This window comes from Carcharhinus amblyrhynchos, chromosome 14 (genome assembly GCF_965287045.1).
Source record: "Carcharhinus amblyrhynchos chromosome 14, sCarAmb.v2.hapA, whole genome shotgun sequence".
Taxonomy (NCBI): domain Eukaryota; kingdom Metazoa; phylum Chordata; class Chondrichthyes; order Carcharhiniformes; family Carcharhinidae; genus Carcharhinus; species Carcharhinus amblyrhynchos.
The window spans coordinates 50,576,529-50,648,617 of NC_137337.1; the positions used below are offsets into that span (position 1 = coordinate 50,576,529).

The following is a 72,089-nucleotide window of genomic DNA, read 5'->3' on the forward strand; positions in this document are numbered from 1 at the left end:
TCAGAGGCTGACTGACAGATTCCAGATCAGAGGCTGACTGACAAGACTCCAGATCAGAGGCTGACTGACAAGACTCCAGATCAGAGGCTGACTGACAAGACTCCAGATCAGAGGCTGACTGACAAGACTCCAGATCAGAGGCTGACTGACAGATTCCAGATCAGAGGCTGACTGACAGATTCCAGATCAGAGGCTGACTGACAGACTCCAGATCAGAGGCTGACTGACAAGACTCCAGATCAGAGGCTGACTGACAGACTCCAGATCAGAGGCTGACTGACAGACTCCAGATCAGAGGCTGACTGACAGATTCCAGATCAGAGGCTGACTGACAGATTCCAGATCAGAGGCTGACTGACAGATTCCAGATCAGAGGCTGACTGACAGATTCCAGATCAGAGGCTGACTGACAAGACTCCAGATCAGAGGCTGACTGACAGATTCCAGATCAGAGGCTGACTGACAAGACTCCAGATCAGAGGCTGACTGACAGATTCCAGATAAGAGGCTGACTGACAGACTCCAGATCAGAGGCTGACTGACAGGTTCCAAATCAGAGGCTGACTGACAGATTCCAGATCAGAGGCTGACTGACAAGACTCCAGATCAGAGGCTGACTGACAGATTCCAGATCAGAGGCTGACTGACAGACTCCAGATCAGAGGCTGACTGACAGATTCCAGATCAGAGGCTGACTGACAAGACTCCAGATCAGAGGCTGACTGACAGATTCCAGATCAGAGGCTGACTGACAAGACTCCAGATCAGAGGCTGACTGACAAGACTCCAGATCAGAGGCTGACTGACAGATTCCAGATCAGAGGCTGACTGACAGATTCCAGATCAGAGGCTGACTGACAGATTCCAGATAAGAGGCTGACTGACAGACTCCAGATCAGAGGCTGACTGACAGACTCCAGATCAGAGGCTGACTGACAGACTCCAGATCAGAGGCTGACTGACAGATTCCAGATCAGAGGCTGACTGACAGATTCCAGATCAGAGGCTGACTGACAGATTCCAGATCAGAGGCTGACTGACAAGACTCCAGATCAGAGGCTGACTGACAGATTCCAGATCAGAGGCTGACTGACAAGACTCCAGATCAGAGGCTGACTGACAGATTCCAGATAAGAGGCTGACTGACAGACTCCAGATCAGAGGCTGACTGACAGGTTCCAGATCAGAGGCTGACTGATAGATTCCAGATCAGAGGCTGACTGACAGATTCCAGATCAGAGGCTGACTGACAGATTCCAGATCAGAGGCTGACTGACAAGACTCCAGATCAGAGGCTGACTGACAGATTCCAGATCAGAGGCTGACAGACTCCGGAACAGAGGCGGCGCTGTGAGCGGGAGTCCGGCTTTTGGGTGGAAGGGCAGAGTCGGCTCTGCTTGTTTGGGGCCCGGAGTCGGAGCGGCGGCGGGAGGCGGTGAGCGGTAGCGGGGATATTTTGCTTTTTGCAGCCGGAATGTGGGCGGCTACAGCGGGAGTGGGATCCGGCGGCTCCGAGCGCGGGTGGGATCCGGGAGAGGCGGCGGCTCCGAGCGCGGGTGGGGACCGTCAGGAAAACCCGGGGCTGAACCTGGAGCTGGAGGCCCCAGAAAGATAAACACTCCCCGCCTCATAGATACCCACCCACCGGTACCTCTACCCTAATCCCGCAACCTCCCTCCAGCACCTACCCCCCGCCCCCCACCCCCCCCCCCGGTCCCCCACTTCCATAGAAACCGCACCCACCGGTACCCCCACCTTCAGCATTCCAACGCCCCCCCCCCCCGCCATTGATACCCCACACCCCAACTTTTCTTCAGCACCAAACCGCCTACCCCACAAACCCCCAGCCCCGTCTCTCGCCCCCCCCCCCCGATCTCCCCCATAGGTACCCCCCACCCACACAATCTCCCATCAGCACCCAATCCCCCGACCCCCGCCCTCTAAACAGCCCACCTCGCCATGGATACTCCCTGACCAGCCCCCATCCTTCATTCAGCACCCAAACTCCTCCCCCCCCCCCGCCTCCCCTCCCTTCCCCTCCCCTCACCCCGACTCCCCTCTCTCCCCTCCCCTCACCCCGACTCCCCTCTCTCCCCTCCCCTCACCCCGACTCCCCTCTCTCCCCTCCCCTCACCCCGACTCCCCTCGCTCCCCCCCACCCCGACTCCCCTCTCTCCCCCCCCACCCCGACTCCCCTCTCTCCCCTCCCCTCACCCCGACTCCCCTCTCTCCCCTCCCCTCACCCCGACTCCCCTCTCTCCCCTCCCCTCACCCCGACTCCCCTCTCTCCCCCCCCCCGCCTCCCCTCTCTTCCCCTCCCCTCACCCCGACTCCCCTCTCTCCCCTCCCCTCACCCCGACTCCCCTCGCTCCCCCCCACCCCGACTCCCCTCTCTCCCCCCCCACCCCGACTCCCCTCTCTCCCCCCCCCACCCCGACTCCCCTCTCTTCCCCCCCCCACCCCGACTCCCCTCTCTCCCCCCCCACCCCGACTCCCCTCTCTCCCCCCCCACCCCGACTCCCCTCTCTCCCCCCCCACCCCGACTCCCCTCTCTCCCCCCCCACCCCGACTCCCCTCTCTCCCCCCCCACCCCGACTCCCCTCTCTCCCCCCCCAACCCCGACTCCCCTCTCTCCCCCCACAACCCCGACTCCCCTCTCTCCCCCCCCACCCCGACTCCCCTCTCTCCCCCCCCCACCCCGACTCCCCTCTCTCCCCCCCCACCCCGACTCCCCTCTCTCCCCCCCCACCCCGACTCCCCTCTCTCCCCCCCCACCCCGACTCCCCTCTCTCCCCCCCCACCCCGACTCCCCTCTCTTCCCCCCCCACCCCGACTCCCCTCTCTTCCCCCCCCCCACCCCGACTCCCCTCTCTCCCCCCGACTCCCCCTCTCCCCCCCCCCACCCCGACTCCCCCCTCTTCCCCCCCCCACCCCGACTCCCCCCTCTCCCCTCCCCACCCCGACTCCCCCCTCTCCCCCCCCCACCCCGACTCCCCCCTCTCCCCCCCCCACCCCGACTCCCCCCTCTCCCCCCCCCACCCCGACTCCCCCCTCTCCCCCCCCCACCCCGACTCCCCCCTCTCCCCCCCCCACCCCGACTCCCCCCTCTCCCCCCCCCACCCCGACTCCCCTCTTCCCCCCCACCCCACCCCGACTCCCCTCTCCCCCCCCACCACACTCGTCCAATAGATACTCCCCCCATACCCTCACCCCGCTGCAATCTCTCTTCAGCACTCAACCACTCTCCCCCCCCCCCCCCCCCCCGGGATCCATTCCAAACTCCGTCCGCTTCACCCCCACAGACACTCTGCCTTCAGTATCCACCACCACCACCCACACACGCCCCCCACCCCACTCATTCCCTCTCCTAAATTTTATGAAGTTTAATTCTTGGGAAGTTGTTGATAACTTTGACAACAGTGTTAGGCGTTCAATTTTTAGTTCATGTGATTGTACAGTAATACATCCTAGCTGACTAAAGCCAGTTATTCCTTGTTGTGGCCTTAACTGTAACATGTTGAGGTTTAGAATAATTTGATATTTTAAGCTCTGTTTCTATTAAGAAAGCCGCAGATTTCCTGTGCTTTTTTAAAACAATCTTTTGAACTTGTCATGCAACCTTCAAAGATTTGTGTACATATAGCTCTGGTTTTTATCTTGGAGATCTTTAAAATTGCAAAAGTTAATTTACAATGCTGTTCATTGATGATCAAAATGTTATTTCATGCTTAAATTTCACCTATCTTGTTTTCACATACTTCAGGCTTAAATTTAAAGTCTCCAGTCTCCTCAAGCTTAATTTTAAAGTTTATTTATTAGTAACAAGTGAGGCATACATTAACACTGCAATGAATTACTGTGTAATTCCCCAAGATGCCAAACTTCAACACCTGTTCGGGTCAATGCACCTAACCAACACAGCTTTTAGACTGTGGGAGGAAAACGGGGCACCTGCAAGAAACCCAAGCCATCATGAGAAGAATGTGCAGACAGAGACCCAAGCCCAGAATCGAACCTGGGTCCCTGGCGCTGTGGGGCAGTAGTGCTAACCACTGTGCTGCCCATATTGATGCTTTCCTCAGTATTTACTACATACCTGAGTTTTGTGCCATTTATGAATTTTGAAATTATTTACTGTCGAGCCACATCCAGGTTGTTAAGGTATATTGAAAGGAACAGAGGTACAGATCCCTGGGGAATACCACCGTACACTTTCCATTTGAAAAACAAAAATTGGTTGTTTACCACTGCTGTCTCATCCTTTGTCCCATAGCCATCTCCTCCTCCAGGTTGGGCACCCGATGCTTTGGGAGTCGGTTCAGCTCAGTTGGCTGGATGGCTGTTAGTGATGCGGAGCAACACCAACAGCTTGGGTTCAATTTCCTTACCGGCTGAGGTTATTATTGAAGGCCTGGCTTCATCTGAAGTGTGATGATTATCAGGTTATATCACAACTAGTCATTACATAACCCCCTCAAAGGAGGGAGCAATCTATGGTCATCTGGAACTATGGTGACTTTACCCATACCCAATAAATAGGGCTGTGAAAATGACTTACAAAAGTGTGGAGGTAACCAGGATTAGGGTTAAAGGAAGCTTTGACCTTTAAAAAAAGCTGAGATAATTAAACAGTGTAGTGGGTGGGACAGTAATGAACAGAAAACTTAAAAATAATGGAGCATCAGCGAATAAGGTCCATGCAGATAATAGTAAAAAAAAGTCTTGCTACCTGTGCTTTTGCATTGTAAATGGAGTATTTACAATAAGACAGAACTAATGGTACAAATAGAAACAATTTAGACCTATTTGCCATTCTAGAAAATAAGCTGCAAGGTGGCCACAGTTGGGAAACATTTTGCCGAGTACATAACATTTCAAAAAGACAGTAAAGAGAAAGGAGTAACTCTGAGAAAGGATGACATCAGGATAGCAGAGAGAAAGCATCTTTGATTAGGTGGCATTAACGAATGACGGGTCTGAAAATGTTGTTGGTAATGGTTTTTAGGTCCATAATAGTTATATCATTGTGTAGAGCTTTGAGTAACAAATTGTTGTCTTTGCTACAAGCTCCAATGTAATAATTGTAGGGGACTTTAATCTTCATATAGACTGGACCTCTTTAATTGGTGGAAATGTTGTGTAACCAAATAGGGTTAAAAGTATTTTACATCTGTGCAATGAATCAGGATTAGTTAGTAATCTTATTGTAAGAGATCGACTAAGAGAAAAATTAGGATACCATTGAAAGATTTGAAAGCAACATATTGCAATCGCAAAAAAGAATCTTAAACTTAAAGCCAATTACGTAGGCATGAGGAGAAAGTTGCCCAAGTTCTGGGTAAGTCGATGAAGAGGCAAGGTGGTAAATGAACAGTTGGAAACATTCAAAGAAGTAATTTAAAACTTTGAACAAAAATATATTGCATTGAAAAACAAAATCTCAAAGATCCATCCATGACCTCATAAAGTTAAGAATAGTATTAGATTAAAGAAGAGGCTCATACTATTGGAAAGAATAGGAGCAAGTCTGAAGATGAGAGATTTGAAACCAGCAAGGGCCACCAAAAAGTTGATTTAAAGGGGAAAAAGAAAGTAGAATATCATAGAAAACTGGCCAAGGGTCTCGAAGCAGATTGTAAGAACTTCTACAAGTTTATTAAAAGAAGGAACAAAGAAAATTACAGCACAGGAACAGGTCCTTTGCCCCTCCAAGCCTGCACCAACCATGCTGCCCGACTGAACTAAAACCCCCTACGCTTTCGGGGACCATATCCCTCTATTCCCATCCTATGCATGTATTTGTCCAGATGCCCCTTAGAACACACTATCATATCGGCTTCCACTACCTGGATTCTGGATAGGTACAGAAAAAATAGGGTTGTTGTAGTGGGGGACTTTAATTTCCCTGGTATAGACTGGAAAGTGCTTAGGGCTGGGGGTCTGGATGCTGAGGAATTTGTAAAATGCGTACAGGAAGGTTCTTTGGAACAATATGTAGATAGCCCAACTAGAGAACGGGCTATACTGGACCTAGTACAGGATAATGAGCCCGGTCAGATTGTCAAAGTTTCAGTAGGAGAACATGTGGCAAATAGTGACCACAGTTCTGCTAACTTTAGGATAGTAATGGAAAAGGATGAGTGTTGCCCTACAATCGGGTGCTGACTTGGGGGGAAGGCTAACTAGCTGGATTAGACAGGAATTGGTGGCCGTTGATTGGGAGAGGCTGTTTAAGGGTAAATCCACGTCTGGCATGTGGGAGTCTTTTAAGGAGCAGTTTATGGGGCTGCAGGACAGGCATGTGCCTGTAAAAAGGAAAGATAAGAAAGGTAGGCTTTGAGAACCGTCGATAACCAGGGAAATTGAGGATCCGATCAAAAAGAAAAGAGAGGTGTACATTAGGTCCAGGCAACTAAAAACAGAGCACCAGAGGAATACAGAGAGAGTAGGAAAGAACTCAAACGGGGAGTTAGAAGGGCAAAAAGGGGTCATGAAATGTTCTTGGCAGACAGGATTAAGGAAAATTCTAAGGCATTTTATTCATATATTAGGAACAAAAGAGTTGTCAGGGAAAAAAATTGGGCCTCTCAGGGACAAAGGAGGGGAATTATGCTTAGAGCCCAAGAAGGTAGGGGAGATCCTAAATGAATACTTTGCATCACTGCTCACAAAGGAGAGGGATGTGTTGACTGGGAGTGTCTCAGAGGGAAGTGTTGAGCCGTTAGAGAAAATCTCCATTACGAGGGAGGAAGTGTTAGGTTTTTTAGGGAACATTAAAACTGACAAATCCCCAGGGCCTGATGGTATCTATTCTAGACTCTCAGGGAGACAAGAGATGAAATTACTGGGCCTCTGACAGAGATCTTTGTCTCTTCATTGGACACAGCTAAGGTCCCTGAGGATTGGAGGATAGTGAATGTGGTACTGTTATTTAAGAAGGGTAGCAAGGATAACCCTGGTAATTATAGGCCGGTGAGCTTGATGTCCGTGGTAGGGAAATTATTGGAGAGGATTCTTAGAGATAGGATATATGTGCATTTAGAATGGAATAATCTCATTAGTGATAGTATGGTTTTACAAGAGGCCTTACAAATTTGGTGGAGGTTTTTGAGGAGGTGACAAAAATGGTTGACGAGGGTAGAGCCGTGGATATCATCTGTATGGATTTTAGTAAAGCATTTGACAAAGTCCCTTATGGCAGGTTGGTGCAAAAGGTTAAATCTCATGGGATAAAAGGAGAGGTGGCTAGATGGGTAGAGAACTGCTTGACCACAGAAGACAAGAGGGTAGTAGTGGAAGGGTCTTTTTCTGGTTGGAGGTCTGTGACCAGTGGTGTTCCGCAGGGCTCTGTACTGGGACCTCTGCTATTTGTGATATACATAAATGATTTGGAAGAAGGTGTAACTGGTGTGATCAGTAAGTTTACAGATGACATGACGATGACTGGACTTGCAGATAGCGATGAACGTTGTCAGAGAATACAGCAGGATAGAGATAGGCTGGAAAATTGGGCGGAGAAATGGCAGATGGAATTTAATGCCGATAAAGGCGAAGTGATGCATTTTGGTAGGACTAATGTTGGGGGGAGCTTTACAGTAAATGGCAGAACCATCAAAAGTATAGACGCACAGAGGGACCTGGGTGTGCAAGTCCACAGATCCTTAAAGGTGGCAGCACAGGTGGAGAAGGTGGTGAAGAAGGCATATGGCATGCTTGCCTTTATAGGATGGGGTATAGAGTATAAAAATTGGCATCTGATATTACAGCTGTATAGAACGTTGGTTAGGCCACATTTGGAGTACTGCGCCCAGTTCTGGTTGCCGCACTACCAGAAGGATGTGGAGGCTTTGTAGAGAGTGCAGAGAAGGTTTACCAGGATGTTGCCTGGTATGGAGGGTCTTAGCTATGAGGAGAGATGGGGTAAACTGGGGTTGTTCTCCTTGGAAAGTCGGAGAATGAGGGGAGACCTAATAGAGGTGTATAAAATTATGAGGGGTATGGATAGGGTGAATAGTGGGGAGCTTTTTCCCAGATCGGAGGTGACAAACACGAGGGGTCACAGGCTCAAGGTGAGGGAGGCGAGGTTTAACTCATATCAGAGGGACGTATTTTACACAGAGCGTGGTGGGGGCCTGGAACGCACTGCCAAGCAGGGTAGTGGAGGCAGACACGCTGGGATCGTTTAAGACTTATCTGGATAGTCACATGAGCAGACTTGGAATGGAGGGATACAGAAGAATGGTCTAGTTGGACCAGTGAGCGGCGCAGGCTTGGAGGCCAAAGGGCCTGTTCCTGTGCTGTATTGTTCTTTGTTCTTACCTCCCCTGGCAGTGAATTCCAGGCACCTATCACCTGTGTAAAGAAAAACTTGCCTCGTACATCTTCTTTAAACCTTGTCCCTCGCAGCTTAAACCTATGCCCCCTAGTAATTGACTCTTCCACCCTGGGAAAAAGCTTCTGACTACCCACTCTGTCCATGTCTCTCATAGTCTTGTAGACTTCTGTCAGGTCATCCCTCAAACTTTGGTCCTGTAAAAGCAGAGATAGACGAAATTATCATGGGAAAGGAAGAGACATTGACGAATGTTGGGGAGATGGTGGTATAATGGTAATTTCACTGAACTAAAAATCCAGAGATCCAGAAAACTTGGGTTCATGGTGGAATTTAAATTTAATAGTTCATTTTAAAAAAGCCTGGCATTGAAAGCCAGTCTCAGCAATGGTAACCATGGAACTATCACAGATTGTTGTAAAACCTCTTTGGTTCACTGATGTCCTTCAGGGAAGTAAATCTATTCATACCTCGGCAGGTCTACATGATCCGCACAGTCCAGACCCACAGAAGCGTGCTTGATTTTTAGCCTCCCTCCAGAATGGTCTAGTAAGCCACTCGTTTCAAGAGCAGTTAGGAATGGGCAACAAATGTTGGCCTTGTCAGCGATACCCGTATCCCACCAAAGAATTGATACAAAATTGTGCCTGTCTCCATAGTGGAGGACCCAACTATATACCAGAAATGGAGGGCAACCAAGGAGCTAAGAGTGAGGAAGTCAAGATAATTAATATCAGCAGAGTTTAAAAAAAGAAATTTGAGGAAGTAAAATCTGACATCCCCGGGCCCTGAAGACATACGTCCTAGAGCTCTAAAAGAGAGAGTTTCAGAAATAGCAGAGGCACAGGCTTTGATTTTCCAGAATTCAATGGATTCTAGAAGGTTCTCAGCAAATTGAATGTTAGCAACTGTAACAGGTAATGTCACCATTGTTCTGTGGACTGCTCTGTGCTTTGAGCTGGAGAGTTGACTGGTGGTGATTTAACCTGAGGACTACTTGAGGGTCAAGGTTGAGAAGGCAGGCCTTCTTGAATAACCTTAGCCAGTATGAGAACTGAACTCTCACTGTTGGGGTTGCTATGCATCACAAACTAACCATCCAGCTAACCGACCCCACCACTATTCAAAAAGGAGGGCGATAAAACAAGGGACTGCAGGAACTCTGAACAATGTACTTTGAAAATCATAATATGATCAAGCAGAGTCAACATGATTTTATGAAAGGGAAATTGTGTTTATCAATTTTCTTAGAGCTTTTAGAGGATTTAACTCATAGGGTAAAAAATGGGGGAATCACTAGATGTGGCATACTTGGATTTCTAAAAGGTTTTCAGTGAGGTGCCACACCAGATTTTAATACATATGACAAGGGATCATGGAGTTGTGGATAACATGGATAGAGGATTGGTTAATGATAAGGAACAGAGAATAAGAGGAAATAGCACATTCTCAGGTTGGCAAACTGCGACGATTGGAACGTTGCAAGAATCTGTGCTGGGGCCTCATCTATTAACTCTCTACAATATACTTGGTGACTTTCTGAAAGTCATTTAGGTGGGAAAGCAAGCTGCGATGAGGAAAGAGGCTGCAAAAAAAAATGGACAATTTGGATGAGATTTTCCCACTTTGCTCTTCCTGAAATGTAAAATCCTATCTGAGGTCAATTGACGTATCCATTGTCCACCCCGCACCCACTTCGTTTCCTATGGTGGGTGGGGCAGTAAAATTCCAGCAGTTAAGTTAGTAGGATAAACAATGGTAAATGGAATATAATGTGGAGAACTGCAAGGTTATTCACTTTGATCGTAAGAATTGAAATTCAGAGTATTCTTTCTTTGCTTTCCTGTTTTCCATTTTTACCTCACCCCTGGAGTTTTTGTACTCCTGTAGGCTTTCTACAGCATTAATTGCACAACATGGCCTGGATACTTTTGGATAATCAGGGGATCTAGATTTGGCAGCAGCACCCATTTCTTTTGTGGAGGGGGCATGTCTACACTGAGCCTATAGGATTTTGCCTTTGAAAACCTTCCACTGCTTTGACACAGTTTATCCTTCTAATACCTGTATCCATTCCAGTCTGGCCAGCTCAGTCTCAGCTTTGCAAAATTGATCTTGCTCTAATTTAGAACTTTTGATCCTGCTCTACCTTTGTCCTATTCCACAATTGTTAAATCTAACTATATCATAGTCACTATTTCCAAAATGGTCCCCTACTGTGACTTCATCTACTTGGTAAGAAGTCTGACAACACCAGGTTTAAGTCCAACCGATTTGTTTGATAGTAAACTCACAAGCTTTCGAGGTTTCCCTCTTCGTCAGGTGAATGGAGAGTACTAGCCTCAGACAGAGCATATAACAGCACAGACTGTTTACAGATTACTGATTAGAATGCGAATCTTTACACCACCAGTCCAACGCCGGCATCTCCACATCATGACGTTCATCTACTTGCCCAGCTCCATTTCCTAATTTTATATCTAGAGTTGCGCCCACCTGTTGGGCTTGTTAGGTGCTGGCTAAAATAGTTCTCTTGAATGCAATTCAAGAATTTTATATCCTCTAACCTCCACACTTTGAATCCTGATTGACATTAGGGTAACTGAAATCCCCAAAGCTTAACTGCCTGATTGTTTTTATATTCAGAATTATGTCCACATATTTGCTTTTCTAACTTCCACTATTTGGCAGCCTATACCAGTGGTTCCCAATCTTTTCAGTAACATGGCACACTTCAATGAGCCAAATAATTCCACAGCACACGCCGTATTGATTGCTCGTAGGCATCACGTTTATATTTACTATGGTTACAGTCTTACTGGAGAGGTTTGCAACATGTAGTTGAAATTCAGTGGATCAGAGCAAAATACGAAGTTGAGTAAATAGCAGCTTACCCGGTTAGTTCACCGTTTAACTTGCCATTTCCTTCTTAAACCTCGATAATTTACTATTAGCTTCCAAATGTAAATCCAAGGGTTGCATTCATTAAATTTGCTCACACGAAATCCTCTCATTTTAGAATGAATATCTGATTATTTGATCATTCTCAGGATGTTAGTATTGGTGGAAATGCTTACGTTTATTGTCCATTCTCAGTTGCCCTCAGGAAGGTGGGAGTGGGCCTTAGTCTTGAGCAGCATGTAGCTGTTATCCATGGTGGCTTCCTGGGCCATTTGAGGACTGCTAGGTAAACACAAAATGAAAGAGTTGCATTTCTATCGTGCCGTTCATGGCCAGCAAAAATTTCAAACCAAATGAACTTTTTTTTGAAAGGTGGTCACTCACTGTGTAATGTTGAGAAAATAACAGCCAATTTCCATGCAATAACACTTGTTTTTGTTAAAGATGTCGCAGTTACGGCACTGAAATAGTATTTGAGTGAACTGATTTCTTTATCATTGCAACTTCAATTTCAAACTCCTGTTAGGGAATCTTCCTGATTCTCTCTCAGTATCCTGTTTTACTGATAAATCCATCTCTATGATAGTTTCCAAACTCCACTACAAATTATGCCTTCAGTTCAGATCAGCTCTTTTAATTCTTTCCAATTCATAAACTCACAAATAGTCCAATTCACAACTGGTGGTTTACACATAAATATTCAGATCTAAATCACAAAACAACTATGACAGAATGTGTCCCATCACTGACTGCACTCAGGAAGGAGAATCGTACACCATGTTAAGAACATAAGAACATAAGAAATAGGAGCAGGAGTAGGCCATCTAGCCCTTCGAGCCTGCCCCGCTGTTCAATAAGATCATGGCTGATCTGTCGTGGCTCAGTTCCACATTCCAGCCCTCTCCCCGTAACCTTTAATCGCCTCTCTTATCAAAAACCCATCAACCCGCGTCTTAAAACTATTTAGCGAGGTAGCCTCCACCACTTCAACGGGCAGAGAATTCCAGAGATTCACCACCCTTTGAGTGAAGAAGTTCTTCCTCAACTCCATTCTAAACTGCCCCCCCCTCTTTATCTTGAGGCTGTGCCCCCTAGTCCTACTGTCCTTTCTGAGCGGGAAGAGTCTCTCCACCTCTATCCTATCCATCCCATTCATCATCTTATACGTCTCAATGAGATCTCCCCTCATTCTTCTAAACTCTAACGAGTACAAGCCTAGTTTATCCAGCCTCTCTTCATAGCTCCACCCCCTCAACTCCGGCATCAGCCTAGTAAACCTCCTCTGCACTCCCTCCAAGGCCAAAATATCCTTGCGTAAGTACAGCGCCCAAAAGTACACACAGTACTCCAGCTGCGGCCTCACCAATGCCCTATACAGCCGCAGCAAGACCTCCCTACTTTTATATTCAATCCCCCTCGCTATGAAGGCCAGCATCCCATTTGCCTTCCTGACCACCTGATGCACCTGCAAGCTGGGTTTTTGCGACTCATGCACAAGGACCCCGAGGTCCCTCTGCACTGTAGCCTGCTGCAGTTTTTCACCACGTAAGTAATAATCCTTCCTACCATTATTCCTACCAAATTATTGTTCAGAATTCATTGCCAGCCGAATACATGGAGTAGACTCAATGAATTTCACTCCAACCTGGGTTATAACATGTTGTCACTTGTTGGGTAAACTCTACTCTGTTAATTTTGCATTCTCTAATGTGGATTAGTTCCACTTTCAGCACGTTAGCTGCAACAAAACTAAAACTGGGCTTTAAAAATAACAGTTTAACAATTGAAATAAACTAATTCTAGTTGTAAAATACAATGTGTCAATCTGTCATCTTCATTTCTATTTCTAGTTTAAATGAGTGACAACATCTTTTTACTTTCAGTTGTCAACAATGCAGAAAATCAGTGACTAACTGTTGCTAGTGTCTTGGAGTATTGCAAAATCGAATAATTAATTACAGAAAATCAATTGCATTGGGTGGTAATCACTCTCTCAAAATCATGATTGGTTTAACCCTTCTCCGATGTATCCACTCTGCAATAAACTAATATCCTTCAAAGGTGTGGGCTTTCAACACACACTAACAAAAATAAAATATCAAAAACATTTGAGATATGGATGACATTTATCTGTATAAATCAGATATATTCATTAATTTATAAGTGGCTCTTTTTCATAGAATCATAGAACCCTACATGGAGAAGGAGGCCATTTGGCCCATTAAGCCTGCACTGATGAAAAATTCCATCAGGCCCTTTCCCCGTAACCCTACCTATTTATCCTGCTAATCCTCCTGACACAAATGGGCAATTTAGCATGGCTAATCAAACTACTCTGCACATCTTTGAAGTGAGGGAGGAAATTGGAACACCTGGAGGAAACCCACACAGACACTGGGAGAGCATGCAAACTCCACACAGACAGTCACTGAGGCCAGAATTGAACCTGGGTCCCTGGCGTTGTGAGGCAGCCATGCTAACTACTGTGCCACCATGCTGCCCATTACACATGATGGGTGAATTCACTATATTTAATAAGGAACAGAGTGCTTTATTACAAAGTGTTCCTGGATGTTAATTTACTCTGTGGTCTCCTCCTGAAGGTTACTTATTGGAGATTTGTTCACAGTAACTGAAGTGTTGAATTAAGCTTTCTGGACAAATAGGTCCCAATAGAACCCAAGCACATGGGACCTGCTCCTGTGAAGGTCCTTAAATTACAAAATCCATCCTGAAAATAAAAAAATCCATTCTCCCCATTTCGTCTTGTCAGGGAAGAAATTAAATTTTGGGGTAAGAAATAGATACCTGGGTCCAATGGGTTTAGCCTTTGATTGAGTCAGTGGGAACACACATATTGGACCCCTCTGGAAGCAGTTTTAGAATTGGGTTCCCAGCCAGCTATGACCTGAATGATCTGTGCGCAAACTCCACGATTCCACCCTGACTCTTTGATACGCTGGGATGTGGATTGTTTAGTTTGTGTGTGTGTCTAAGTGTCACTGGCTCCACAATGTAGCAGAAATTCTCCTTGCAGCCACTCCCCTTCTGTAGTTTCTACAGAGCTGCAGTATCTGCCCCACAGCTGCGATACATTTGCGTGCTTCTCGCAGTGCACCAGTTGAAAACCACTGTATCTAGCTGGCAGTGTGGTTGCCCCTCTTTTATTTCTGAGCTTAATGCTATGGCCTCATATAATCCTTCATTCAGTGTATCATCCCTAACAGCCATAATTGATTCTGTAACCTATAATGCTACATTCCCACCTTTATCCCCTCTTCTCTACCTTCCGCCCCCACCTCCCCTACCTGAAAACTATATCCAGGTTCCTAAACTGAGAGGTTGGGTAAATTCAATCTACCTTCTCTGGAATTTAGAAAAATGAGAAATGATCTAATTGATAGGTACACGATTCTGAAAGGGCTTCACAAGGTAGACAGAGATTGTTAGGATTTTTGCACCAAGGGCACTGTGTTAGGATAAGGATCATTGAGAATAGACGAAATTAGGGCTGTGAATCTTTAGGTTATTAGGGCTGTAGATGCTCCGCCATTGAATATATTTATGCCTAATACAGATTTTTGGTCTCTTGGGATCAGATATGGGGAGTGGACTGAATGTCGAATTAATCTGAATATCAACCATGATAACATGTTCAACGTTATTGTGGTTGACAAGCTGTTTGGTACTGCTGCCCCTATTTCATATATTCTAATTCTGTTTCAAAAGATCTGTAGTGATAATGGCTGCATTGCTTGTAATCTTCCAAAAATTCCTAGATTCTGGGAGGTTACAATGGATTGGAAGACATTTGAGAACAGAGAGAGATGGCGAGCAGTAAACTGTAGGCTATTTGGTCTGGCATTTGTCCTTGGGAAAATGCTGGAACCTATTGTTTAGGAAGTAGCAGCAGGACATTTGGAAAATCTTAATATAATCAGGCAGAGTTGACAGGTTTTATGAAAGGAAAATCATGTTTCACAAATTGAATTCAAAGAATTCATTGAAACTTACCAATTTCATTCAGGTGTGACAGGCTGGATGTAGAAAAGGGGATCGATTTTACCAAAAAATCTTAAGTCCAGGACGGGTGGGGAAATGGGAGAACTTCAGATGCGTTTTTTGGGCAAGTTCAAAGCGAGTTCGCGCATGTGCGGTTCTCTGGCAGCAGAAACGTGTCAGTCAGCCTCTGCTGTTCTCACCTAGCCTCCATGGTTTCCACAAAGCACCCAACCATACAAAGGTAGGCACTCCCTCCCCCAGCTCCCACGAGGGTGCTTATGACCTACCATTTACACCCCCCCCCCTCCCCCCCAGACTGGTCTCTCGGGGGAAGCAGCAATTGCCTAATTTCTTCACGAAGGTTGGCTCTGCTGTACAGGGAAGACTTAAAAGTGTGATAATTCAATTGGAAGAGGAATATGTGGGCGTTTCTGTACCCACAAATGAGACTTCAGAATGATATATTGCTTCCCTGGTGCAAGGGTCAAGAATGTCTCAGGGCTGTTGCAGGACATTCTGGAGGGGGAGGGTGAGGGTGAACAGTCTGGTACAAACGACATAGGTGAAGAAAGGGATGAAGTCCTAAAAGCAGGATATAGGGAGTTAGGAGCAAGTTGAAAAGTAGGACCTCAAAAGTAGTGATTTCAGGATACCAATGCCATGTACTAGTCAGAGTAGAAATAGCAGGATATATCGGATGAATATGTAGCTGAAGAGATGGTGTGAGGGAAGGTTTCAGATTCCTGGGGCATTGGGACAGGTTCTAGGGAAGGTGGGACCAGTGCAAACTATACCTGGGTATAGAACCGGGACTGATATCCTGGCTAGAGTATTTGCTGGAGTGATTGTGGAGAGTTTGAACTAAAATGGCAAGGGTATGGGAACATATGCAAGGACTCAGAGAAAGGGAAGATCAAGGACAAGAATAAAATATAGAAAGGGGAATAAGAAAAGTGATGGACCAGAATCAAAAGGGGCCCCAGTGAAAAATAGTGGCAACAGGACAAGTATTGTTAGAAGATAAGCCTTAAGGAGCATTCACAATAAAGTGGATGAATTAATCAGAGACACAGTTACGAGGATGACCAGGGATGGGAATTGAACTTCCAGGGGTATTCAATATTTAGGAAGGACAGACAAAAAAAAAGTGGTGGAGTTGCCTTGCTGGTTAAAGAGGTAATTAACGTAATAGTTAGGAAAAATATTAGCTTTGACAATATGGAATCTGTATGGGTAGAGCTAAGAACATAGGGCAAAAAAATAGTGAGTGGGTGTTGTATATAGATTCCCAAACTGGAATGTTGATGTTGGGAATGACATTAAACAGGAAATTGGAGATGGGTAACTTTAATCTTCATATAGACTGGCCAGATCAAATTGGCCACAATACTGTAGAGGAAGAATTCCTGGAATGTATACAAAATGGTTTTCTGGACCAATATGTTGAGGAACTAGCGAACAAGAAATTCTAGACTGGGTATTGTCTAGTGGGAAAGGAATAATTGGCAACCTAGTTGTTCAAGACCTCTTAGAAATGAGCGACCATAATATGATAGAATGTCTCATCAAGATGGAGAGTGAATTAGTTGATTCTGAGGGAAGGTTTCAGATTCCTAGAACACTGGGACAGGTTCTGGGGAAGGTGGGACCAGTGCAAACTGGACAGATTATACCTGGGTATAGAACCGGGACTGATGTCCTAGCTGAAGCATTTGCCAGAGTGATTGCGGAGGGTTTGAACTAAAATGGCAAGGGTATGGGAACCTATGCAAGGAGTCTGAGATTAGGGTCCTGAATTTTAATGAAGGAGACTATGATGGTATGAGGCGCGAGTTGGCTCTAATGGAAAAACATCAAACCTGAGGTTTAAGAGCACTTTGGAATTCAGCAAAGGAGGACAAAGGGATTGATTAAGAAGGGGAAAATAGAGTATGAAAGTAAGCTTGTGGGGAACATTAAAACTGACTGTAAAAGTTTTGAGAGATATGTGAACAGAAAAAAGGTTGAAGGCAAATGTAGGTCCCTTACAGTCAAACTGGGGAATTTATAAAGGGGAACAAAGAAATGGCTGACCAAAAAATAAAAACTTTGGTTCTATCTTTACAAAGGAGGACACAAATAACATCCCAGAAACATGGAGGATTTCGAAAGAGGGAAGAACGAAAGGAGACTAGTAGAGAAATGGTGTTGGGGGAATTGATGAGATTGAAAGCCGATAAATCCCTAGGGCCTGATAATTTGCATCCCAGAGCATTTAAGGAAATGGCCCCAGAAATAGTGGATGCATTGGTGGCTATCTTTCAAGATTTTATAAACTCTGGAACAGTTCCCACAGATTGGAGGGTACTTAATATAACCACACAATTTAAAAATGGCATTAGACAGAAAATAGGGAATTAGATAGAGACCAATCAGCCTGACTTTGGATGTGGGGAATATTCTAGAGTATTATCAAAGATATTTTAGCACACTACTTGGTAAACAGTGGCAGGCTTAGACAGAATCAGGGAAAGGAAATCATACTTGACAAATATACTGGAATTCTTTGAGGCTATAACTGGTAGAGTTGACGAGGGGAGCCAAGAGATGTGGTTTATTTGGTCTTTCAGAAGGCTTTTGACAAAGTCCCAGTTAAGAGATTTAATGTGTAAAATTACATAAGAACATAAATAGGAGCAGGAGTAGGCCATCTAGCCCCTCGAGCCTGCCCTGCCATTCAATAAGACCATGATGTGATAGTGGTTCAGTTCCACTTACCTGCTCCCCATTATCCTTAATTCCCTTATTGATCAGAAATCTATCTACCTGTGACTTAAACACATTTAAAGGGCTGCTCCATTTAAGAAATGGCCCCTGAAATAGTGGATACATTGGTGGCCATCTTTCAAGATTTTATAAACTCTGGAACAGTTCCCACAGATTGAAGGGTAGTTAATATAACCACACAATTTAAAAATGGCATTAGACAGAAAATAGGGAATTAGATAGAGACCAGTCAGCCTGACTTTGGTCGTGGGGAAAATTCTAGAGTCTATTATCAAACTGCTTCAGTGGGCAGAGAATTCCAAAGATTCACTACCCTCTGGGAGAAGAAGTTCCTCCTCAACTGTGTTCTAAATTGACTCCCCCTTATTTTGAGGCTGTGCCCCCTAGTTCTTGTTTCCTTTCTAAGTGGAAATAATCTCTCTGCTTCTAGCCCCTTCATTATCTTATATGTCTCTATAAGATCTCCCCTCAGTCTTCTAAACTCCAATGAGTACAGGCCCAATCTACTCAATCTCTCCTCGTAAGCTAACACCCTCATCTCCGGTATCAACCTGGTGAACCTTCTCTGCACTCCGTCCAAAGCCAATATATCCTTTCGCAAATAAGGGGACCAAAATTGCAACAGTACTCTACAGGTGGCCTCAATAGTACCTTGTACAATTGCAGCAAGATCTCCCTGCTTTTATACTCCATCCCTCTCGCGATAAAGGCCAACATCCCATTTGCCTTCTTGATCACCTGCTGTACCTGCAAACTGAGTTTTTGCAATTCATGCACAAGGATTCCAAGGTCCCTCTGCGCAGTAACATGTTGTACTTTTTCACCATTTAATAAAAGTCCATTTTACTATTATTCCTTCCAAAGTGGATAACCTCACACTTGCCAACGTTACACTCCATCTGCCAGATCCTCGCCCACTCACTTAGCCTATCCAAATCTCTCTGCAGACTTCCACGTCCTCCACGCAATTTGCTTTCCCACTCATCTTTGTGGCATCTGCAATCTTTGTTACCCTACACTTGGTCCCCTCCTCCAGATCATCTATACATGGTAAACAGTTGAGGCCCCAGCACTGATCCCTGCGGCACGCCACTAGTCACCAACTGCCAACTGGAAAAGCACCCATTTATTCCAACTCTCTGCTTCCTGTTAGATAACCAATCCTCAATCCATGCTAACACTTTACCCCCAACACTGTGTACCTTAATCTTATGCAGCAACCTTTTGTGAGGCACCTTATCAAACGCCTTCTGGAAATCTAAAAACACCACATCCACCGGTTCCCCTCTGTCAACCGCACTCATTATATGTTCATAAAAATCCAGTAAATTCGTCAAACACGACTTTTCCTTCATGAATCCATGCTGTGTCTGCTTGATTGAACTGTTCTTTTCCAGGTGTCCTGCTATTTCTTCCTTAATGATGGATTCTACCATTTTCCCAACTACCGACGTTAAACTAACTGGCCTGTAGTTACCTGCCTTTTGTCTACCTTTTTTAAACAGTGGTGTTACATTAGCTGTTTTCTAATCAGCTGGCACCTCCCCAGAATCCAGCGAACTTTGATAAGTTACTACTAACACATCTGCTATTACTTGTGCCATTTCTTTTAGTACCCTGGGATGCATTCCATCTGGATCCAGGGACTTGTCTACTTTTAGTCCCATTAGCATACCAAGCACTACCTCTTTAGTAATAGTAATCGTTTTAAGGACCTCACGCCCTACAGTCCCATGACCGTTAATGTTCGGTAAGCTATTTGTGTCCTCTACCGTGAAGACCAACACAAACAAATTGTTTAAGGCCTCGGCCATTTCCTTGTTTCTCATTATTAAATCCCCCTTCTCGTCTTCTAAGGGTCCAACATTTACTTTAGCTGCTCTTTTCCTTTTTATGTATTTGTAAAAACTTTTGCTATCAGTTTTTACATTTTGTGCTAGTTTAGTTTCATAATCTATCTTTCCTTTCTTTATCACTTTCTTAGTTGTTCTTTGTTGTTTTTTAAAGTTTTCCCAATCTTCTAATTCCCTACTAGTTTTGGCCGCTCTGTACGCATTGGTTTTTAATTTGATACTCTCCTTTATTTCCTTAGTTATCCATGGCTGGTTATCCCTTTTCTTACATTCCTTCTTTTTCACTGGAATATATTTTTGCTGCTTACTGAGAAAAATCTCAAAATCTTCCACTGTTCCTCAGCTGTCCTACCAACTAGCCTGTGCTCCCAGTCTACATTAACCAATTCCGCCCTCGTACTCCCCTTTGTTGAAACAGTGGACACTGGTTTGGGACCCTACTTTCTCACCCTTCATCTGTATTAGAAATTCAACCATATTGTGATCACTCATCCCAAGAAGATCCCTCACAAGAAGATCATTAATTTTACCTGTCTCATTACACAAGACCAGATCCAAGCTAGCTCGCTCCCTCATAGGTTCTGTAACATGCTGTTCGAGGAAACTATCCCGACAGCATTCTAAGAACTCTTCCTCAAGTGTCCAACTTGGGTCAACCAAACAGTATGCAGGTTAAAATCCCCCATAATTATTGCTGTTTTGTTTTTACACGCATCTGTTATTTGCTTGTTTATAGCCCACCCCATCTTGAAGTTATTGTTTGGGGGGCCTATAGATACGCCCACCAGTGACTTTCTCCCCTTACTATTCCTTATTTCCACCCACATCGATTCCACATTTTGCTCCTTAGAGCCTATACCGTCTCTCACTACCGCCCTAGTGTTATTCTTAATTAACAGAGCTACTCCTTTTCCTTCCTGTCTATCCTTCCGAAATGTCTAATACCCTTGGATATTTATTCCCGGTCACCCTGCAACCAATTTCTGTAATGGCCACTAGACCATATCCATTTGCACTGATTTGTGCCATCAACTCATTCTCTGTTTCGAATGCTATGTGCATTCTGGTAAAATGTCTTTATGCTTGCCTTTATTTGGACACGATTTGTTAGTGCATTCTTTTGTTTGAACGCTCTGTCTCTTCCTGTTGCAGACTGGTTATCCTTCCCCAGACCATCTCCCTGCACTGTGTTGACTACCTTCCTCCTGGTGCTTGTCACCTTTTTTACTCTGCCTGAGGTTAGATTGCCACCTTCTATACTGTCTGTCCTATTACCTGGTCTGGAAACGTTACTAACCTCTCCTGAGCCCTCGACTCTTTTAACTAATTGAATGTCCTCATCATTAACCTGCACCCGTACCCTCTCTTTTACCTTTGATTTTGTAATTCCCCCACTATTTAGTTTAAAGCACTATCTAGAGCCCTAGTTATACGATTCGCCAGGACTCTTGTCCCAGCACTATTCCATTTGAACAGGTCCCATCTTCCCCAATACTGGTGCCAATATCTCATGAATTCAAACCCATTCCTCCCACACCAACCTTTGAGCCACGCATTTACCTCCTTGTTCTTACTGACTCTGCGCCAATTTGCTCGTGGCTCAGGTAGTAATCCAGAGATTACCACCTTGTTGGTTCTGCTTTTTAACTTAGCTCCTAACTTTTCATATTCCCTTAGCAGAACCTTTGTTCCTGTTCTACCTATGCATTGGCACCTACGTGGACCATGACAACTGGATTCTTACCCTCCCACTCCAAGTTCCTCTGCAGCCCAGATGAGATATCCTGGATCTGAGCACCAGGCAGGCAACACAACCTTTGGGATTCTTGATCCTGGTCACAAAGAACAGTGTCAATGCCCCTAACTACACTATGCCCAATTACTACTACATTTCATTTTTGCTCCCTGTATCACAGTGCTGTGGTCAGTTTGCTGGTCCTCCTTGCAGTCCCCGTTCCTGTCCACACTGGGAGCAAGAATCTCAAACCTGTTGGACAGGTTCAGGGACTGAGACTTCTGGAGCTTTACCTCCTGGATCCCACTTCCTGCCTCACTCGCAGCCTCTTGTCCCTGACCACTGGCTGAATTATTTAGTCTAAGGGGTGTGACTGTCTCTTGAAACACAGCGTCCAGATAACTTCCCCTCTCCCTGATGTGTCGCAGTGTCCGAAGCTCAGAATCCAGCTCGTCAACCTTGAGCTGGAGTTCAAGCAAGTAACACTTATTGCAGACGTGTTCACTGGGAATCACATTGGGGTCCACCAGCTCCCACATCATGCAAGAACAGCACATCACATGACCTTCCATCCTTAATTACTTAGTTCAATTTTTTAACAAATAAGAATAAATCCTACCTTGCCTCGCCCATTGAGCCTAAGCCCTTTAGCTCTCACTCTGCTACCTGCTCACTCCACTGCCCGCTACCGATGCTGCTCGCTGTATAGTGTGGCCTGCTTTTTAAACCTCACGCGCTTAAGAAAAACCTTTCCCAGGTCACCCTGCGGTCCACTTCCGCTTTACTTTTAAAGTAACTTTTAAAAAACAGAAACCCTGTGAAAAACTAAAAAAAAGTCAATCGCTTGCCTTCACACTCCTGCCACAAATCAACCCTCCTCTTAGCTTGCTCCGATGAACAATGAAAAATTAAAGTGCCTAGGATTGGGGGTCGTGTATTGAGATGGATAGAAAAGTGGTTGGCAGACAAGAAGCAAAGAGTAGGAATGAATGTATCATTTTCCGAATGGCAGGCAGTGATTAATGAGGAATCGGTGCTCAGACCCCAACTATTCACAATCTATCTGAATGATTTAGATGAGAGAACTAAATGTAATAACTCCACGTTTGCAGATGACGCAAAGCTGGTTGGGATGGTAAGCTGTGAGGAGGATGCAGAGATGCTCCAGTGTGATTTGGACATGCTGAGTAAGTGGGCAAATATATGGCAGGGCAATATAATTTGAATAAAAGTAGGTTATCCCCTTTGGAGCAAAAACATGAAAGCAGATTATTATCTGAATGGCTATAAATTCAGAGAAGGGAATGTGCAGTGAGATCTGGATTTCCTCGTACACCATTCACTGAAGGTGCAGCAAGCTGCAAAGAACGCAAATGGTATGTTGGCTTTCATAATGAGAGGATTCGAGTACAGGAGCAGGGATATTTTGCTGCAATTATACAGGGCTTTGGTGAGGCCACACCTGGACTGTTATGTGCAGTTTTGGTCTCCTTATCTGAGGAAGGGTGTTCTTGCTCTAGAGGAATGCAATGAAGATTTACTATTCTTATTCCTGAGATGGTGGGACTGGCATATGAGGGGTGATTGCATTGGTTAGAATTATATTCACTAGAGTTGAGAAGAATGAGGAGAAATCTCATAGAAATCTACAAAACTCCAACAGGATTAGACAGGGTAGATGCAGGAAGAATGTTCCCGATGGTAGGGACCAGAACCAGGGTCAAAGGATTTGGGTTAAACCTTTTAGGACTGAGATGTGGGGAAATTTCTTCACCCAACTGTGAAATTTGCTATGACAGAAAGCATCTGAGGCCAAAACATTGGATGTTTTCATGAAGGAGATATAGCTTTTAAAGCAAAGGATGTGGGGGTAAGGTGATATGAGACCATTGAGTTGGATGATCAGCCATGATCGTGATGAATTGTGGAGCAAGCTCAAAGGGCCGGATGCCTACTCCTGATCTTATTTTCTATGTAGTTGCCGACATTATCCCTGTCATCTTTTGTGGAATGTGTATAATTCTCCAGTCCTCTGGCACCACCTATATCTAAAGAGGATTAGAAAATACTGACTAAAGCCTCTGCAATTTCCATCTTTACTCCCCTCTGCAGGTGTATCCCATCGCAGTTGGTAACTACTTTCTATTGCAAGTACTACTGATCTTTTTAGTACCTTTCACAATTTGTTATCACTCTCGCCTCAACAAATCTTTTACAGCCGTATTGGTAGCATCCTGCTAAGTTCTTTTTAATTTTGCAAAAATATACTTAATAGAATATCTGAAGAACATTACAAACATTACAAAATGACTAATGCACCACGCAATACTATTTATGTTCTTTACATATATCAAGTTACACTCTTGAGGTGCTTCAATAGTCAAAAAAATCACAAATATTTTAAAATGATCCTTACAAATGGTGCAAAGGTATTTAAAAGTGTCTACGTAAATCAAGTTGCGCTCCGAGGTGAACATTCATAGAGCACAGAAAAGGCCCTTTGGCTCATCGAGCCTGCACCAACAATAACTACCACTAAAATTGTGCTAATCTCAATTTCCAGCACATATCCTTGAATGTTATGATGTTTCAAGTGCTCATCCAAATACCTTTTAAAAAGTTGAAGGGTTTCTGGCCTCTAATACATTATGTGGAGGTGCCGGCGTGGACTGGGGTAAACACAGTAAGAAGTTTCACAACATCAGGTTAAAGTCCAACAGATTTATTTGATAGTAAACACCACAAGCTTTCGGAACACTGTTCCTTCTTCAAGTGAGTGGAAAGTTCTGATCAGAAACAGGACTGAACTTTCCACTCACCTGACAAAGGAACAGCAAATAAACCTCTTGGACTTTACTATCAAATAAACCTCTTGGACTTTAACCTGGTGTTGTGAGACTTCTTAGTCTAATACATTCCCAGGGAGTGCTTTCCAGATCCCCACCATCCTCAGTGATTATTTTTCATTCGTCCCTGCTGAATCTCTTGCCTTTTTACCCTAAAACTATGCCCCTCATGATTGACCCCTTCAACCAAGAACACCTGCTTCCTATTCACCCTGTCCATACCCATCATAATTTTATATACCTCAATTTATTTGAAAATGCTGGTGATGAGGCTTTCTGCTAAATTACTGTGACAGTCTGCTCAGGGAACTATCTGACAAGTTTCCGTTATCTCCTTTTCCCATAGTGTCTCTAGAATATTCTGTGCAAACCACTGCCTGATGGACTTGTTGTCAAAGGGGTCTTTCTGCATAATTTTTTCCATGAGAGACAGGTAGTACCTGTCTCGTAGTACCAGCTGGCTGGGGAGTTCTGTGGCAATGTGATCAGATCCATCCTTCATAACACAGGACAGGTAGAACCTCAACACGTAGTGACACTTTGTGCTTGCGTACTTAGGATCTACACGCGGCTTGATGAGGTGGCCATCCGGATTAGGATGATATTGGGCACATTTTTTTCCCCCTTTATCTAGAGGTTTGGATATTGTGTCTTTATGAGCACGGTCCATTTTTGATGCCCAAATGAATTGGAAAATGTCTTAGGTCATTGTCACAGCATAGGAGGGGGAATGGGCCAGACCTGTACCATGTACAGCAACAGTGAGAGTGCCTCACACCTGTTGCCCAGGTCTTATTGCAGTGGGAAGGAACATTGCTCCCACGTATCCAGATTTTCATTCACAGTTTCTAACACATGCCCGGGTCCCTCTGAACCATATCCCTGGAATCCTCAGGCCATTTGAACTGATAGCGAAGGGGGACTAAGAGTTGGTCCGTCTGTTCCCAAAAAACATGGCCTCGCTCTTGCCACAATTTACCGTGGCACCTGATACCAGTTTGAACTAGTCGCTGATGTTCATCAGTCTGCGCACCCACAATGCATTTAAAACCTGAATCATGCCTTCTGCCTCCATATGATCACCTTTTCAGTCTCGAATCATCACCACCTTTCCTTTCGCTACCCTTTTACTACTTGCAAATGTTTAGGAAAGACTTTTAGGTTTCCTTTTATATTATCCACTAATCTATTCTCATATTCTCTCTTTGAACTTCTTATTCCCTTTTTAGATTAGTTTTGTGCTTTCTACATTTGGTTTGATTCTCTATAGGTGCTATGGGGTTCTCTGGAGGCTAGGTATCACCAAAACCTCAGCCAACACAAAGACTCACGAAAGCCAGTATCTCGGTTTAAAGATGTATCTTTATTAACCAACAATCGATGGGAGAGATTACTTTGGTCAGTCCAGTGCCTCTCTACAGACAAGGCTCTGAGCTTTCCAATATAATTCAGGTTACAACGTGTGAATCAATCAATTATACATTTTTCATATCAAATTCTCCCATCTTTCATTAGTTTTAATCAAATCATCGTCAATATAAATCAATCGTTAATAACACCTATCACATACCAATTGCGTCTCCCCCCTCACATCAAGGGATTTCATTGGTCTGTAAGGGGCTTCCTCCCCCTATTGTTGATGCTTTTTCCTCTGTTGCCTAGTAACCTCTGATGCTTAGCGACAAAGGTCGAAGTTAAGGTTCCCACCAACTCCTGCTACGTCACTGGCCAAACGAGACAAATGTATATTCTCATGTCTGAGAAGAGGTCTGTCTTATCTGGATAGTGTGAAAAACTCTATTCATAAGTAGACCTGAGACCTTGCTGCTAACAACTTACGCTGATAAGAACTTGCATGTTCTAAGGTTTCATTGTTTCCTAAGAATGTGGTTCTGTCTGCTAAGACTATACTCCCATCATCCCTTGCAGCAGCCTGCTATTGGCTAAAGTGCACAATTACTTTATAAAATACAGTTAATACATTTAAAATACTAAAATACCAAAATACATGTTTAAATCAGAAATGCTTCTTCAAATCTCATTTTTATGCATCTTTATGCAGGTAGTTTTTCTCAAACTGTTGGTCTGATCTAAGGTCATTTCAGTTATTGCTAGTACTTTATTAGTGACTTAAGTCCCTGATATTTGAAATTTCTCTAACCTACTAGGATTTTCTCCCCAACAGTCTAGTTCTGTTTTTTGTCAAGTCTAATATAAGTCAAATATAATTTTTATTTCTGTTGGTTGTCCTAGCTTTGGATGTCCCTCCTTTTCTTGCTCATTTGACTGTGTCTGCTCTCTACATGTGGGAAGATAGGGTGGCTAGAAAGGGACTCTTTCCCCTTAGCAGAGCAGTCAGTAACCAGGAGCATAGATTTAAGTTAAGGGGTAGTAGGTTTATAGGAGATGTGAGGAAAAACTTTTTCATTCAGAAGGTGGTGAGAATTTGAAACTTACTGCCTGAAAGAGGTGGGATCCTCACAACATTTAAAGGGTATTTAGCTAAGCACTTGAAATGCATTGGAATACAAGGCTTTAGGCCAAATGCTAGAAAATGTAATTAGAATAGATAGATGTTTGATGGCTGAATCGGATGCGATGGGCTGAAGGGCCTCTTTTGGTGCTGTAAATCTTGATGATCCTGACAATGAACAGGCTGAACAGCAGGAGACATGGCAGGGATGGATAATTGTGACTATTCATGCACAGGAATTGGGGCCTTAACTATTCTCCCTTAATGATAGGATGGAAAGTCTCATATCTACATTTGCTGGGGATTATTGTAGACAGTTTAGATGGAAGTATAAAGGTATTTATAGTTTAAGTGAATGGTTGAACTCTAACAAATGGGTTTTAAAATAGACAATTATAGGTTCATCCACTTAAGGGGGGAAGAAAGGATAAAGCTTTAAATGGTGAGAAGCTAGAACGGTGAATGCCAGAATGGAGGATTAGAATATAAGCAGTTAGAAATCAGGTAGCAGCAATCCAAAGCTTTGGTTGACCGTATATAGAGAATTGTGAGCAGTTCAGTGCAGCACGCTACTGTCTTCTACTGCTTAGCCAATTCCCTAAGCAAATCAATAATTTTCCCTCAATTTCATGAGCTTAGCTTGAGCTAACTTTGTAAATGTCTTCTGGAAATTCATATAAGTCTGTAGAGAGGCTAACTTTCAGTCACCTCTCCAAGATATTCAATCAAGATTGTCTGTCATGACTTACTATTTACAAACCCACGTTGGTTCTCTCCTTTTGCTTTGTATTTAAATCATTTCCTCTGAGGTCCACCCATTATTTAATTATTCTATTGTCTGCCAATCTTTGATCCCAACCACCTACACCAGATCCTTCTTCAACTCACTGAAATTAACCCCCTTCTAACCAGACATTTATGTGCTTTATTGTTCCTTATTCTTTTCCATAATCCTTCTGACTAATTTGTTCCAAAATAGTTTTCATATCACTACACAACACAGGACTAATGCTAATATAAACTACCTTTGTACAAAGTTTACTTTTGGGTATGTTTGTTTTGAAACCAGTCCTTTGTGGAAAATTGATTTTTTAAAAAATGCTGTACATTTAAAGCCAGCTTTAGTTATGCCAAAGTAAACGTCAGTATAAGAGCCTTCTGCAGCGAACTAGGCTTGTGCATGCATCATCTATAATAGTCTGTTTCATCTTAAGTTTTTATCATTCTCACTTCCTTGCCCAGGAATATTGATGATTTAGTAAAATGTGAGGGTCTGGAATGCCCCTATAATTGCCTTTGTTTGTTTAAAATGCTAACCTTAGACCAACTCTTCTGTCCCACAAACTGAATGTGAAGTTCAACCATATTATGATTACTGTTACCTAGGAGTTCCTTCAATGAGGTCATAGTTAATTGTAACTGCACAATAAGCAGGTCTTGTATAGCCTGCCCTCTGGTTGGCACCAAAACATGCTGTCCTAAGAAACTATCCCGAAAGCGTTCATTGAATTCCTCATTTAGGATACCTTTACCTATCTAATTTTTTTAGTTTATATGTAGATTAATATCCCCATTCTTCTTTCCTTTATATCATGTCCTGCTATTTGGTTCTATTAGGCGGCCTTCATATCACTCCTATAAGTTATTTCTTGCTTTTATCAAAGAACAAAGAACAACACAGCACAGGAAACAGGCCCTTTGGCCCAACGAGCCCACGCCACCGTTTTAACAATGTGAGTTCCCTCTTCCATCCATGACCCCAGTCTACGCTTATGGCACTCCACATTGGAAACCAGATTGAGGGGAGACTAATTTAGGGACAATTTGTTACACCAATCAGCCTAAGAGCACATCTTTGGAGTGTGGGAGGAAACCGGAGCACCCAGAGAAAACCCACGCAAGCACGGGGACAATGCACAATCTCCCACAGATACTGGCCCAAATCCATGTATCTGCACATTTCTCATCTCAAACTTCCTCTGCATCCTGGTCTCCTGAACTTAGGTCATCTCTTTCTTATGTTAATACCATTATTAATTAAAAGAATATCCCAATACTTTTCCTAGCTTCCTGCTCTTCCTAAATGAGACCCTTCAATATTCAGGTCCCAATCTATGGCATCCTGTAGCTCAGTCTGTGCAGTGGTCTTCAGATTGTACTTGCTTATCTGTCTTGTTTCAAATGCAACATACATTCAGATTCAGAGCCTTTTTTTTGTCCTTTTATTATTTTACCTACTGACTTATTCTTAGATTTGTTGCGGTTTGTTTGTCATTTCCCATGTTAATACTTTTCTCTCTCGTCTTGGTTCTTTTCTTTGATTTACCTAATCTTGCACAGTAACATATTCCACTTGCTGAATTGCAATCATTATTCTAAGGCTGAAGTTGGAGCTTCTTTGTTGAAGTGGAAATGAATTTTTAAAGTTGTAGTAAGTCTTAATTACTGCTGAACAACCTCTCTGGCATTGAAAATTAACTTAAACAAATATGAGCCTATTATGTCTCTTTCTCAATTCCTTTCTCTCTCTGCCTGCCTCCCTGCCTTTGCCCTCTCTCTCGCGCTTGCAGCCCCCCTGCTGTCAAACTGCTCATTATTTTAGTGCAATCTTGGAATGCGAAGATAAACCCTGGCTTCCCTCCTTAATTGCAAACCATCTTAAACCCTTCTGTATCTCCTCTGCTCTCATCAACAAGAAGTGCTAGGAACTCATTGATTTCTTTGTCACTAAGATTTAGTAGAACTGCCTGTAGTATTATATAAAAACAAAGTGCTGAAAAGAGTCAGCAGGTCTGGCAGCATCCATGGAGAGTGCAACACAGCTAATGTTTCAAGTCCATGTGAGTTCTAGAGAGCTAGCTTTGAAGAGAAAGAGTAAGGTAAGGGTAATCTTCAGAAAGGAGAATGGTTTTAATCGATGGAATAATGGTGTTGAAGGTAATGTTATGGTTGAGTAGATTGGTAGCTGCAGAAATGTTGTCATGATTGGAGGATCAAAGGTCAAGCAGTTGGCATTTTTAAAATGCAGTCCTCAGTGAGTTGGAAGAGGTTTTTCCAAGGGTAAATTCAGAAGGACGTATGTTCAGGAAAGGTGAGGGACTGTGTGGAGAGGAAATCAAGGAAGTGATCAGAGATTGCCTTATCAGTCAGTAAAACGATGGGAGTAGTAAGGCCATGTAAGTTGGCAAAGTCAGGGAGGTGCCTGTGAATACAGGTTGTTAAGTTTACTTGGGCAAGATAAATAAGGGAGAATAGGAATACTGTGAACTCAGAAGAGAGAACATGAATTGTATTTGATGTTGGAATGACCAAGGATGAGAAAGCTCTGTGGCTGAGGGAGGAAATCAGTGAAGATAGTTTGTTGAGAAGATCGGCAATGGAGAGCAAGGATTTTAAACAATAGATGAGAGGATGGAGCAAAGTGAGACACTGAAAAGAAGTGGTACCAGAAGAGTAAAGGGACATGATAAGGTGTGATTTGGAGATATCTGCCATACCACCACTGTATGGGCCTGTTTTTCTTAGCAAAAATATAACAGAAGTAAATTGCAATTTGACTACTTGGTTTTGCTATTGGCATTTTTACTATGACAAACTTGTAAATTTTCACTAAAATAATCATGCCAGACAGATGATATTGAAGTGTAAATCGATTATGCTCTTTCAATTCTTTTTATAGAGTCATAGAGGTTTACAGCATGGAAACAGGCCCTTCGGCCCATGTTGCCCAGTTTTTAACCATTAAACTAGTCCCAATTCCCATGTTTGGCCCAAATCCCTCTGTATCAATCTTACCCATGTAATTATCTAGATGCTTTTTAAAAGACAAAATTGTACCCACCTCTACTACTACCTTTTGTTTGGTCTCGTGCAAAAAAAATTCCCATCTCTGGAACTTCCATTTTGGATTAAAGACCGATGTTGCTGTTTTTCCCGCCAATAGCAGTTGTCCCAACAAAATAAGGGATAATGACTAATGATATGTTTTTGTTCTCTCTAGCTTGCTGTTTTGGAGGAAACTGAAGCAGTGGCCATGGCGCTGGGAACGGCATGGAAACAGATGTCCTGGCTTTACTACCAGTATCTGTTGATTACAGCACTGTACATGTTAGAGCCCTGGGAAAGGACCATATTCAGTATCCTTTTAAAGTGTGTTTGCTACAAGGGCTAATTGTTGCAGTTAACTGGTATACGTTGTTCGTCCATCATCAGTGATGAGGACCTCGACACCATTAGTCATTTTGAGGCTGGTTGCAGTGTGTCCGAAGGTGACTGATCAGGCCAACGTGAGCACGGAATGTCCTGGCACGTATTGGACAGACTTGTGTAGACACTGTGGTTGTTGTGCTGGTGACTCTGGACTTGCGCAGCTCGCATTTAAGTTGTGCTTCAGCAATGCACCTTGCTTCGTGAGCTTGACAGCCTTTGTGGATGAGGCAGTGCCAAGTAGGACAGTTTTGTGCCAGCGTTTTCCAGGTGGTTGTGTCAATGTCAAGCGACTTCAGGGAGGCTTTGAGTGTGTCTTTGAAATGTTTCTTCTGCCCTCCATGCGAGCGTTTTCCAGCAGAGAGTTCCCCAAAAAGGAGCTGCTTGGGTATGCGCTCATCTGACATACGGATGACATGACCTGCCCACCGGGTCTGCGCTTTCATCAGCAGTGTGTGGACTGATGGTAGACTTGCTCTAGAGAGAACTTCAGTGTCTGGTACTTTGTCTTGCCATCAGATGTGTAATATTCTGTGAAGACAAGTCATGTGGAAATGATTGAGCTGTCTTGCATGCTATCGATACACAGTCCGCATTTCACAGGCATACAGGAGGGTAGTGAGTACCTAGTATAAGAGAGCACCGTAAGGCTGCATTTTGGAACGCTTAGAAGTAAGAGGCAAGTTTATACAAAATGTGACTGCAACAGGTAAGTTCAAAACTTTCCTGTTTCCTCTAGTAATCCCAGCTTGGGTCTCTGTGGAGTTTGCACATTCTCCCCGTGTCTGCGCGGCTTTCTTCCGGGTACTCTGGTTTCCTCCCACAGTTCAAAGATGTGCAGGTTAGATGGATTGGCCATGCTGAATGGCCCCTTACTGTCAGGGGAGCTAGCTAAGGTAAATGCATGGGGTTAAGGAGATAAGGCCTAGGTGTGATTGTGGCCAGTGCAGATTTGATGGGCTGAATTACCTTGTTCTGCACTGTAGGATTCTTATGATTATGATAATCAAAGAGCAAGAATTGCAATAATTGAAACAGTTCAGAAATTCTTGGGGCATAGATTTACATGTGAACGTAACCTGCACATCCAAAGATGTGCGGGTTAGGTTGATTAGTCATGCTAAAATTGCCTCTTAGTGTCCTGAGATGTGTAGATTACAGGGACGAGTGGGTAAAATATATAGGGATAAGCGGGTAGGGCCTGGGTGGGATTGAGGTCGGTACAAACTTGATGGGCCGAATGGCCTCTTTCTGTACTGTTGGGTTTCTATGATTTCCCCATACAAATACAAAACGTGTAACTTCGATAGATGTGTGTGCAGAAGTAATGTCACAGTCAAGAAACCACAATGAAAATTATTATTTGTCTTCTACAAGCGGAATTGATGCAGAAGAAGTTTGGATTTTCAGTGATAGGTTGCAGGTTAGTAATTGGTGCTCTGTGCTATATAGATATGTTTGTTTTTAAAGTAAGTTCCTTTTATTTTCAAGATGGTGAAGGGGTGGTGGGGAGAATGAAGAAGAGAAGAAAGGGCATTTAAGTGTTGCCGACTTCTTGTGAGGAGAGATGGGCAGTCAAAAAGTCAGGGCTGTCATTTATTGCCTTCTAATGAATAGGTATGGAATAACACAGGAATTAGAAAGAGATACCTGCATGCTCAGCTAGGAAGGCATTATCATTTTGATATCATTATCTTAAATATTATATACATGCTTCTTCTGTTTGAACTGCTGGTCTTAAGTAGTTTAGTGAAATTTTAGAAACAAATTTCTTTATTTCCTACTACATAACATATAAGTTTAATAATTGCCGAGCCATTGTTGAAGTTCGGAAGGTTTTCTATTATGTTCTGATTTTTGTATAAAGTGGTGAGTTTTTGATTTGAGTATCATTTTAATTTCCCCCTATTTTTCCACTGTGTTTGCACTTCACTATTGTGTTGGTGCATGAGATATTTGGATATGCACATTTGTAGTGTTGAAGCATATCTTTTTCAAACTTAAGTCTGAACTCTGTGTATGCATAACGTTCTAAAAGACCTATCCATGTACAAATATGTTTGATTTTTAAATTAGTCAAAGCAAGCCAGAACTGGCTAAATTCAGTTTTATGTTACTAATTTCAACAGTGCATGATTTTATTGCTTGTGGTCCATTTGTCAAAGTTATCTAAAATTTTTTCTAAAGATTTTTGCTTCCAGCTACAGGTATGTTAAAATGCTAGTAGTTACTCTCAGTGATTTACATTAGGCTAGCATCTAGAGAGCAATGACAATCACTGCTGCTAACATTGTATTTTGATGTATTCTTGCACAGTGTTTCGCTGTTAAACACATATGCTACAGTTCTGTTTAGTTTTCTAGTTAAACTTTAAAGCATTGTATTGAATAATTTTAAAAGGCATTTGAACAGCTTTAAAGTAGATTGGCTCATCTTATAAATGAAAATAAGCCTTGTAAATCAAGAAAGTGAATAAGTTGCTCTTGGGTTATGAAGGGGAAAAGTAAACCATAGTTACCAATTCACATAGCTGTCTGCTAATTTTCACTATAAAAGATCAGTTTAACATCAGGGGTTTCCTTTTCTCAAATACAACAGAGGAATTGTATTTTGTTCAACATTATTAAAATCTAATCCTTAACTTTACTTTTCAGACTCCCTGTTGATATCTATTGTTGGGATGGCTGTATACACTGGTTATGTGTTTATGCCTCAGCACATTATGGCGATATTGCACTACTTTGAGATTGTCCAATGACTGCCTTAAGCCAGAAATGAAGGCCTGAAATACAGGTGGGAGAAAGAAGGTTCCTATCAATGACTGGTTACCTCTCAATAGCCAACAAGAATGCTGTTGAAGACAACCTCATTGAATTATAAAGGAAGTAGAAGCTTGCAGAGTGGCAAATCAAAATAGAATGGAGTGTATTTCATGTTTTTCTATTTATTGTTTAATATGCATTCTTATAATGAGGTGCCCTTGTTTGTTAATCTAGTTATTTTAGTTACTGATGTCAGTGCTTTACTTACCTTTGATAGTGTGCACATTGCATTGTGAATGCGTTAGTTGTACCTTTAAAAAATGTCAGTGTGAAGCATTCCTTCTATATAAATAACTCAGATGTAACTTGGACTTAAGAGTGATTAAATATTTGGTACTAAGACAAAGTATTGAGAAAACAAATTTTTAACTTTTTTGAATTTTTGGCAATTGCGGATCTGATTGGAATTTTCATGAGATGCATATTTTGAAGTATGTTACATTTTTAATACCATTTGAAAAGTAATGTCCACCTGAAAGACTTGTACAAAATTCCAAATGATGTAATATTTTTGGTGTTCTAAAATTGATATTAAATATAAAATACTTGTGGCAATTTTCCATTGTTTTGGTTTATTTTGTGATGTTGGCAAGTGTGTGCTGCTAAGCAACCTATAAATGGGGATGATGTCTTCTTCTATCAGTGTTACTTATGACAGTGTGCCTCACTCCTTCTGATGTCCATTCATCGTAAATGGAAGTGTACACACCTCTTCCTCAGGCTGTACAATTCTGTGTATGCTTCTTGCCAAAGAGGACAATGACTTCTTTAGTGAACAAATATTAACAGATATCTGAATTTATCAGTTAAAATAGCTGTTGGGTGTTATGTCTTGACAAAAGCCCTTATTTTTTTTTAAACCTACAGAAACAAAGTCATGTTCTTAGGTTTTTTATTGCTGGTGCAGCTTAGGTGAAAAATGTTAAGCTTCTGTTATCACTTGCTGTTTCATAATTTCACAATTTTATAAAACATCCTGGATTGCCAACCAGACTAAGTTGCTTAATAGGCATCCTTAGTTCATTAAGAGAGTTGTATATCATTTTGTACAGGCAGGTGCTGAATCATGTATCTAAATGTAGTGCCTGCAAAATTCCCTATTGTCTGAGTTTCGGAAGACTGCCTCATCTGCAGAGAAATGATTTTGAAGTGAGAATATAAAAGCCAAAAGGTTTATGTATAGTTTGTAATCTCATGCTGTCCTGCATGTATGCAGAAGTGCCATTAATCACACTCTGTAGTCTAGCTGTACCTAGTACCAAGTGTTTTAACTGTCGTGTAAGGATTTATTGCGATGAGAGTGTGTACAGAGTTGATTTGTTTTCAGAACATTATGAACTGTGCATGCAGTTATACTACCACTCTATTGGTGTAAAAGAGTTGGGGACAAGTTGTCATAGGCTGATGCTCTGGAAGCCCGCCTACAGACTGGGATAAGTGTTTGGAAAAAGTAGAACAAAGAAGTTCGTTTTGCGGGACCACTGATGTCTGCCCACCCTAAGGAAAACTAGCTCGGACGTTGTAAAAGAATAAAGGTATAAATCTTCTATCTGGAGTTGACTTGATTATTATCAAACCAAGCCGAACGCAGAGCGCCGAACCCTAGAAATTGTCAGAAGTACCACAGATCAATGGGGTAAGTCATTCATAGCGAGGGGGATTGAATATAAAAGTAGGGAGGTCTTGCTGCAGCTGTATAGGGCATTGGTGAGGCCGCAGCTGGAGTACTGTGTGCAGTTTTGGGCGCCGTACCTGCGCAAGGATATTTTGGCCCTGGAGGGAGTGCAGAGGAGGTTTACTAGGCTGATACCGGAGTTGAGGGGATTGAGCTATGAGGAGAGGCTGAATAAACTAGGCTTGTACTCGTTAGAGTTTAGAAGAATGAGGGGAGATCTCATTGAGACGTATAAGATGATGAATGGGATGGATAGGATAGAGGTGGAGAGACTCTTCCCGCTCAAAAAAGACAGTAGGACTAGGGGGCACAGCCTCAAGATAAAGGGGAGGCGGTTTAGAACGGAGTTGAGGAGGAACTTCTTCACTCAAAGGGTGGTGAATCTCTGGAATTCTCTGCCCGTTGAAGTGGTGGAGGCTGCCTCGCTAAATATTTTTAAGAAGCGGGTTGATGGGTTTTTGATAAGAGAAGGGATTAAGGGTTATGGGGAGAGGGCGGGAAAGTGGAACTGAGCCACGACAGATCAGCCATGATCTTATTGAATGGCGGGGCAGGCTCGAAGGGCTAGATGGCCTACTCCTGCTCCTATTTCTTATGTTCTTATGTTCTTATTTGGATTGACCGTATAAGATGCAGAGTTCTGAAGATAGTAAAACTGTTCAGAAAACTCTGCCAGATTGTCTGTGAGACCAAGCAACATTCTTTACTGATTGGGATGGTACTCGAGCAAAGGGAACTTTAACATGAATTGTTAATGGGGTTGCTGTGTTTTGTGGCTGTCTTTCATTTAGTGAAAGGGATTGTGTGACTTCCTCTGAATTCTGACCAAAAACTGGCCTGGGTGACATGGCTGTTAAACATTAGAGGGCCGTCTGGGCTGTTTTGCTGGAAAAGAAGAGTAAGGTATTCACGCTTGGAGACAAGGGCAATAACATCTGTGTTTACAATGATTATACTATGAATCTGTAAAGTTCCAGGAAGATGTTGAGAATGTCAGGTTGTAAATCGTTATCCTTTTAAAGTGTCCATTTCCCTCCAAGATAGAATACAGTTGAGGTCTAAAAAATAGCTGATCAGCATTTCTATTGAGTACAAGGCCTACATGATTCATATTGCCACAGTTGATGGGCTTTGAGAGGGGGGAAAAGAGTTGTTGGAGTACCACTGTGAGAACAGACTTCCCTAAAGGATATAAGTGAATCATGAGGGAGAGAGAACAGCTAGACCTTTATGATTTAGTGATCAAAAATGTGGATGAGGTCCTCTTGCTTGGATCGAAAAGAACAAATTCATGAGGATTTAAAACAAGGCTGGAAGATTTGCCTGACTACAGGGAAAACTTGAGCATGAAAGATAGTTCTGAGGTTAAGTGAACAAGCTGGGAAAGGGAAAGATCAGAAGTAAACCTTCATGACCTAAGAATCACTTTGATCTGATTCTGGGAGAATTTAATATCCCCCTAAGGGACAGTATAATTGTGAAGTAGGATTTTCAGTCAAAAGTAAAAGTGGAACGTTCTAGTCAGTAGTTTAAAGCAAGCATTTGAAACCAGGAGACCCCTCTATGGACTCTGCAGTAGGTCAGGTGAGAGTGGGTGTGGGCCAAGGCATGTGTGAATGTGTACTCGCATTAAAAATAGCAAGAAGGTAAGACTTGGAAGTATTGTTAAATAAAGAACTTTTTTTGTAAATGTATGCATATAAGATATAGGAACATCTTTTAAGTTTGCTTTTGTATGTTTGTACATATTGCACAATAATCATATTTTGTGGTTTAGTCTTAATATATTTCTCAGGGTTTCTTCACTCTTGGGAGGTCAAAAGGCTTTCATGGCTGTGAAGTTTGTGAAACCCTGGTTTGAAGTACATGTTCTCTATACAAATAGTGTTTAGCTGCCATTGCTCCTAGTTTGCTTTTTACAGTAAAAGTCTTAAGTTTGGATTTTTTTTAAGTTGTTGTTCCGTAAGGAATCATGAAGTGTCAACAAGATTGGACATGAGGAGGGCTATTACAATGGCCAGAAGCTGGAAGAGAATGAACTGAAGGAGTGAATTCTGGGTCACCTGAAGTAAGAGTTTTTGGAGGAAAAGGAAGATGGGAAGGAAACTGGAGGGTGATCAAGAATTGGAGTTAGAATGGATGAGAAACTGGGAAAAGAGTCAGTTATTTATGGTAATTTCGCCCAAGAGATGCATATAATATTGAAGAGGTTCATGTAATCTGTCCTGAAGTCTGCCTGACAACAGACATGAGTGACATGGCTGTCAAAAATTAAAGGGAGTACAGGTTGATTAGCCAGAAAGATGTTCACACCTGAAGAAATGACAGCAGCACCTGTTTGCATTGGTTCAACCGTTAGCCTCCATAGTGCCTGGAAGATGTTGAGAAAGTCAGATTTTAAATAGTTATGCTTTAAACTGCCCATTATTTCCAAGATAAAAGAGAATATCCCTGAAACACTCAACCTGGCAGACAAACTGTGGCTTTGGGAGAGAAGTACTTGCTAGTGGCTGTAAGTCACTGGTTCACTGCATGCAAATGTGACTGAGAGCATGCCCTCAGAATGAAAAGACTAAACTCATGAGGAAGGTTTGCTTAACTTGCACTGGAGGGAGAATCTCCAGGAAAATATCCTCACCATACCATGATAGTGATGGAGTTAAAAATTACCAGGCTAGGAAAAGAGGTAAATCCAAAAGAACTAAGAATCACTTTGTACCGGGTCCAGGAAAATGGATTGACTATTTAATTGCTGTGTAAAGTATACCTTTGAAGTGGATTTTTTCGGTTGTGGTAAAGGTAGAAGGGAAAGTTTGTGTTCAGTAGTTTAAAGTACAAATTGCCTACAACAAATCCTGCACTTCTCAGTCCAGTGTCTTTCTCTTCAGCAAACATGGCGCCATGCCAGCGTGGAGCTCAGGCGGTGTTTAACACTAAGTTGCCCACTATGATGAAACCATTGTTTCATGCAACGGGAGGCTGCTACCATTGCAATGGCACTTTCCCTATTAACTTCTGTTACAAGTGCTGCTCAGAACTGAGGGTGACCTGGAAATTTTAAGAGGTTAATTTCATCAACTACTTGAAACATCTCTTGTGATCTCTTGAAGGTATCATTATACAACTGGATTTGTGTTTTTTTTAAATTCTCTTACTGAGAAGAATGACCATAATGGATTTTTTTTTTTATTTCAGCTACCTTTTCACTGTTCAGCAGGTAGCTTTTTTTAATCTCAGCATGTTATTTCTTTATTCTTCAAATGGCACAGCAGGTTTTGAACAAATTTTGGCTTTGGAGCTGACAACCAGTTATACTGTAACACTTTCTCTAATTTCATTAGTAAACAAGAATCTGGTTTGATCTCTGATTTAAATGAAGTTTGCTGTATTGGTGTTTTGAAGCAAATGATTTGGGAACTTTCCTTGAGAAGTTAATCCTGGTTTTCTGACCAGTCTTCATCTCAATCAACATCACAGAAACAGATTATTTGGCCATCATCATGTTGCTGTCTGGGAGTTCGTTAGGTGTGAATTATCTGCCGTGTTTCCTACATTACAACCAACAAAATGTACTCGTTATTGTAAAGTGTTTTCAGATATCTTGCAGCCATGAAAGGCACTATATAAATGCAAATCTTTATTTTTCCACTGTATCTAAAATTTCTGATAAATTGAACCTTGGAATCTTGGTAATAGTCTGGTGAATCTATGCTGGACTACATTCAATGCAAATGTATCCTTTCCCAGATGGAGTGCCTAGAACTGCACCTAATACTGTGGCTGTGGTCGAATTATTGTTGCAAGACTTTGCTCTTTATAGTGTAACCCTTAACTACCTAAGCTAACATTCCATAAGCCTTTTTAGAACATAGAGCACTACAGCACAAACAGGCCCTTTGGCCCACAAGTTGTGCCGATCATATCCATACCTACTAGGATTTGATTTTTTTTTGTTACCTGGCTAACAATGGCCTCTACATCTGGACCCTCCAACCACTTTGGGCTTTCACTTTTCCAAGCCTTTCAGCGTGTGAAGAAAATACTCTTATCTTTGGTCCAAAATGAATGACTCAGACCTGCATTGAAATTCATCTATCACAGTATCAAATTTTTGTTATTTTATGCTTCCATCTGCAGCACCAGCCTTTGCATCATTGGTAAACTTGGACATGTAGTTTAAAAGCAAAATGTTGAAATGGTTAGGTGGTAGCATCCATGGATTGGGAAACAGGGTTTCAGGTTGTTGATGTTTTAAAACTGGACATTTAACAGGTTTGAAGCAAGTACTGAGAAATGGGAAGTGGTGGGAAAATTGGAACTAAAAAAAGAATCTGAGAGGATGGAAGGCAAGAGAAATTAAATGACAAAGGGGTTGATGGTGCAAGGCACATAGGGATGTTCTTTAGGCTGTCCTTATTCAATCTGGCCCATATGTGATTCCAGACTCAGTAATGAGCTTTATTCTTTGCTGTCCACTGACTCACCTGTACAGCTCTTGCATTTTTCCCCACTGTTGAACACCTCCCCTTGTTCCACCCCTCTTGCCTTTCATTTAAAATCCCCACTCGCTACCATCTACCTAAGAACCTCAACAAGGTATCTTAATTATTTTTTCCTCTCAGCCTCTAAGTGAGAAGCTTCTCATTCGCGTGGTTTTAGTTTCCATCTCAATTCATCATATTGTAAATATCTGGTTTATGGTTCATGTGTTTAAAAATATAACTTTTAGTTTTAGGATCTAAAGTTTTAACTGTAGAAAATAGGGTAAATATAATTAAAACAAGCTGGAGTCTGTCACACTAAAAATAGTGGGGTCATGTAGATTTAAGATATTAGCAGCTAAAAAAATAATGACATAAGATAGCAAGTGGAAAAACTTAAACAATGCCTGAGCTCACTGAGCTTTATGGTGGAGACATGACATCTGGGAGAGCAGATCGGAGAGATGTTTTTGTTTTGGGAGTTGGAGCTAAGTTAGTTTTGAAGCACTTAGTAAACAAAGAAGAAAAAAAATACAGCACAGGAACAGGCCCTTTGGCCCTCCAAGTCTGCACTGACCATGCTGCCCAACTGAACTAAAACCCCCTACCCTTTTGGGGACCATATCCCTCCATTCCCATCCTATTCATGTATTTGTCAAGATGCCCCTTAGAAGTCACTAGCATTTCTGCTTCCACTATGTTCCCTGGCAATGAGTTCCAGGCACTCATTGTGTAAAAAAAGAAACTTGCCTCGTACACCTCCTTTAAAGCTTGCCCCTCACACCTTAAACCTATGCCTCCTAATAATTGACTTTTCCAACCTAGGAAAAAGCTTCTGACTATCCACTCTGTCTATGCCCCTCATCATCTTGTAGACTTCTATCAGGTCTCCCATCAAGCTCCATCGTTCCAGTGAAAACAAACAAAATTTCTCCAATCTCTCCTCATAGCTAATGCCTCGAACAGTTACAAAATGCATTTCTTTCTTGAGGTCAGAGAAGAAATTTTAAATGTGGGATACTTAATCCAAGGGTCTATTCAAGGACAACACAGATTGTCATGGAGATGGGCGGAGTTAAGAATGTTCTCTGGTTCCAATTTATTTGGGTGTTTGCTGAGAGTTAGTTGCAGCTTGAACCTGCTGTGTGCAGTTTGCAGCTCACTGACAGAAGTGAGCCCAAGTAAATGACAGCTAGATAGAACATAGAACATTACAGCGCAGTACAGGCCCTTCGGCCCTCGATGTTGCACCGACCAGTGGAACCAATCTAATGACCCTCTAACCTAAACTATTCCAATGTTATCCATATGCCTATCCACTGACCATTTGAACGCCCTTAAAGTTGGCGAGTCCACAACTGCTGCAGGCAGGGCATTCCATGCCCTTACTACCCTCTGAGTAAAGAACCTACCTCTGACATCTGTTCTATAATTACCACCCCTTAATTTAAAACTATGTCCCCTCGTGTTAGCCGTCACCATCTGAGGAAAAAGGCTCTCACTATCCACCCTATCTAACCCTCTGATCATCTTGTATGCCTCAATTAGGTCACCTCTCAACCTTTTTAACGAAAACAACCTCAAGTCCCTCAGCCTTCCCTCATAAGACCTTCCCACCATACCAGGCAACATCCTGGTAAACCTCCTCTGCACCCTTTCCAATGCCTCCACATCCTTCTTATAGTGCGGCAACCAGAACTGTACGTAATACTCCAAGTGCGGCCGCACCAGAGTTTTGTACAGTTGCAACATGACCTCACGGCTCCGAAATTCAATCCCTCTACCAATAAAAGCTAACACTCCATACACCTTCTTAACAACCTTATCAACCTGGGTGCCAACTTTCAGGGATCTATGCACATGTACACCGAGATCTCTCTGCTCATCGACACTACCAAGAGTCCTTCCATTAGCCCTATATTCTGCACCCCTGTTACTCTTACCAAAGTGAATCACCTCACACTTTTCCACATTAAACTCCATTTGCCACCTCTCGGCCCAGCTCTGCAGCTTATCTATGTCCCTCTGCAAACTGTAACATCCATCCTCACTGTCTACAACTCCTCCGACTTTGGTGTCGTCAGCAAATTTACTAACCCATCCTTCTACACCCTCATCTAGGTCATTTATAAAAATGACAAACAGCAGTTTGATAGACCTGTAGTGTTTTCAGAAAACAAAACTAATTTTATCATTCACTGCAAGGAATACGGGTAGGGGTTATTTTCAGTTTGAATTTTATCAGAGAATAGAAGCTGGAAGATTGTGTAGTTTGACACTAGTGGAAGAAGCTACAATGGGTTTCAGAATCTTGTAGTGAAAGAAAGCAGTCAGCAGAATTAGCTGTGAAGTATTGAGTTGGCATCCAGAACACGAGACTGAGGCTTTCACAGTCCAGGGGTAATGTATGAAATTCTTATTTCTCAGAAAAGCTGGAATGCTGAGAAAATTAAAACAAAGTCCCTGAAAACAAGCATATTTTGGGCATTCCCAATAAAAGTAAGTAGCTCTAAGATATAAAACATAAGATAATTCTTGGAAAAAATAAGCAAAATTTGTGCATAATATATGTGGTTATTAAACTTATTAAGTTAATAGCATTTCTCAAGTATTTTATATACAAAGTTTGTATTGGTTGTAAAATGTGAAATCTTGTGGCATAGTTCTATTGGATAAAATGTGGTGCTTGGGTTTCTCTTTAAACGTGAGACGGATTTAGGACAGATGTAACAGTTCAAAACTGGGCATCCATGAAGTGCTGTGGGCCATCAGTAGCAGTGAATTCTATTCAATCAAAATCTAATCTCATGAACCGGCATAATTCTCATGCTTCCAACATCATCAAGCCATGGGATCAACCCTGACTCGCTGAAAAATACGAAGTGTGTCTAAAACTGAGGTACTAAAATCTGTTGAAGCTATAGTGAAGGATTGCGTACTTGTGAAACAGTGGAAGCAGCATATGAGAATAGCTAGACTTGATATCCGAAACTAGATATGACTCTGACCAAGATCTTCTTGTACAATGACATATAGCTGAAAATTGCTCAGATATGCTCTGTCCAGGACAAATCCAACCTCCCCAATTATCAGCCCTTCACTTAGCCATGACAGGAAACATTGGCTAAGGTATTAAGTGGCACTTACTTATCATGAACCTGCTTCCTGATGTTCAGCTTGAGGTGTGAAAGGGACATTTAGCTCATACCCTCAGCCCAAACATGGAGAGATTAGCTGAATTCCAGAGGTGAGGGTGAGAGTGACTACCCTTTACATCAAAGTCATATTTGACTAAGCATAGCATCAAGGAGCCCTAGTAAAATTGAAGCCAGTGAGATCAGGAGGAACATTGTCCACTGGCTGCAGTCATACCTGGGGACAAAGGAGGATGATTTTGGTTATTAGAGGCCAATCATCTCAATGCCAGGACATTTCTACAGGAATTCCTCTGTAGTGTCCTAGGCCCAACCATCATGAATTCAGAAATAAGTCATGAGTGTACTATGTTGGGTTATATTTGCAACAGATAATGAAGCAGTCTGCATTTGGCCCATATCCCTCCAAGCCCATCTTACCCATGTAACTGTCCAATTGTTTTTTAAAAGACAAAATTGTACCTGCCTCTACTACTACCTCTGGCAGCTTGTTCCAGACACACTCTACCTTCTGCGTGAAAAAATTGTCCATCTGGACACTTTTGTATCTCTCCCCTCTCACCTTTAGTTTTAGACTCCCCTGCCTTTGGGAAAAGATATTGACTATCTAGCTGATCTATGCCCCTCATTATTTTATAGACCTCAATAAGATCACCTCTCAGCCTCCTATTCTCCAGAGGAAAAAATAGGCCCAGTCTATCCAGCCTCTCCTTATAACTCAAACCATCAAGTCCTGGGAGCATCCTAGTAAATCTTTTGTGTATTCCCTCTGGTTTATTTATCATCATAGAATCCTATAGTGCATAAAGAGGCCCTTCGGCCCATCGAGTCTACACCAACCACAATCCCACCCAGGTCCTACCCGCATATATCTTACCCACTAATCCCTCAAATTTAAGCATCTTAGGACACTAAGGGGCAATTTTAGCACAGCCAATCAACCTAACCGGCACATCTTTGGACTGTGGGAGGAAATCGGAACACCCGGAGGAAACCCATGCAGACACGAGGAGAATGTGCAAACTCCACACAGACAGTGACCCAAGCCAGGAATCGAACCCAGGTCCCTGGAGCTGTGAAGGAGCAGTGTTAACCACTGTGCTACCGTGCCACCCTAATCAAATTTGTGAGATTTATCATTAGGAGTATGATGAAATATTCTCCACTTGTCTGGATTAGTCCATTCTGACAACACTTAAGAAACTGAATGCTACCCGAGACAAAGCTGCTTGCTTAATTTCCACTCCACCCACCATCTTAAACATTCTTCCTGGCAGAAGTTGATGCACTGCATCAAGCTTGCCAAGGCTCCTTGTTAGCAACATCTTCCAAACCTCTACTATCTAATTAAGACAAGGGCAGCATTCTCATGGGAACAGTACCACATCCCTTCAAGTCACACATCTTCCTGACTTGGAAATATATTACCATTCATAGAAACTAGAAGCAGGAGAAGGCTATTAGGTTCTTTGACGCTGCTCCACCATTCATTTTGATCATGGCTGATCATTGAATTCAATGTCCTGATTATCTCCTCTTCTCCCCCCTCCCCCCGCCCACCCCCATATCTCTTGATCCCTTCAGCTCCAAGAGCAATATCTAATTTCTTCTTGACAAAATTTTAGCCTCAGTTACCTTCTGTAGGAGTGAATTCCACACACTCACCACTCTCTGAGTGAAAAGAACTTCTCCTCACCTCTGTTCTAAAAGGTTTACCCCTTACCTTCAAACTGTGACATCCAGTTCTAGACTCTCCCACCACTGGGAACATTTTTTCTGAATCTACCCTGTTTACCCCTAGAATTTTATAAGTTTCTAAGGGATCCCCTCTCAATCTTCCAAACTCCAGTGAATGTAATCCTAATTGACTTAGTTTCTCCTCATATGACATGTCTGCCATCCCAGGAATCAGCCTGGATAAATTAATAGATGTTGTTTTTGAGTAAGTTGGGAGGTGGTGACAATAACTTTTATCAGCAAAAATGGCTTTTAAGAACATAAGAAATAGGAGCAGGAGTAGGCTGTCTAGCCCTTCGAGCCTGCCCCGCCATTCAACAAGATCATGGCTGATCTGAAAGTGGCTCAGTTCCACTTTCCCGCTTTCTCCCCATAACCCTTAATCCCCTTGCCTACCAAAAACCTATCTACCCGCGTCTTAAATATTTTTAGCGAGGAAGCCTCAATCACTTCAACAGACAGAGAATTCCAGAGATTCACCACCCTTTGAGTGAAGAAGTTCCTCCTCAACTCTGTTCTAAACTGCTCCCCCCCCCCCCCCCCCCCTTATCTTGAGGCTGTGCCCTCTAGCCCTGCTGTCCTTTCTGAGCGGGAAGAACCTCTCCACCTCTACCCTATCCATCCCTTTCATCATCTTATACGTCTCAATGAGATCTCCCCTCATCCTTATAAACTCTAACGAGTACAAGCCCAGTTTATTCAGCCTCTTCATAGCTCAACCCCCTCAACTCCGGTATCAGCCTAGTGAACCTCCTTTGCACTCCCTCCAAGGCCAAAAAGGATTTTGAAAAGGTTTCTGATGGTATAGAGATAATTGGAGAGGCACAATGGTTTGGGCTGAAATCAGTAAGAAGTCTCACAACACCAGGCTAAAGTCCAACCAATTTATTTGATAGTAAACTCACAAGCTTTCGGGGTTTGCCCCTTCGTCAGGTGAATGGAGAGTTCTGGCCTCAGACAGCACACACAGCTTGTGAGACTTCTTACTGTGTTTACCCCAGTCCAACGCCAGCATCTCCACATCATGGGCTGAAATTTCCAGAGAACAAGACTGAGACAGCTGAAGACTCAACACTAACATAAACATGTCAGAACAGTGGGCAAGATTTATAATAAAAGGTTTTTTACGTGATGCATCAGGATAATACTGCATCTGACAGAATATTATGTACAGACATGGGTACTAATGTTATAAGAATATATTTGCATAATTGGAACTTAAGTAAAAGTTATGGAGAGCATTCACAACATGAAATAATTTAAATTGCGTTCATCTCTGAAATATATGAAGGGGTAAGTGTAAAAGTTGTGGCTGGGGTGAGGGGTAGTGAAGCAGAATTAAGATTGGAGGAGACTACGGACTGAATGAAGCTGTGGGGAAGTTGGAAAATGATTTTAAATTTGATTTCAATGGGATGAAAGTCAAGTGGAGTCTACAGTGGGCAATATCAAAGATGGCAAATTACTATCAATGTCTCATGATTCAAAGGTGCAGCTGATTTAGCCTTGTTCTCGGTTATCCAAGCCAAGCAGGTGTATTTAAATTGTACTGAGTTTGGCTATCTCATCTAATGTCTTAGTACAGAAACTATACTGTCCCCATGCATGGAAGATGAAAATCAGACTTTTCCTGTTCCTGATGACTAACTAGTGATTGTGGTTGAACATAAACATGTGTAGATACCAGGTGAGAGCAGGATAATATTTTCTTCAATATGACCCAAATTAATCAATACATCCCCAACCATGTACTAAAAATTGTAATGTGGACAAAGTACCTGAGATTGCTGCTAAGGAAACTGGACTTTAAAATAAGTTGCTGTAGCCAAGGAAATGGGAGGTAATATGTGATTTTCCGCCATGTAAATAAGGAGTAAAAATTGAATTCAGTATTGAGATATTGACATGCCGTGCATATCCATTTAGTTGCAACGTGAATATTACCCATTGGGAAACATGCTGGACTTTGAGTTCTAGTTCTGACGGAAGGGTCACCTAGACTCAGTGTTGGTTCTATTCTATCCCTGCAGATGCTGTCAGACCTGCAGAGATTTTCCTGTATTTTCTGTTTTTGCTTTAGTTACTTCTGTCTGTTTAGGAAAATCAGCAGACCTGAGAATTCCTCTGCATCTTGGTAACACCCAGTTAACGTTCAGAGTGATGATAAAACATCACTGCAAGAATGAAACAACCTGTAGCTTCAGGCTTGTTTGTACTAGGATGTGATTTTCTCTAATTATACAAAAATGAGGAGTGGCAAATGCTGGTAGCATTCAATTAAAATGGAATGGTTGTCAAAGCAAAATTAAACAGGGATAGGAACAAGTTCACCATGATCATTCCAGCTGTCAATATAATAGATATCTAATGGCTTGATCATTAATTCTGAAATGCAAATCACAGCCCTATTTTGCTCCCTGTGACAAGTATTTTACATTTGGTCCTGCCTGTGTTTCAGAACAAGGTTTAGGCTATTTCACCTAATCATGAGTTGGAATCCTTTTCTACTTCTAAAAAATTAATTCACAGGATGTGGGTATTGCTGGTAAGGCCAGCATTTATTACCCATTTCGAATTGGCCTTGAATTGAGTGACTTTTTCAGCCATTTAAGACTAATACACATTGCTGTGGACCTGGGGTTACATATAGGCCAGACCAGGTAAGAACAGCAGATTTCCTTCATGAAAGGACATTAGTGAACCAGGTAGATTTTTACATCAATCTACAATGGTTTTGATGATCATTAGATTTTTAATTCCAGATTTTTATTGAATTCAAATTCCACCATCTGCCATGGCGGTGTTGGAATCAGGCTCTTCAGAGCATTAAACTGAGTCTCTGGATTACTATTCCAGGGACAGTACCACAGCACCATTGCCCCTCCTGCTTTCAATAAAATTCTAATTGTGCAAATACATTCCTGCAACTTATGTACCAACGTCTGTGTTTAATATAGTGCCAGATACGGCATTATGTTGATGTATCATAAGTTTCCACATGGTGAAACAAGTCTCAAGGCTTCGCGTTATTAATAGTTTCAGTGTGCAATGACTGGTATGTAGGCAAAATAATGAGATTAATTGGAACAGTTTTCAAAAAGTGTGAAGAATCAACATTGTAAAAATACAGTCTCAATGGATATATTGGTGTTAAGTAAACTAAAAGACTACAAGCTGAAGTTTATCAGTTGTGTAGGTGATCTAAATGCTGCTAGACAAATTTGGATATTGGTATAGGAGTCAAAGCAGCATGGGAAAGCAGGAACTGGAGAGACCAGTCAGTTGAGATTTCTCATATATCCGACATCATCAAGCTGTGGTTCTCCACTATGGTGTAGAAAGAATTTGTGGGTGAATTGGTGTAAACTTCCCCTCAGGGCACCTCAGTGCTTTACAGTTAATTAACTAAGGGGATGTGCTGTGAGGACACGTGGCAGCCAGTTTGAATGCAGCAAAGCCCATTGAATAGCAACAAGATCAATAACCAGAGAATCTATATTTCAGTTGTGTTGACTGAGAGATATAAATAAGAAGAAAGACTTTGGAAAATTGGGGATATTTGAATTGAAACAGGTGAGGTTGTGGGAAGATTGAATGGAGGTGATTAAAACTAAAGGGGGATAGACGGATTAAGTAAAAAGAGGCTTTTTCCAATGATAGCAATTGAGAATAATAATTGAGGGCAACAAGAGCTTTTTTTTAACAAAAACGGTTGAAAGAAATACCACGGATTTTCTTGCAATGCACAAAGGTGAGAGAATTTGAGGAGTGGTCAATAAATTAACATCACACATTTCTCACTGCCTAGTTGTAGAGCATTTTGTTGGATATCTTGAAACAGGCCCTTTTCCTGTTTTCTCACCTGGAAAGGATTCTTAGTATAAGACTGTACAATGAACGGGGAAGAGTTGAATAGATTGGAGAAGTTGGGACTGTTTTGCTTGAAGAAATTGCTCGCATTACAGATACAGTCTGTTAAGACTCGCATTCCAGCCATTATCTTGTAAATTGACCCTGTGCCTATGTATGCCCTGTTTGTGAACCTGATCCTTCGCTCACCTGATCTGAAAACTTGTGCTACCAAATAAACCTGTTGGACTTTAACCTGGTATTGTGAGACTTCTTACTGTGCCTACAGTCCAATGCTGGCATCCCCAAATCTTGTCAAATTTACATCATACTTGAAATGTTACTCTGTCTTTTGAATGCAAAATTCTATCTGCTGTGTATTCCCTTCATTTATTTGTTTTTCCTTGTCATTTACATTTGACTTTCAGGGTTTTCAATTATTTTGAATTATTAACTATTCCATGTGACGTTGTATGCTTTGAGATTGGCAGACTGTTTTAAGCCTGGAATGTTCTATTTAATTTATTTATTAGTGTCACAAGTAGGTTTCCATTAACACTGCAATGAAACTACTGTGAAAATCCCCAAGTAACTATGCAAAGCAATATTTTATCTCTAAATCATATTTTTCTTTTCTGATTTTTAAAAATGTTACTATATTTATTTTCATGTGGCCCTAGTTTTCATTATTCTTCACTATTTCCTATTCTTAATATAACTTGCACCTCAATGTAAGAAATATGGTTGAGGTCTATCACCCTTTGCACATCCATCTATTTTCAACTTCATTATTTTAGTGAACTATTAAAGTATTAAGCAGAATTCACTAATTCTATCCAGGTACATTTTTGAATCTGGAAATGAATATGATATTTAGTAATTTCAGGTGCATAGAATTAAGTTGATGCAGGTTGGGCTGGATAATGCAAAATTTCTAATCTACTGCAACTCATGCAAAACATTTTCCCCTCTCCAAGTGTGGTAATTTGCATTTCTTGTGTCCATTTTCTTTGAAATTCCCAAGTGAGATTGTCAATCTATTCCTGAATCTGAGACATTTTTGTGCTCTGGGATTCATTCCATTGGGAACTGAGCAGAAACAAAAGCAAACTACTGCGGATGCAGGAAATCTGAAATAGAGAAAGAAAGTGCTGGATTAACACAGATTTGGCAGCGTCTATGGAGAGAGAATCACAGTTAATGTTTTGAGTCCATATGACCCTTCTTCAGAAGTGAGCTGCCTGAACTTGAGTCCAATATTCAATGGATAGACTTCCACCCCAATCCCTGTGTACTTTCTGATTTCAATCTTGGAGGTATAGGTTGAAAACTACAGTCAAACTACAATACCTAGTATCCTCTTTGATTTGTATGTGTTAAGCTACACATTGCAATCAAGTAACATGGACATTGTCATAAACACTTTAATCACAGAAAATGGTTTGCTTTTAAGGACTATATGATTTGATTTGTTATTGTCACATGTATTTTTTTATGCGCTATACAGACAAAGCATACCGTTCATAGAGTACATGGGGAGAAGGAAAGGAGAGGGCACAGAATATAGTGTTTCAGTCATAGCTATGGTGTAGAGAACAATCAACTTCCTATGTGGTAGGTCCATTCAAAAGTCTGATAGCAACAGTGAAGGAGTAAGGCTTCTTTTCCAAGAATAGCAGCCATTCAAGTTCTTGCATTATCCCTTTAAGGCTCAGTATCTTTTCAACAAATTCTTCCAGAATGTTCTTAGTTAAACAGAGCCCGTTGACTCCACCTATACTTCCCACTGCTTTGGAAAAGCAGCCAGCATAATCAAGGACCCCATTCACCCCGGACATACTGTTGAATCGCTTGGTACGTGACCTTAGACTTTTGTATCTTCTTTCCGATAGAAGGAGGTCCAGGGTACGTGGGGTCCTTAATTATGCTGGCTGCTTTGCCAAAGCAGCAGGAAGTATAGGCAGAGTCAATAGACTCTGTTTAACTAAGAACATTCTGGAAGAATTTGTTGAAAAGATACTGAGCCTTAAAGGGTTAATGCAAGAATTTGAATGGCTGGAAAAGACAACATTTGATAAGAAAAGGAATTCACCAGTTTTTTTTAAAGAAGCTGGAAACCTCTTGACTCTGGTAGACTGTTTGCAACAGGATCATATGGTGATTTATACATTTGAAAATAAAACCATGCCTTGAAAACATTGCGTTTCTAAAAAGTTGGTGAGGCTTTGCTGGGGATAAGGCTCAACTAATTGGGTAATGAAGACAACAGCTCCTTCACGTCCATTTAGTTCAAAGCAGAAAACAAATGGAAGCTGATCCAACATCATTCTAAGCCCTGAGATTGATTGCCTGCCAAGTTTCCTTGACGTTTACCTGAAAAGTAGTGCCACAGTCATTGTTGTGTGTGTGTAAGAAACTAATAGGCAAAGTACATTTTTGGCCATTTGGCTAACTGGAACCATCATTTCAATACATAGTGTGATCAGTGGAGTTGTGGAACTAGAGACAGTGCACTCCACCCAACTTGGTCATAACTCACTGTGATCAAATAGCATAAAGGTGCTGCTGGCACCCAGATCTTAACCAAGTTAACATTCTTTAGACATGGTTCACTACAAAACTGCAAATTATTGCAACAAAGATGACAATGTGCAAGTTGTTAAATTCTCGAATACTGGGGTATATCTTCAAGATCTCACTCCACAGACAGATATCAGGGAACACAACTATTTATTGCAGGTCCTAATCACTCCATACTCCAAACTACAACTACTTTCCTGGGGTGGTTCCTGGGCAGATCAGCCCATACCCAGGGTGGCCTGACCTGTTCCCTTAAAGAGGCTACGCCCTAACATACATAACACAAGTGGATTGAATTAGCTTGTGGGCAGTTTGAAAAAGGGATTAACATTTTGAAGTAGTAAAGTTGATTTTAAAATTGGGAGATGATTCAGTAATTTCAGTAATATAAAGAAAGCAGGTGCTTTGAGCTGTGTCTTAAACGTGGATCTGGTCGATAAAATCTGTGATATACAAATGAGGCACTGCTGCCTCACAGAGCCAGGGACCTGGGTTCGATTCCCTGCTTAGGTCACTATCTGTGTGGAGTTTGCACATTTTCCCTGTGTCAGTAAGGGTTTCTTCTGGTTTCCTCCCATAGTCTGAAAGGTATGCTGGTTAGGTGCATTGGTCATGCTAAATTCTCCCTCAGTGTACCTAACTGGCAGTGGAATGTGGTGACAAGGGGATTTTCACAGTAACTTCACTGCAGTGTAAGCCTACTTGTGACACTAATAAATAAACTCTAACTTTAAACATATGGCAAAATGTCACAATCCACACTGTTGTGGATTTTCTCTAATTGCTCTGTTAACATAAAAAGATCTTTTCCTGAAGGAAATTGAGTAAAATCTAGAACATATCTTTTGAAACTTGAATCTCCTCATTTCAGTATTTCCCTATTGTATTTCAAAGTTAAGACCTCAATGATCTGTTTGGGAACTTTAGCTATTATCTGAGTCTTTGCTCATCTAGTTCTTTATTTACACAGCTCTTCCATCCTGTTCTTCCTACTTCCCAGCTTCTCTAACAACGTGGAATCCAGTACCTATCAAAGGATTCGACTTTGCATATCAACTTTGTTATGTGGGTGATTGGGGGAAGGTTGGTGGCAGGTGGATGGGAAAAGAAGTATGTTGGCACATCTCTACATTTAAATTTCTATTTTGGGATAAAATTCAGGATAGGTACCATTGTGACTATAATATTAATTTTCCTGCATTGATAATGTCACTGCAAGTATGCATTTAACTTTTTTTGTTTCTGTTTATGATTCTAAAAACAATAGACCATGAAGGACTATTTCACCTTGTCCAATATAGCTTAACCACAGGACAAAACTGTATTTAAAGAGGGAATACCTGTTGAAAATTTATTTCAGTGGTGAGTTTATTGAACAGGCTTACTGGGAAAAAGGTGGAATTTATTCATCCAAAGTGGATAGATTTATTTCAGAAAAAAAACATTTTAAGACACTGTACATGAGTAATTTGAGATTGCTAACAGCAGTTGATCATCTGCCTTAAGCCTGTTTACATAATTACACTCTCAGTGTAAAACTAGACAAGTCTTTAGGGGTCAGACTACTAGCAGAAGTGGATAATTGCATGGTGGCAGTAATTGACGGAACATGTTGCAATTGTGAAACAGAATTTCTGAAGGCCTCTGAAAAGCTTCAAAGAGCATCTTGACAGAGCAGTTTTTGCTGACAGGTGCGTAAACAGTGATGGGCAAAAAGGAAAGGAAACCATCAGAGGAAACATTACTGTAACAGTCTATGCCAACACTAGGCTACACAATAGCTGCAATGATATATACAGCAGATGACATCAGCCTCTCTGCTGAAACACTTCCCTTTCAATGTTGTCAGAAAAATATGCTGGAATCTGCAGTAATGGGGCATGTGATAGTCACGCCCATTTTAACACTACGAGCCTAATTCTTGACATTCTTGCAGGCAATGCCAGTGAAAGCATGGCTTACTATAATTGGGAATCATTCTACATGTGGGTAACCAAACTTTCATATATATTGATGAGACTACAGAGAGTTGAGGGGGTCTGCTATACAGTTTGCTTTGAGAAGAGTAGCATCCACGAGCACTGCATGTACCAAATGAGATGTCACCTCTGGCTATCAACACAGGTTAATCATGGCACGAATCAATTCCAGCCTCCCGGATTGCCTGGATCCATGTTAGTTCACCTACAGTCTTACTGCCGCAACAGGTCCACAGCAGACACCATCTCCCTGGTCCTGCACACAGCCCAGTAAGTAGCAAAGACACCTATGTCAGACTCCTATTTATTGACTACAGCTCAGCCTTCAACACCATTATTCCAACGAAACTCATCTCCAAGCTCCATGGCCTGAGGCTCGGCTCCCTCCTTTGTGACTGGATCCTGAACTTCCTAACCCACAGACTGCAACATCACCTCCTCCGTGTTCAACCTCAACTCTAGTGCTCCATATGGCTGTGTCCTCAGCCCTTTACTATACTCTTTACACACTTATGACTGTGGCCAAATTCCCTTCCAAATCGATTTTCAAGTTTGCTGACGATACCACTATAGTGGGTTGGATCTCAAGCAAAGGCGAAACAGAGATGAGATAGAGAATCTGATGAACTGGTGCGACGACAATAATCCAACTCCCTCAATGTCATCAAAATGAAGGAGATAGTCATTGACTTTAGGAAGTGTAGTGGAGAACATACCCCTGTCTACATCAATGGGGATGAAGCATAAATGGTTGTGAGCTTCATGTTTTTAGATGTCCAGATCACCTGCCTGCCCAAGACTGCAAGAAACTATAAAGAGTCGTGTATGATGCCCAGTCCATCACGCAAACCAGCTCCCCATCCATTGACTCTGTCTACATTTCTCGCTGCCTCGGAAAAGCCACCTGCATAATTAAAGACTCCATGCACCCCAGGCGTACTCGCTTCCGCCTTCTTTCACTAAAAAAAACGAAAGTCTGAGGTCACGTACCAACCAACTCAAGAACAGCTTCTTCCCTGCTGCATCTGACTTTTGAATGGACTTACCTTGCATTAAGTTGATCTTTCTCTGCACCCTAGCTATGACTGTGACACTATAGTCTGCACTCTCTCCTTTCCTTCCATATGAACAATCTACATCAAAGGGGACAAAGTAGAAAGAACATAAGAACGTAAGAAATAGGAGCAGGAATCGGCCATCTAGCCCTTCGAGCCTGCCCCGCCATTCAATAAGATTATGGCTGATCTGAAGTGGATCAGTTCCACTTTCTCGCTTTCTCCCCATAACCCTTAATTCCCTTGTCTATCAAAAACCTATCTACTCGTGACTTAAATATATTTAGCAAGGTAACCTCCACCACTTCAACGGGCAGAGAATTCCAGAGATTCACCACCCTTTGAGTGAAGAAGTTCCTCCTCAACTCCGATCTAAACTGCGCCCTCTAGTCCTTCTATCCTTTCTAAGCGGGAAGAATCTCTCTACCTCTACCCTATCTATCCCCTTCACTATCTTATACGTCTCTATGAGATACCCCCTCAGCCTTTTAAACTCCAATGAGTACAGACCCAGTCTATTTAGTCTCTATTCATAGGCCAAACCCCTCATCTCCTGTATCCACCTAGTAAACCTCCTCTGCACTCCCTCCAAGGCCAATATATCCTTCCGCAAGTGCGGCGACCAAAACTGCACAGTACTCCAGCTGCGGGCTCACCAGTACCCTGTACAGTTGCAGCAAGACCTCCCTGCTTTTAGGGAGAGCTTCCTAAGGGTCGAGAGCTTCAAGTTTTTAGGTGTCCAGATCATGGTCCCCCCATGCTGACACTATGGTTAAGAAAGCCCACCAATGCCTTTACTTTCTCAGAAGACTAAGGAAATTTGGCACGTCAGCTACGACTCTCACCAACTTTTACAGATGTACCACAGAAAGCATTCTTTCTAGTTGCATCATAGTTTAGTATGGCTCCTGCTTTGCGCAAGACTGCGAGGAACTACAAAAGGTTGTGGATGTAGCCCAGTCCATCATGCAAACCAGCCTCCCACCCATTGACTCTGTCTACACTTCCCACTGCCTCAGCAAAGCAGCCAGCATAAATAGGGACCCCACGTACCCCGGACATACTCTCTTCCACCTTCTTCCTTTGGGAAAAAGATACAAAAGTCTGAGGTCACATACCAACCGATTCAAGATCAGCATTTTCCCTGTTGCTGTCAGATTTTTGAATGGACTTAGCTTACATTAAATTGATCTTTCTCTACACCCTAGCTATGATTATAACACTGCATTTTGCACTCCCTCATTTCCTTCACTATGAACGGTATGTTCTGTCTGTATAGTGTGCAACAAACAATACTTTTCACTGTATGTTAATACATGTGACAATAACAAATCAAATCAAAGCATGCTTTGTATAGCACGCAAGAAACAATACAAACAATACTTTTCACTGTATACTAATATGTGTGACAATAATAAAGCAAATCAAATCAGTTGTGGGTGTAACAGCAGGTGGACAAAAAGGGCTTCTGATGTGTATCTGACCTTCCATCATGTCTCTTTACAAATAGGTGAAGAGTTCCTTTTGGGAAACTCACGCTACTATTAACTGTGAAGCTTGGCTTTGTGTGGGGAGACAGCGGAGAGCAGGAAATAATTTAAACCACCTATTACAAATACTAATGCAAGCCTGACAGCAGGAAAAACAGAACAACTTCCCTGAACCAGCAAAAAGATGTTTGCATTTACATCACTGTGTCTTTTAAATCAATCTTTGTTGATGCCTCAGCCCTGACAAACCTGAATAACTGGTTTACAAGAAGTGCCCTTCATTTAACATGCTGCATGTAACCACTTAGAAACTGTTTAAGGTCAGCCTGCACTCACTTATCAACATTAATTAAACTCCACCCATTTTCAACATTAACAGGAATAGGTGGAGCTCGGCTACGACTAATCTTGGATGAACTTCAATACTTTGTCACACACTATCTGTGGTATTTTCTAGAGCATTGGTTCCCACCTTTTATGTGTCACAGCACACCTCAAAATGATAAAATGGTATTTTCTCTGTCTCAGAATAGAAGAATTTCTGTAGAAACCCTACAATGCAGAAGGAGACCATTCAGTCCATCAAATCTGCACCAACCACAGTCCCACCCAGGCCCTATCCCCACAGCTCTCCTTATTTTACCCTACTAACCCTCTGACACTAAGGGGCAATTTAGCATAGCCAATCAGCCTAACCTGCACATCTTTGGACTGTGGAAGGAATGATGTGGAGATGCTGGCGTTGGACTGGGGTAAACGCAGTAAGAAGTCTGACAACACCAGGTTTAAATCCAACACTTGGACTTAAACCTGGTGTTGTCAGACTTCTTACTGTGGAAGGAAACCAGAGCACCTGGAAGAAATTCATGCAGACACAAGGAAAACATGCAAGCTCCACATAGATAGGGAGCCGAGCCCGGAATTGAAACTGAATCCCTGGCGCTGTGAGGCAGCAGTGCTAACTACTGTGCTACAGTGCCGCCCAATAAATCTTCATTCCTTGACTGGGAATCAAACCTGGGCCGCGATGGTGAAAGTGCCGAATCCTAACCACTAGACCACCAAGGAAACTTTCCTTTCTTCTCTGACTGGGAACTTTGTTTTTAACTTCTCCCTATCCTCTTGCCTGTTTTTTTAAACCTCCTTGTCCCTCTCTTCCTTCCCCCCAAGTTTTTTAAACCTCAGAGTTTTAGCTTTTTGTGTGGAACCTTTGTTTTCAGCTTTAGGTCTCATTGGCCATATGCATGGGCCTGACCAACATAACAAATCTAAACCATGCAAGTGTGACTCTCCCAGCCAGCGTATTCACGACAAGCCCAAGACTCGGGTCTTGGAAATGGAGCTGACAAGGAAGGTTAGTTTTAATTTAATTAGATGAATCACTTGAGGGTCTTCATGGTACACCAGTGTGCTGGGGCACTGATTGGAGCCACTATCCTAGAGCATAATGGAAATGAAAGCCAGTTTCACCTTGGCCTGTATGAGATGTCAATGGAAAATATCTTTAGACAATAGAGTATCCTCAGTAATTCAGGAAATATATTTTGTTAGCAATAAACATTCATTTCCTTAACATTTAGAGTAATAATGAGATCACTATTTTGATTTCTTTGATAATATTTTGATGAGAACCATTGCTTAAATTCTTGTTCTGAAACATCTGTATCATTTTCCACAGATGTCATGGCCTCGATTCTCCCAACTTCCTGCACTAAAAAATCAGCGTAGTGTGTTGGGAGAATCCCGTGGCGGCCAATTTGCAGAGTTTGCAGAGCGTTCAAACCCTGCTAGCGCCTCGCAGCGTCAGATTTCCAGCGGTATCTGCTCCCTGCTGGAAATCGGCGAGGAGATGCGCACACAATACAAATGTTCATTTCAATATTACCTGAATATCACCAGCAGCCCTGGAGCTGAGTTCTCCAGGCCTGCTAGCACCTCCTACCCCACCAGAGTGTTTCACTCCAGCGGGGATTACACTGGCTCCCCACTTTCAGGGAGCTAGCAGCCTGACCTCACTGGAAAGAAGGGGGGGCAAGAAGGTTGGGCAGTGGGGGGGAGGGGTGGTGCCCCATGGGCATTGGCACCCTGACAGTGCCAGCCTAGGCCCCCGACACTGCCCAAACGGCAAAGTGCCAATGCCCAGGGTGCACCTTGGCACTGTCCACTGGCCACGGGGCAGCGTCAAGGGGATGGGGCCTTTGGGGGCTGGGCCTAGGGGGCAATCAGGGGAGTGGGGGGGTCCTGCTGCCACTCTGCAGTTGAGATCACTGGGGAAAGGGGGGAGACCAGAGATTGGGGTGGGCTGGGGGTTGAGGGGCTCAGCTGTGGGAGAGGTGGCCGGGGGGGGGAGGGGGGTCAGTCAGCCTGCTAGGGGGTCTGCAGTGTTTCAACTTTCTGTTTCTCAACATGAGTTCTTGTCATTTGTGGAAGTGAATTTTTAAACTCCTCCAGTGGAATAATGTCCGTGATTCTCCCAAAGTGCTGAATTGGTGGGAAGACTGTTGTAGATCCCGACTGTTTTCTCAGTTCAGCTTCTCACCTGAATCTGTACACTGCAGAGGTCCCAGTCGTGAATATTATTAAAAACCCAGGGTGGGCGAGGCCTATTCGAGCCGGAGTTCTGGAACTATGTACATGCACAGTGGCCCCGAACAATCAGTCTCCTCGTTTGTTGGCCGGCTTGATTTCTGGACAGCCTGGGACCCCCCCTACAGTCTGATCGCAGCCCCCACGATTCCCGGACCAGCCCTGATCCCCCCCTGTCCCAAAGCACCCCAATGCACAGCCCACCTCTCCCCCTCACTGTGGCAAACCCTCTTGTCCCTGCTGCCCTACCACCCCCTCCAGGGGTCAGACCCCACCTCGCCCCCCCCCCCAGCCCAGAGACAGGCCCCACCAGGCAGAAGCCCTCCCCCATCCCGCCCCAATCGCTGCCTTCCCTCCAGCCCAGACCGATCCTGTCTGTAGACTGTCAGCGGGACCCCCCCAACCCCCCGCACTGATTGCCCCTAGGCTCCGCCCACAAAAGGCTCACCCCCTTGGCACTGTCCAATGTCCGGTGGGCAGTGCCAAGGTGCCCCCTGGGTATGAGCACTTTGCCCCCTTTGGCAGTGCCAGGGGACACAGGATGGCACTGCCAGGGTGTCCATGCCCAAACCGCCCACACCCCTAGGAGGGCCCTAAGTGCCTCCCAAATGTGGGGAGCTTGTGTAAATCCTGCGGGAATGAAGTATTCCTGGTGGGGTGGGAGATTCAACCAGAACCTGAAAGTTCTCGATTATCACATTGAAAATATATTTAAAATATATCTGAAAACTATTCAAATTACTTACTTGTCTTCCTGCCATTTTCCATCATGGTCTGACTGATGACTGTTTGCAGGCTCTGGGAGATGAGTGTGTGTTTGTGGCAGATGCACAAATCCCGGTATAAGGCTGGCGATATTCAGCTCCCACTGCGACCCTCCAGAGAAGTTACGGGTCACAAGGGAGAATCGTGGCCAAGATCTCTGATAGCCTCATATGTCTTTTCTATCTTTAATACTCTGCTTAATTCTTTCAAACTCAATGTATGTCTGACCTGGTTTCTTCCTTACATTTCGGAACCATCTATATGCTTCTGATACCAATTTGTAAGCATTGAAAGTAGCCTTTTTTTACTTCTTCATATTTTTCTGACATTTCCTCTGACAGCGCTACAAACACCTCAGTAGCCCTGCCTATCAATATGGTCTGAATTAACATTACCCACACCTTCATAGTGAGGGGGACTGAATATAAAAGTAGGGAGGTCTTGCTACAGCTGTATAGGGCATTGGTGAGGCCGCAGCTGGAGTACTGTGTGCAGTTTTGGGCGCCGTACTTACGCAAGGATATTTTGGCCTTGGAGGGAGTGCAGAGGAGGTTTACTAGGCTGATACCGGAGTTGAGGGGGTTGAGCTATGAGGAGAGGCTGAATAAACTAGGCTTGTACTCGTTAGAGTTTAGAAGAATGAGGGGAGATCTCATTGAGACGTATAAGATGATGAATGGGATGGATTGGATAGAGGTGGAGAGACTCTTTCCGCTCAGAAAGGACAGTAGGACTAGGGGGCACAGCCTCAAGATAAAGGGGGGCGTGGTTTAGAACGGAGTTGAGGAAGAACTTCTTCACTCAAAGGGTGGTGAATCTCTGGAATTCTCTGCCCGTTGAAGTGGTGGAGGCTGCCTCGCTAAATATTTTTAAGATGTGGGTTGATGGGTTTTTGATAAGAGAGGGGATTAAGGGTTATGGGGAGAGGGCGGGAATGTGGAACTGAGCCACGACAGATCAGCCATGATCTTATTGAATGGCGGGGCAGGCTCGAAGGGCTAGATGGCCTACTCCTGCTCCTATTTCTTATGTTCTTATGTTCTTATGTCCTCCTCTGGCCATTTCACCTGTGTCACCAATTTCTCAAAGGAGATGATAAAGGTTTCAGCATCCTTCTTATCGAGTTTGGTAATGTTTGGACATATTTGTTTATATCCCTACCAGGGGTTGGCTATGTGAGCTTGCTCACCGTCACTTCCATCTTGTACTTTCACTTCTGTTATTTGAGGTGTTTTTGCTCCCAATTCCAACTTCATCTTTTCCAACTCAAAAACTCTTTCCATTTCTTCTCTCTCTTTTCTCCCCTCTCCTTCCTCTCTTTTTCCCTCTCTCTTTCCCTCTCTCTTTCCTCTCTCTTTTTCCAACTCCAGTCTTTTAAGTTCACTTTCCTCTAATCGTCTCATTTGCAATTTAAGTTTTTCTAACTCCACTGTACTTGACTGTACCTCTGATATACCTAAATGCTTGGCTAACTCGTTACAATTTCAGCTTTCCTATTATCCCTAGTTGCACCCAATTTTAACCTGTTTGCCGATTCTACTGGTGTCACCTTAAACTTTCTGGCAAATTTGGGAAGCATCTTCAGCTCCCAGAATCTTTTTAGGAATGTTAAGAGCCATTTCCTCATTCTTAATTTACCTGGCTTGTTATTGGTTGACAGATCTTTCACTTTACACTTATGGTTTATTTAAAGATCTCAGACTGTTCAAATCCAGGACCTGAGCCCTCAGGTCTGTTATGAAGGAAGGGTTGATCTCATCTCTGAGAACTAACACTTAACCACTCAAAGACAATGATCTTATAATCTGTTAAAGTGTTTGTGAGAAGGGGGATTATCTGCCCTTCAACAACTTTTCGTGGTCAACTCAAAATAACTACCTGAGACTCTCTCTGTGAAATCAACAAGTAACACTTTATTCCTTTAACTAATAGTGAACAGGCTAACTAAACTATTAACAAACCAAATAAAACATTATTCTAATAGAAAGCTGTTTAGGTAATTACAATTCCCACTTATTAATAAAAAAATAGAATTTTTAGTCACACTCAAATTGCAGTCAGGTTTGTTGTCTTCATTCTTCTGCCTTCTTTGCTGACTGCTTTTGTTTTTACTATATTCTGTTCTTCTATTCTGTTGGTACCTTTATGATTGAGATGAGGCTTTCTTTTAAGACATCAATGTGGCTGTTACACTGGCAGAGACAGTTGTTGTCTGTGTGTGTCTCTCTCTCTAGCTGTGATCTGTGGCAACGACTGGCAGGTGGTCTTCTGGCAGTTTTCTGGAGCTAGAAGCTTGTTTTATACCCCTGATGGCATGCCAAAATTTGCACAATAGGATTGGTTTAAAGGTTATCAAAACATCAAAATTCAAATCCGATAGGCTGCTGCTATTGAAATGCCAATTTCAAATTGATTGGTTAAAATTCAAAAACACGTTATGATTCAAATGCCTAAAGCCTGCTACCAAAGCAACCCTGTTGGTTTTTCCTCTGATACATTGTTTCAGTCTGTACTGGATGTATTTGCAGCTCTTCAGTACAGAAAAAAACAAAACCACCTTTCAAACAGACACTTTATCAACTCTTAGCATTTTAATTTTTAAAAATAATTTTACAAACATTAACTTCACAACACTGATCGCCAAGCTGGGATACACTGAACGATTCCTTTCTCCTGTTTCCCAGAGCTGTGATACATTGCGCGATTCCCTGCTCTCACTTCCCGGAGCTGGGATACACTGATTGTTCCACTGCTCCACTGTTCATTGGATATAGTCAGCCTTTCCCTACTCCCATCTTTTCCAAGCTTGGATGTATTAAGCACTTCCCTGCTCCTAAAGCAGGGATATACTGAGCATTTCACAGCTTCCACATTCCTGGAGCTGGGATAGACTGAGCTTTTCCCTGCTCCTCCATTCCTGGATCTCGGATATGTAGTTTCTTTCCCTTCATCCTGCCTTTCCTGGAGCTGGGATAAATGGAGCATTTCACTGCTCTTGCATTCCTGCTCTTGGGACACACTGAGCATCCCCTGCTCCTCGAGCTGAGCGTTTCCATGCTCCCGCCTTTCCAGGAGCTGGGATACGCATAGCATTTCTCTGCTCCCGGAGCTGGGATTCACTGAGCGATTCCTGCTCCCGCTTCCCAGAGCTGGGATTCACTGAGCGATCCCTGCTCCCGCTTCCTGGAGCTGGGATACACTGAGCGATTCCCTGCTCCTGCATTCTTGGAGCTGGGATACACGAGTGACTCTCTGATATACCTAAATGCTTAGCTATCTCCATTACAATTTCAGCTTTCCTATTACCCCTGGCTAAACCCAATTTTAGCCTGTTTGCCAATTCTACTAGTGACACCTTTTTCTGTCTTTCTAAACTTCCTTGGCAAATTTGGGAAGCATCCTCAACCCCCAAAACAGATCTTCTATTTCTCACTTGAGGTTTATTTAAAGATCTAGGACTGTCCAAATCCAGGACACGAGTCCCCAATTTGTCATAAAGGGGAGATTGATCCTCCCTCTGAGAACCAACACTTAACCACTCAAAGAGGAGTATCTTGCCGCATAATTTATTGAAGTACGTCAGAAATAGTACTATCTGCTCTTCAGCAACTTTTGGTGACTAAATCAGTACAACTATCTGAGACTCTTTCTGTAATACATTATTTATCTAACTAACAGTGAACAGATTACTAAGCTATTAATAAACTGAATAAAACACTATTCTAATGAAATAGATTCATAGAGTCATAAAGGTTTACAGCATGGAAACAGGCCCTTCAGCCCAACTTGTCTATGCTGCTTTTCTTTTAAACCCCTAAGCTAATCCCAATTGCTCACATTTGGCCCATATCCCTCTATATCCATCTTACCCATGTAACTATCTAAATGTTTTTTCAAAGACAAAATTGTACCCACCTCTACTCCAACCTCTGGCAGCTTGCTCCAGATACTCACTACCCTCTGTGTGAAAAAATTGCCCTCCTGGACACTTTTGTATCTCTCCCCTCTCACGTTAAACCTATGCCCTCTAGTTTTAAACTCCCCTAGCTTTGGGAAAAGATATTGACTGTCTAGCTGATATGTGTCCCTCATTATTTTATAGCCCTCAATAAGATCACCCCTCAGCCTTCTATGTTCCAGAGAAAAAATGTCCCAGTCTTTCCAGCCTCTCCTTATAACTCAAACCATCAAGTCCAGGCAGCATCTTGGTAAATCTTTTCTACACTCTTTCTAGTTTAATAATATCCTTTCTATAATAGAGTGACCAGAACCAGTACACAGTATTCCAAGTGTGACCTTACCAATGTCTTGTACAACTTCAACAAGACATTCCAACTCCTGTATTCAATGTTCTGAGCGATGAAACCAAGCATGCTGAATGCCTTCTTCTCCACTATATCCACCTGTGACTCCATTTTCAAGGAACTATGAATATGTACCCCAGATCTCTTTGTTCTGTAACTCTCCCCAGCACCCTACCATTAACTGAGTAAGTCCTGCCCTGGTTCAATCTACCAAAATGCATCACCTTGCATTTGCCTAAATTAAACTCCATCTGCCATTTGTCAGCCCACTGGCCCAATTGATCAAGACCCTTGCAAATGGAGATAACTTTCTTCACTGTCCACTATGTCACCAATCTTGGTGTCATCAGCAAACTTACTAACCATGCCTCCTATATTCTCATCCAGATCATTAATATAAATGACAAATAACAATGGACTAAGCACTGTTCCCTGAGGCACACCACTGGTCACAAGCCTCCAGTTTGAAAAACAACCCTCTACAACCACCGTCTGGCTTCTGTCAAGAAGCCAATTTGTATCCATTTAGATACCTTATCCTGGATCCTGTGAAATTCAACCTTATGCAACAACCTACTATGTGGTACTTTGTCAAAGCCTTGCTAAAGTTCATGTAGGCATCAATCAACTGCACTGCCCTCATCTGCCTTCTTCGTTATCCCTTCAAAAAACTCGATCACATTTGTGAGACATTATTTTCCACTCACAGAGCCACGCTGACTGTTTCTGATCAGTCCTTGCATCTTCAAATGCCTGTAGAGCCTGTCTCTCAAAATAATTTCCAACAACGTACCCACCACAGATGTGAGGTTCACTGGCCTATAGTTCCCAGGCTTTTCCATACAGCCCTTTTTAAACAAAAGCATGACATTTGCCATCCTCCAATCTTTAGGCACCTCACCCGTGACTATTGATGATTCAAATATCTCTGCTAGGAGACCCGCAATTTTCTCCCTAGCCTTCCACAATGTCTCTGGAATACACTTCATCAGGTCCCGGGGATTTATCTAGCTTGATGTGCTTTAAGACTTCCAGCACCTTTTTGTCTATAATACTATACTCCTCAAGACATCACTATTTATTTCCCCAAGTTCCCTAACACCCATACTTTTCTCAACAGTAAATACTGATGAGAAATATTTATTTAAGATCTCACCCATCCCTTGTGGATTCACATATAGATGACCTTGTTGATCGTTAACGGGCCCCAATCTCTTACTCGTTACTCTTTTGCCTTTTATGTATTTGTAGAAGCTCTCTGGATTCTCCTTGCCTTATCTGCCAAAACAACCTTGTGCCCCTTTTTGCCCTCTTGATTTCTCTCTTAACTCTATTCTTACACCCCCATACTCTTCAAGGGATTCACTTGATCCCAGCTGCCTATGCATGTCACGTGCCTCCTACTTCTTCTTGACTAGGGCTTCAATATACTGTGTCATTCAGGGCTCCCTACTTTTGCCAGCCTTGTCCTTCACTCTAAGAGGAATATGTTTACCCTGAACCCTGGTTAACACATTTTTGAAAGCCTCCCACTTACCAGGCGCCCTGTTGCCTTCCCACAGACTCCTCCAATTAACTTTTGAAAGTCCCATCAAAATTGGCCTTGCCCCAATTTAGAATTTTAACTTTTGGGCCAGACTTATCATTCTCCATAGCTAACTTAAAACTAATAGAATTAAGGTGACTGGTTCCAAAGCGATCCCTCAATAACACTTCTGTCGCCTGCCCTTCCTTACTTCCCAACAGGAGGTCAAATTTTGCCCCCTCTCTAATCAGGCCATCCACATACTGAATGAGAAATTCGTCCTAAATACACCCAAAAAATTTTTCTCCATCCAACCCTCTAATGCAATGGCTATCCCAGTTAATGTTAGGAAAGTTAAAATCTCCTGTTTTTCTTGAGCTATCTGTAATCTCCTTACATATTTGCTCCTTAATTTCCCACTGAATGCTGATTAGATAAATACAATCTGACTTATTAGCAACAAAAAATTAAACTTTTAGTCACACTCAAAATACAACCATGTTTGTCATCTTCTGGAATCTTCCGTCTTCTGTTTGAAATCTCTGTCTATTTTTGCTGTCTTAACTATGGAGATGAAGCTTTCCTTTAAGACATGAATGCAGCTATGAGAGCCAGATGGTTTCTTTCTCTCCCTCTCTCTCTCTCTCAGAACTGAATGAAGCTGTCATTCAGCTGTCACTCATATGTATTAACATACAGTGAAAAGTGTTGTTTCTTGCGCGCTCTACAGACAAAACATACCATTCATAGAGAAGGAAACAAGAGAGCACAGAATGTAGTGTTGCAGTCTTAGAAAGATCAACTTAATGCAAGGTAAGTCCATTCAAAAGTCTGACAGCAGCGGGAAAGAAGCTTGAAGTGGTTGATATGTGACCTTAGACTTTTGTATCTTTTTCCCGAAGGAAGAAGGTGACAGGTGCACTTTTCCTCCAGTTTGCCACTGCCCCCATCTCTTATCCCCTCGATGACACAGCAACATCCCCACAATAGGATTTGTTTACGGGTTACCAAAGCATCAAATTCAAATCTGATAGGCTACTGTTATTCAAATGCCTAGCTTAAACTGATTGGGCAAATCTCAAAAAAAGTGTGTTGTTTTGGCAACACTATTGCCTAGCCTCTTGATACAATGTTTCAGTCTGTGTACTGGATATGCACCTACACCTTCCTTTATTTTAAACTCTTAAGTACAGAAAACAAACCTACCTTTTAAACAGACCGTGCAATTTTACAACTCTTAGCATTTTACAATTTTTATAATTTTATAAACACCAACTTCATAAAGTGGGCTAGATTGTGCACTTTACCACTTCTGCAGCTGGGATACCCTGAGTTTTCACTGCTCCTGACTTCCCAGAGCCAGGATGCACTGAGCGCCCCGCTGCTCCTGGATTCCTGGAGATGGGATGCGCCCATCATTTCACTGCTCCCACATTCCCGGAGCTGAGACACACTGAGCATTTCACTGCTCCTGCACTCCTGGACCACAGATATGCTGAGTCTTTCCCTACTCCTGCCTTTTCTGAGCTGGATGCACTGAGCATTCCCACCTCCCAAATTAGGTATACATAGAACATCTCACTGCTCCTCGATTCCCATGGCTGGGATACACTGAGGGTTTCACTACTTCCACATCCTCCGAGCAGGGATCCACTGAGTGTTTCGCTGCTCCCATATTCCTGGAGATGGGATTCACTGAGATCATAAATGATTATTATTACACTTATACCCCTGTTCCCAGAGCAGGGATACTGTTACGATATGGAGGTTAACCCCATTTTGAGAAGTTGTGCTGAATGCTCCAGACAGGAATACCTGACCTGATAATCTGTTAAAAGTGTGTGTGTGGGAAGGTGTGAACTGTTCTTCAATAATTTAATGGTTACCTAACAGAAATACCTGACACTAACTTTAAAATCAACTCTTAACACTTGAAAGGTAGCAGTTTTTCAGTTGTTCTCCTGTTTATCCCTCTGCGGTCTCTTTTATATCTGTGCTAACCTATCAATTTTCCTACAGTAGGATTGGTCTGATGTTGTCAGAACCATCAAATTCAAATTTTATAGGTTCCTGGTAGCTGAGTGCCTGCTTTAAATTGATTGGGCTAAATTAAAAAAATGTTGTCTTGTCAAGACTACTGCTTGACCTTTTGATACAAATATTTCAGCTTGGACTCATATGTACTTTGCATTTTAAACCTCTAAGCATTGAAACAAAGCACCAAATTTTACAGAGACCAAGCAACAATACACTGAATGATTCACTGTTCCTACATTGCTGGATCTCGGATATGATGATTCTTTCTCCCCTCTCACCTTTTCCAGAGCAGGGATACACTCAGCATTCCCCTGTTCCCAGAGCAGGGATACACTCAACATTCCCCTGTTCCCAGAGCTGGGATACACTCAATGTTTCACTGCTCCTGGAGCTGGGATACACTCAGCATTCCCCTGTTCCCAGAGCTGGGATACACTCAATGTTTCACTGCTCCTGGAGCTGGGATACACTCAGCATTCCCCTGTTCCCAGAGCTGGGATACACTCAGCGTTTCACTGCTGTTACAGAGTTGAGTAGAATGTTAGAATTTGAGTTTTTTTTTAAACATTCACGAAAAATTGTTAAATGCTAAGAGTTGTAAAATTGCATGGTCCCTGCTTAGAGTTTAAAAGAAGGAAGATGCAGGTACATATGCAGTACACAGACTGAAACATTGTATCAAAGGCCAAACAGTAGTGTTGCCTGGACAAGAGACTGTTTTTGAATCTTAGCCAATCAGTTTAAACTCGGCATTTAGCTACCTGAGCTTATTAGATTTAGATTTGATGTTTTGGTAACCTGAGAACCGATCCTATTGAGGGTACATTAATATGTCATCAGGGATATAAGAGACAGGGGACAGAAGTACAAATGCAATAAGAGCACCTGCCACAGCTCACAACCTTAGAGAGAGATAGTTCTCAGTTAGAGAGACACAGAAACTGCTCTCTGCCACAACTAATAGCTTTTAGCTCAAAGTCTCATCTCAATAACAAAAGGAGACAGAGATTGCAGACAGATGAAAGAAGACAGATGATTCCAGAAGACACCAAACCTGGTTGTAATTTAGAGAGTGACAAAATTCTATCTTGTTGTTAATAAGTGGGAGTTGTATTTGTGTAAATAGCATTCCAATAGAATAGTATTTTATTTGCTTTGTTAATAGTTTAATTAACTTGTTAATTGTCAGTTAGATAAAATAAAGTGTTACTTGTTTATTTTTTGAGAGAGTCTCAGGTAGTTATTTTGATTTAACTACTAAAAGTTGCTGAAGAGCAGATTGTAATACATCTCACGTACTTTTAACAGATTGTGAGACGAAGTGCTTCTTTTTGAGTGGTTAGGTGTTAGTTCTCAGAGAAGGGATCAACCTCCTCGTTATAACAGATTGGGGGCTCGTGCCTTGAACAGTCCTAGATCATCGGGTCCTGCATTTGAACAGTCCTGGATCTTTAAATAAACCCTAAGTGAGAAGTGGGAGATCTGTTAACCGACAACAAGCCGGTTAAATCAAAAGTGGCTCTTAACATTCCTAAAGAGGTTCTGGGGGTTGAAAATGCTTCCCAAATTTATGAAGAAAGTTTAGAAAGACATAAAAAGATGACACTTATTCAACTGGCAACAGGCTAAAATTTGGTTTAATCAGGGATAATAGGAAAGCTGACATTGTAACAGAGATGGCCAAGCGTTTAAGTATATCAGAGAAACAGTCAAGTGAGCAGAGTTAGAAAAAAATTAAATTGCAAATGAGACAATTGGAATTTGAAAGTGAACTTAAAAGATTGGAGTTAGAAAAAGAGAGAGAGAGGGGACAGAGGAAAGACAGAGGGAAAAAGGGAGCGAGGAAAGAGAGAAGAGGGCCATAGTAGAAGAAAGAGAAAGGGAAAGATTGTTTGAGTTGGAAAGGATGAAGTTGGAAGTTGAAGCAAAATGACTTCAAATGACAGGAGTAAGAATATAAGATAGAAGTGAGGAGGAGCAAACTCATCATAGCCAACTGCCTGGGAAGGATATATACAAATATGTCCAAATATTACCAAAATTTAATGAAAAGGATACAGAAACCTTTCTCGTCTCCTTTGAGAAATTGGCTACGCAGATGAAATGACCAGGAATACAGTTTATCCTTGGAAACAAAAAGCTGAAGCACAGGTTGGAGTGATGACCAATATAGTGGAAAAGCCAAAAGAAAATCAGGGAACTGAGGAGTTAAAAGAAAAATGCCCTTGGAATTTTTCCAGACTGTGTGGTGACGAGATCCCACAGGAAGAGAGAACAAAGGAGAAAGATGAAGAAGTTGAGGCCCTGTTCGCTGACATTCTGTTTGATGAGATAGTAAAGGCAAAACCTAAACAGGTAGAGGATCAGGCAGAGATGTTTCATTCTGAAAGAGTAATGGATTTACAACAGAAAGATGAGATGATAAAGGATTTATCTCATATAGCCTACACCAAAAAGGAATCAGAATTTATTCCAGAATGCTATTACCTTAAGGATAAAATCTTAAGGTGGAAATGGAGACCTTGGCAGATTAGTGCAGATGAGAAATGGGTGGAAGTTCACCAGATGGTGTTGCCAGTAGAATACAGACAGGAAGTATTGTGGTAACACACAAATTATCTGTAGGAGGTCATCTAGGAGACTCAGGCTCAGAAACAGAAACCTTTCTATTCGTCTAGACCACATAAAGATGTGGTTAATTTTGCCATGCATGTCATACGTGTCAGATGGTAGGAAAGCCACAGGCAGTGATAAAACCAGCATCCGTGAGGCCACTTCCTGCATTTGAAGAACCTTTTACACGGGTTATAATTGATTGTGTAGGTCCCCTCCCTAAAACCAAAAGTGGGAACCAGTCTTTGCTAACCATAATGGATGTGTCCACCAGGTTTCCAGAGGAAATTCCTTTATGGAATATTGAGGCAAAAAGGTTGTGGAGGAGTGGCTTGCTTTCTTTACCCATTATGGATTACCCAGAGAGATTTAATCAGACCAAGGCTCCAATTTCACTGCCAAATTATTTAAGGAGCTCATGGATAGTTTAGGCATCAGACACTTTACACTGAGTGTGTACCATCCTGAATCCCAGAGAGCATTGGAAAGGTGGTATCAAACCCTAAAGACCATATTGAGGGGCTTATTGCCAGGATTACCCAAATGATTGGGATAAAGGTACCCCATTTATATTATTTGCTATTAGAGATGCTCCAAATGAATTGACTCAGTGTACTCCATTTGAATTGATATTTGGACACAAAGTAAGAGGATGTTTAATTAAGGAAAAGTTGGTAGGTTCGAAGTTAGAGATCTTACAGCTGGATTATGTATCTGAGGTGAGAGAAAGATTAAACAGAGTGGGTGAATTGGCTAGACAGTACTTGAAGGTGGCACAGCATCTAATGAAGCAAGAAGCAGATACAAAATCTAAAATTTATATGTTTGCTCATGGGGATAAAGTAATGGTGCTATTATCAGTGGTAGGAGATCTCTTCAAAGCATGGTTTAGTAGTCCCTTTCAGATTGAAAAGAAGTTCAACCAGGTGAATTATCTGGTAAAGATGTCAGATAAATTAAAGAAATGTATAAGGATATGTCATGTGAACATGCTAAAACAGTACTATGTCAGGGAAAGGGAACCAGAGAAACAGATATTAGTTACTGCCACTCAGAGTGAGGAATCATATCCAGATGATTTGGATTTTAATGTGCCTCAGAATAAATTGAATAATGAAGAAGTCCTTAAGGAATAGAATAGGGTAGTGAGCTATCTGTCCCAGGAACAGAGAACTGAAAGTTCAAAGATGTGTGGGTTAGGCTGATTGGCCATGCTAAAATTGCCCCTTAGTGTATTAGGATGCTTAGGTTGGAGGGATTGGTGGGCAAAATATGTAGGGATATAGGGGTAGGGCCTGGATGGAATTGTGTTCGGTGCAGACCCGATGGGCCGAAGGGCCTCTTTCTGCACTGTAGGGTTCTATGATTCTATTGAATTGAAAGACATGTTACAGTGCAAAGAGGACCCATGGAGAAATAGAATGGGGAGCGCTAATGATATAGTACATGAAGTTGATACAAAGAACGCTACTCTGATAAAACTACACCCCTATCGGCTTAATCCTCTCAAAGTAGTGCAGGTTTAGACGGAAGTGGAAGCAATGTTACCAGACAATACCATAGAGCCAAGTCAAAGTGAGTGGAGGTCATCGATTGTATTGGTTCTCAAGCCTGATGGTAATTAATGATTCTGTGTAGATTATTGGAAGGCCAATGCTGTGACTAAATCTGACTCATACCCAATTCCAAGGCTGGAGGATTGCGTGAAAAAAGTAGGACAAGCCACTTACATAGAACATAGAACATAGAACATTACAGCGCAGAACAGGCCCTTCGGCCCACGATGTTGCGCCGACCAATTAAGAAAAAAGCAATGACCCTCTAACCTAAACCAATCTCTTTCCATCCATAAACCTATCCATGGACCTCTTAAACGCCCCCAAACTAGGCGCATCTACAACTGCAGCAGGCAGGGCATTCCATTCCCCCACCATCCTTTGGGTAAAGAACCTATCTCTGACATCCGTCCTATAACTACCACCCCTTAATTTAAAGCTATGTCCCCTCGTGCTAGCTTTCTCCATCTAAGGAAAAAGGCTATCACTGTCCACCCTATCTAAACCTCTAATCATCTTGTATGTTTCAATCCCTCCGTCTCTCCTCATAGGACCTTCCCTCCATACCAGGCAACATCCTGGTAAACCTCCTCTGCACCCTCTCCAATGCCTCCACACCCTTCCTATAATGTGGGGACCAGGACTGTACACAATACTCCAAGTGCGGCCGCACCAGAGTTTTGTACAGTTGCAACATGACGTTGCGGCTCCTAAATTCAATCCCCCTACCAATAAACACCAAGACATGCAGTTGGATTTACTTCAT

The 72,089-nt window shown here is 42.5% G+C and overlaps 1 protein-coding gene across 2 annotated transcripts; it reads left to right on the plus strand.

Moving 5' to 3' along the window:
- The first annotated feature begins 1,349 nt into the window (after positions 1–1,349).
- Positions 1,350–34,491, plus strand: sptssa (serine palmitoyltransferase, small subunit A). Of its 2 annotated transcripts, none has more exons than XM_080202853.1 (3): positions 1,350–1,435; positions 30,909–31,044; positions 33,769–34,491. In XM_080202853.1, the coding sequence occupies exons 2-3, from the start codon at positions 30,942–30,944 to the stop codon at positions 33,870–33,872; spliced, it is 207 nt and encodes a 68-aa protein (XP_080058979.1). In that variant the 5' UTR covers positions 1,350–1,435; positions 30,909–30,941; the 3' UTR covers positions 33,873–34,491. The 2 variants fall into 2 exon arrangements, with proteins under 2 accessions (XP_080058979.1, XP_080058980.1); XM_080202854.1 differs by lacking the exon at positions 1,350–1,435 and adding an exon at positions 11,428–11,519.
- The last annotated feature ends 37,598 nt before the right edge of the window (positions 34,492–72,089 follow it).

Excerpts from the sequence above, each read along its gene's own strand:
- sptssa (XM_080202853.1), top strand. The coding sequence starts at position 30,942 with ATGGCGCTGGGAACGGCATGGAAACAGATGTCCTGGCTTTACTACCAG. Across the intron at positions 31,045-33,768 it reads CTGGGAAAGGACCATATTCA|ACTCCCTGTTGATATCTATT; the intron begins GTATCCTTTTAA and ends TTTACTTTTCAG.